The sequence below is a fragment of the Pantherophis guttatus genome, chromosome 1 (assembly GCF_059756535.1).
Source record: "Pantherophis guttatus breed Tessera chromosome 1, ASM5975653v1, whole genome shotgun sequence".
Classification (NCBI taxonomy): Eukaryota; Metazoa; Chordata; class Lepidosauria; order Squamata; family Colubridae; genus Pantherophis; species Pantherophis guttatus.
The window spans coordinates 282,714,193-282,786,281 of record NC_142063.1 but is presented as its reverse complement, the minus strand read 5'-3'; positions in this window follow the sequence as shown (position 1 = coordinate 282,786,281).

The following is a 72,089-nucleotide window of genomic DNA, read 5'->3' as shown; positions in this document are numbered from 1 at the left end:
GAGGGAGGGAAGGAAGGAAGGAAGGAAGGAAGGAAGGAAGGAAGGAAGGAAGGAAGGAAGGAAGGAAGGAAATTTGCAAGACATTTTAGTTCCATTATTAAATAGCAGTGTATGTGGGGATGACCTTGGGAGGTGGGAAAAGAAATGGAGTTCAGGGAAGCATCACAGAAGAGAGGGTATAATCTCCAGCTACATAATTAGTGGAGAAAAGGGTTCAGGAGGGCTCCTTCCTAAGTTCTCAAGTTGTAAAGGAGACAGCAGGAAATTTATACTTTCAGACTTGCCAGATTCTGTTAAGGTGGTAGCCTTACAATAAAGTAGAATTAGCTCATCTGGTCATGATTCCTGTCTGGTCTGTCTGGGAAGGCTGACAGTAGCTGAGCAGTGAATGATTTTACAGATGAAAGTGGTAGTGCCAGTATTAGTATTTTAAGAATAACCTAGATTTACACTGAATGTTTCAAAAAGCATCCTGTCATAGTAGAGGAGAAGCAGAACTAAAAAAAAAAAAAAAAAGCTTGTGTCAAATAGTAAACTTATGTTATGGAAAAGATGGATAAAATGGTCATGTATGGTTATTTAATAATCTATTATTTAAGTTGTGTTACATTCACAGAGAAATAAATAAAAGTCTGTCATTTATGATGCTTCCATGAAGAAGACAATCTGAACAATCCTGTCTTATGGTTGCTTATAAGTCACTTGCAACACTTGCTTCCATAAATTTTGACTGCTATACTATAGTTGTGGATGTATGGATACTAGCAACAACAATTTTATTGGGCTGTGTTTGTACAAAAAACACCCAATGGATTTCACTATGATGTTGCAGTTTATCAGAACTTTGAGAGGCCTATTCCTTGAGAGTTTAAGGTTGCATCTGTTAATGTTAGATGCCCATAAGGAAAAATACAATTGTCCACTAAATAATTATGTCAAACATAGCCTATCTTGAATATATTTCCACCCCTTTCATTTCTTCACTGGCTGCTTTGTGGAAACAGATCTTTATAAATCACAAACTAGTGGATTAAAGCTGATTAGCAATACTGAGCTGTAGCTGAAAGTTGTAGACAGAAGTTTCTTCAGATGCTATGGCAAAAATGGAATAAGTACATTTTGTTGCCATTCATTGTCATCAGAGCAAAAAACAATGTGCTGGAATAGCCTTACTCAAGTTCGTGTCCTCTGGAATTGTTAAGCTTCAGTACATCTCACACAATTTTCAGTCAGCTCCCTGCAAAGGTGTAATCATTTTGCCTTACCTCTCTAGGTGATCTCTGACAATGCTCTAGTTTCCGGAACTAAATTGGAAACCCTGTAACAATGAGCCTATGTTTCAGTTACACCAAGTGGCCATTATTCTAGGGATGAAAAATAAACCATAATGTTGTTTTTTATCTTGAAAAGCCAAGTGGACCACCATGGCAAGACAACATTATTTGAGTTTGTTGACATTCATTGTTCTTGTCAAGGAATAGTTTTTTAGGAAAGTTCTGTAAAATCACAACAATGAATGTCAGGAAAAGTTTGAGATTGTTGTGTGGGGAAAAAAAGCACAACTGGAGGTTTTTTATATAACTTTCCAACAAAAATACACATGTTGTAGAAAGGTGCACTTCAAATTTCTGAAACAAAACTAGGAAAAAAAACCTAGACACATAAAGCTTCAGCCAAAAACAACACAAAGGATGGCATGCCTGTATCCATAATTTATTATTTTGTATTTTCCTCCTGCATGAAATACCATGTCCAAGATTATCCAAAGTACCTCTCTGAAGCCCCCCAAAAAAGAAAAGAAAAGAAAAGAAAAAAGAAAATAAAATAAAAGAAGAGTCACTAGGCATTAATCAAAATTATATTCAGGTTTACCTTGAAGTAACAACTGTATAAGAATGATTAATTCCCTTAATTTGAATTTAAATAGAGATTAATTGTCTAGTTGCCAACTGTATCTAGACAATCCCTAAACAGTGCTGAAGGATTCATAGGCAACTGATTAACAGTAGTTTTATCTTGTAACAATGCTGAGTGTAACATGGTAAAACATTAAACAATTATGCCCCAGAGTTTTGACTCCAGTGCTAAGTTCACCTCCTGCTGGATTCACGGGGATGTCAGGGCAGGGGATCAAAACCTGAGTCTAGAGCTTGCTGAATTCAATCTTGGAAAATGTTTGACAATTATACCGCTGAGATCCTATCCTGTATTTCAAAAGCCTACACTGAAAAGTAAAGCCAATTCAATCCGACTGTAGTTCTGCTGACTTTATTTTTGTTCCATCTTCTTGGTCATTTTCTTATGAAACACCTGTTTGCCAGAAATATTATAGAGAAGGGTAGAAAGGAACATATCCTAAAGGTATAAATAGTGAATAGTGACCTCCTGAATTTGACCAAGAGAAGAATAGAAATAATACGAAGATTAAGAAGAGGAACAGACAGTCACTGAGAATCAGACACAATTGAATGGAAATAATAATAATAATAATCGACATTGACAGGTTGTATCTGCCAAGAAAAATAGGGGGCAGAGGACTATTGCAAATCCATCAAACTGTAGAAGAAGAGAAATGAAGTTTGAATGATTATGTGAACCAAAGTACAGAAAAATTGCTGCAGGCTATGAAAATGGAGAACATTATAAAAACAATAGAAACAAAGGCAAAACAGGCAAATAAGGAAAAACAGCTGGATGACAGTTAAATAGATGGAAAACCAAAGCTTTGCATGGACAGCACTTGAAAAACATTTAAGGAAAATGTGATGACAACTTTACATGGGCATGGCTTAAAATGAGAACCATCAAGAAAGAAATGGAAGGTTTAATACTGGCTGCTCAAGAACAAGCACTACAAACTAATGCCATGAAAGCAAAGATACAAAAATCCACCGACAATCCAAACTGCCGACTTGCAACAACAAAGTCGAAACTGTTTCACATTTAATATGTGAATGCAGCAAAATAGCACAAACTGATTACAAAACTAGACACGACAGAGTTGCTAAATTAATCCACTGGTCATTATGTAAAAAAAATGACTTACCTGTATCCAAAAAGTCATGGGAACATGAAGTGGAAAAAGTTATAGAAAATGAGAAGGTGAAGATCTTGTGGCACTTTGAATACAGACAGATCATCACTTAGAACCCAACATGCCAGATATCACAGTTGTTGAAAACTGAAATGTACAATTTATTGACATTGCAGTACCAGGAGATGTCAGAGTTGAAGAAAAAGAACTGGAAAAAATCATGAAATATTGCGATCTGGCCATTGAAACTACACAGCTATGGATAAAACATGTAACAGTGATACCCATTGTCATCGGGACACTTAGTACCATGTCCAATAATTTTATAAGATACATCAACAAAATGCAGCTTCCTGCAATAACACTACTGGAACTGCAAAAAACTGTGCTCCTTGGAACATTGTACATCTTAAGAAGGTACTTGGTTGATACCTAGGATGCTGGCAGCAACCGGTATCAACCATTAGCACCAGTCAATGGTATTTGTGATGCATTTTTGAATGTTGAGTTTCATGTTTAATAAATGAAGTAAATAATAATAATAATAGTAAGTCTTTACAGTCCATAGGTCAGAAAAGAAGGCTTCTTTCAAGGTCATCTGAAAAGGAGTTTTCCAGAGCAGGGGTCTCCAACCTTGGCAACTTTAAGCCTCGCGGACTTCAACTCCCAGCCAGCTGGGGAATTCTGGGAGTTGAAGTCCATCAGGTTTAAAGTTGCCAAGGTTGGAGACCCCTGTTCCAGAGCATTCGCATGCATTGGTGAGAAAATGTGAACTATTTTTAAATGTCACCTGAATTATATTTTGCTGGAAATTTTCAAATGTTTCAAATATAGATATAGTATAAAGGTTTATAAAAGCTGAATCTGAAGATTATACCACTGTTGTGATTATAGAGTACATAGAGATATAGGCCCTCCATAATATCTATGCACCCCTAGCAAACGAGACACCAACAGAAATCTTTACTGAATTTAAAATTTACTCTGAATTTTTAAAGAGTCTCAGTTTTACTGTTTTCCTGACAATGAGACATAGCATCATGAATTTGGAGTCTCTATAGACCTAATCCTCAGAGGCAAAATTATCTCCAGCTCCTTAGATTTTCTAAGGTTTGTGCAGAGCGTCTCTCTCTCTTTTTCCACTGAGTAAACACATTTGTTCAAGGTCTGTAGCCTTCCTTATGAGTTCAATTAATTCATATTATAAAATAAATAATACTCTTTTCCTATTTATTACAATACATTAAACAAGTGTATCTTTGTTTGTGTATCATGTAGTTTTTAAGTTTCATAAATGTTTTGAGGAAACAAAGAGGCAATTTACGGTACTTTTCAAATCAGTTAATGTCAGTAGGTAAAACAGATTGGAAGCTGATCGGCTGTCATGTTATATAATAACATCAATTTATGTTTTAATTGTGATGTTTTCTTGAAAAGGCAGTCAGAATCTTTAATTTGATTCTTTGTTCAAATGTTTTTCTTGCTCATTTTGACCCCAGAAAAATATGCCTGTGGCTTGGCTCTGGCTCAAGCTTTGTCTTCTGACCTATGGACCATAAAGATGGTGTGTTGGTGTTTCAGTAACATTTCACTCCCATTTAAAAAAAAGGGGGGGAGACACTTTTCCTCGTGAATCTGTTCATTCATCTTTGTTAGTTTAAAAAAAGGCATGGCAAAGATCCATCCATGTTTATGAAAGAGGAAGGTCTTTGCCTAATTCTGGGAATCATACAATCAGTTGATGTTAGATTTCTAATGCTTTGTTCAATATCTGAGACAGTTAATCTGTTAATCAATGTTGCTCACTTTCTACCAAATTAAAATAAATCATATACAGCATATTGTGTTCCAGTAATAAAATTATGGCTTGATTTCATATAATGCCTCTAGCATTCAAAGGATTTATTTCAGTGGTGAAATTCAATTTTTTTAAACTACCGGTTCTGTGGGCGTGGCTTGGCAGGCATGGTGTTGCTTGGTGGGTGTGGCTTGGTGGACGTGGGAGGGGAAGGATACTGCAAAATCCACAGTCCCTCCCCACTCCTGGGGGAAGGATATTGCAAAATCTCCATTCCCATCCCACTCTGGGGCCAGCCAGAGGTGGTATTTGCCGGTTCTCTGAACTACTCAAAATTTCCACCAACAGTTCTCCAGAACCTGTCAGAACCTGCTGAATTTCACCCCTAACTTATTCGACATCTTTAGAACAGCCATGTAAATTACGCAGCTATCTAATATCTCTAACTTAATCTCTCTTTCTATTCCCAAAGATATTTGCTATCATAAAGATAGTGAGTGATGCAGCCTCCTAGGTAATAACACATTGTCCTAGCCATGGTGAGACACAGATGACATCTGCTTCTGCATGATGTCACTGCTAAAGTAGGCATGAAGTGTTGGAGATGTCAATTTTACACCATTAAAAATCCCAGAAGTTGGTGTCCATAAGGGAAAGATTTTTCTTCCCCCTATCTATAGAACACATTGAAATGAATAGAAATAGATGAAGTTTCTTTGACCATATTCATTCCATCACAAGTAATCACAGGTCAGATAACCTGCCAGTTTCATGATTACTCAAGCATTAAAATGGTGCTGTCCCAAGCCATTCCACTTCAGGTTCATTTACTGTCTACCAGTTCAAACATCATCATAACTAGAGAACGGAAGTGACATCAGAAAATTCCATACACACAGGTGCCAAGTTGTGGTTCAGGTAGGAAGGAGGGAAGCATTCTTGGTTATATGTGTTGGTTGATTTCTAAAATAATGGACAAAATAGTGCATAGTCTCTTCATAGAGTCCATCAGTCTGAGATCTGAATCTTACCTCTGTGTTACTATGGCTGTATCCTCTAAAAACAAGCTATGGCTCAGGGACTGAGAAAGCATATGCTACTCATGGGGCCAACTGGTTTTCCAATAAATGGTGGTAATAGGTGGCAATAAAGCTATTAGCACTTTTTTTTAAAAAAAAAATTCATTTGTTCTTCAAGTGACTAGTTTTAAAACAGATGCATTGGTTTGATTGGTTCCAGTGGCCACCATTTTGACTCCATCACAAAACCTCTGGGCTTTGAGGTAGCATTACTAGGTAATCCTATTTCAGGCAGATACAGAGTTGGTCAAGAATCCCTGCATTGGAGGATGTAACTTGCTTTGCTATCTAGCCGAAGCCTAGAAAGGCTTTTTAAAAAATGAAAATTACTAAAATTCCCAACTGTAGGGGATCTCTTACTATTTTCCTGTCCTTGGTGCATGCCCGTGCCAAGTCCCTTAAGAACTAACTGAAATTTTGATGTTTGCAAACAGTTAAAATGGAAAATCATCAATCCACCACATATGATAAAACAAATGTTCTGTTAATTCTTAGGGACTTGGCACTGCATGCAGCATGGATAGGAAAATAGCAAGATCCTCTTGTTTAAGTGTCACCTACTAATATTTTAAATTGACAATACTATAATGGTGGTGATGGGAAAATGTTTTTCTTGCTTGCTTGCTTGCTTGCTTGGCCACACAGTATTGCTCTCCCAATGTTAATGCGAGCAGTAATTTTGTATCTATTGGAAGAGAAGCCACAACTCTGATAATAATTGTCTCCCCGGGGCATTTTGGGTCTCCCACTAAATGCTTTATAAGACCAGTAGCTTGTCAGAGAAGTTATTAATTTTTATGAAAGTCTGGAACAGAGGAAGGAAAGTGAAAGCAGCTCTTCAGCTTTGGTAAAAGGGTTTTGACTGAGATATGAGTTGTGCCCCCCCCCCTCCTCACTGGAAGATACTGAAGAGGATTTGCATTTTCAGTGATTAATTTTTGATTGAAGAATCTAGAAAGTAATTTGGTGTTCGTTGCCAATGATGAGATTCGTACTGAATATGAAGAAAAAAAAACAAGTAACTAATCTTACACAGGGGTAGCATTTCTGCTGCTTGCTTTTAATTTCTAAGCCTGCCTCCTGTTCTAATTGTCTGAAATTTATATTTCTATTTCCCAAAAATATAGAAGGTGATACCTGAATTGATTACTGCTAGGTGGGTAGTATCCTAGTCCCCAAATTTGACTTGTAAAACAGCATGAAGTTTGAACATATACCTCCTGGAGATCAGTACTAGGCTAATTGGAGACTATATATAGTGTTAGAAATTTGTTAGTAGGGAGCTTTGATGGACAGCTATGGAATGGCAGCAAAATCCTCAAAAATAGAATTGTGAGCATTACCCGATGGGGAGATGTGTGTGATAGAATAGAATAGAATAGAATAGAATAGAATAGAATAGAATAGAATAGAATAGAATAGAATAGAATAGAATAGAATAGAATAGAATAGAATTCTTTATTGGCCAATTGTGATTGGGATCTCTTCGCTTATGACTAAGCCACACTACCAGACTGTCATCTTGTTAAGTAGAAGCCAACATTTTCAGAAGGCAGGAAGGGATGTCATCACTCTGTATTCACTCTTTGATCATTGTGAATGTGACTCTGAATGCATTTTCCTGCTTTACTTCCAAAATAGTGTTTTTCTACTTCTCTCATTTCAATTTCTGCTGTCTAGTTTGCCTGCTTTATTTGGATTTCTTCTAGGACAACCAATGAATGTTGGCTATTTGGCAGAGATGAGAATGTCCCCCTCACTGCATTTTCCCTGATTTTCCTGAGTAACCTTTGCTGCCAATGCTATTCTAACAAGTGTTTCTTACTAGCATAATGGTTATAATACTTGTCTTCCATACTGAATATCCCCAGATTGGAACACAGCATGATTTTTTTTAATTACTACTTTTTTTTCTTTCCCTGAGCTCCTACTTCTCTGTTGGTGGGTTTTTCCTCCCCTTTTTCTTTTAATAAGTCTATCCATATACCATTTAACTTTGTTGTTGTTTTTGTGCTAGTTTTGCTTGAGTCAAACCAGCATGAGAATAGAACTGAAACAGCATAGGTGTGCAGTGTAGATTTGCCCTTAGAGTGTGACTTTCTCCCTAAAATTGTTCTTTCTTATTTACCATTCATCTTCAGCCACAACTGGGATGGACTTTTCAGCCAAAAAGCTAGTTTCAAGCAAGCTTGCCTCTTTAAAGTACCGTATTCTGTTTTTTAATGAGCAATAAGTATCACCAATTCTCATAATGCTTCTTGGTGTCAATGGGCTCCAGTCTGAACAGTATTTCATCCACAGATCTTGTCATCTTTCATCCAGAGATCTTGTAATAATTACAGTTAAAGAATAAATGAAAACAGCATGGCGGTGGTTCAGTGGAAAATGCTATGATTTGCATTTGGAAGATCACGCTTAAGATGTTGGGATAAAGGATTACCGATAAGTTGAAAGTTTATAAATTTTTATGCTTGTATTCTGTGACAAATAGGAATGGAATTGGTATTGATGTAGTTTTCACAGACGAAAGAATGTATGTGTTTGAATTGTGATAGATGGTAGATGATAGATGAGCCTCGGTGGTGCAGCGGACTAAAGTGCTGTTAAGTGCTAGCACTTAGCTGCCAGCTGCCTGCAATTAGTGCAAGTTCGAATCTCACCAGGCTCAAGGTTGACTCAGCCTTCCATCCTTTCGAGGTAGGTAAATTGAGGACGCGGATTGTGGGAGCAATCAGCCAACTTTGTATAGAACAACACCACTTAGGGGGGGCCGAAAGCCCTAATAAGCAAGTATATACAAAAAAGTATGCAGGCTATTGGTATAATGCATTGTAAGCCGCCCTGAGTCTACGGAGAAGGGCGGCATATAAATTGGATTAATAAATAATAAATAAATAAATACTTATATAGCGAAAAGGAACTGTATTTGTTGTAAGGTAAAATTTGATGGAAATGTTCAAACCGGAAAAGTCACACCATGCCCAATGTTTTTAATTGTATTATTAATAAAAAAAAAACCTTGTTAATAAAAAAAAAAGATTTGAGCATAATATCTCCAAGAAGGAATGATGTTTCAGCAATCTGCTACCAGGCAATATTGAAAACACCATCTTAACAGGGTGGCTGTTTAGAAGGTGCATTCCTATGCTATTATTCCAATCAAAACCATTCCATTTGAATAACTGATCAGAATCATGAAAAAAAAGTTGCCCAAAGAAAAAGATTAGTGGTGGAGATTGGTCAGAGACAATTACGTGTAGCCTAATGCTGGATAGTATGGTATCCTTCAACCTCTGCAAGCAATCAAACGAGCAAGTAAATAAATGAACTAGACTGTGCTCTGCATTGGTATGAAATATGGACCATTGGCCTTCCATTGGAGACAGAAAGTGAAGGGAGGGTAGAGTTTCTGTGACTGTCATGATGCTTAAGTGGCTGCCTATGCACAGTTCGGGATCCTTGCAATTTCAGGGAATTAAGATTGTGAAGCCTACAGTCATTTTACATGGCAAATACCTTCCTTCCTCTCTTTTTTCTCTGAGATGAGTTGATGCCATTTTAGTTTTCTTCCAAACTTTGGTCTCCCTTGAGTTGACTCTTAGTTTGGCTTTCTTGCTCTGCTACACATTTTAACATTCCTGCTTGTGAATTCATTTAAATTTTGTTCAGATCAGTCAAGTCTCTTTAGCAAGGAGGAGCTGCTGCAACAGATAAATCATAAAAGCATATGAGCTTTTTAATGAAACCACTACTTCTCATTTACTTTTCCTCCCAAAGCATTTCATCCATGTCTTTCCTGCTCCTTCGGAGAAGTCCATATTATCCATTTGACCATTTTTTCCACAGGTGCACAAATTGCTTTGATAAAATGCAAATATTCAAAAGAGAATAACAATAATAATGACAAAAACTCAGGCTTGACGAATACCACAGTTGTTACCAAAGCCTTTATTTAGTGTGCTATCCACTGGCATCACAATTCTCGTTACTTTCAATGAATATTCATTTGTGCATTTGTGCTGGATGAATTCCCTCTAGTTCAGTGCTGAGAAATATTCAGAATGCAGCTATTTCTTTGCCATAACTTTATTGTTGAAATAATTGTACATGAACCTTGATTCCTTTTGTAATTCCTACATTCGTAAAGATGTATTTCATGACTAATTCTTAAAAAGGTTAATATTTAATTATTTGCAACATTTATGAGCCAGCCCATCCCCCCAGGCTTCTTTGGTTAGTTGAGAAATCCCAGAAAGTTAAATTTAACCATATCGTTTAAAATAAAAGAAAATACAAATTGCAGTATAAACGCCTTAAGGAGCAGAGAAATTCACAACGTTGCCAAGTGCGATAATCTTAACTTTAAATATTTTTACAAGTAGTAAAATGCCTACACAAAATAATAACATCCCCCAGTGATTTGGATGACTCTTGCCCTGATCATGTTCAGGAAGCTATTAAAGATCTGGCTATTTTCTCAAGCTCCAGGGCAGAATGAAGAATGAGTGGTGAGGTGTTGCTGTTGGTTTGGTGGGGTTTTTTTTTTTTGTTTGTTTGTTTGTTTGTTTTGGTTATATATTGTTTTGTGAAGTACTTGGGTTTTTTTCTTTTAAATTTACTTTGTAATTGTAAGCCACCCAGAGCTTTGGGAACCAAGGGTCCTACGCATTATACAAGCAAACAAACAAACAAGCAAGCAAATGCATTATACAAGCAAACAATGCAAGCAGTATACAAGACAAATAAACAGACATTAACTTTAAGAAGAGAAAAATGAAAACTGAGCAGTCATTAAGATATGTGATTACAGATATCCCATGACTGACAAAACTGTAAGAAATGCAGAAATGCAGAAAGAAACGCAGAAATGCAGAAAGAAATGCAGAAAGAAAGAAAGAGAAGAAGGAAAGGAAAGGCAGGCAGGCAGGCAGGCAGGCAGGAAGGAAGGAAGGAAGGAAGGAAGGAAGGAAGGAAGGAAGGAAGGAAGGAAGGAAGGAAGAGGGAGTGAGTGGGAGGGAGGGGCAGAGAGAGGGAGAGAGAGCACCAAATAGTAAAAGTGAGGCGAGCAAATGGGAATGAGATTTCTTTCTTGCATTTTCTTCATTCTAAATTTTTAAGTATTTCAGAACTATATTCACAGTGCTGGGCATTTCTTCTAACATAAAGGAACAAGGGGCAAGAAATAATGCTATAGACCAGCACTGTTTACAGCAGCCATGAAGACCTTGGAAAAGATATTTAAATGCCATGATTTATCTATATAACTACACAGATCAGAACTATGAAAACCATGGTGTTCTTATGACACTATATGAAAGCAAAGGTTGGACTTTGAAGGAGTAGGATAGGAGGAGTATTGACACTTTTGAACTTTGACGCTGGAGGAGACACCTGAGAGTACTGTGGAGAGTCATGAGTACAAGTGATGATGCTATCCTCCTTCAGACACATTATGTGAAGGCCTAACTCTCTGGAAAAGGTTCTAATGGTATGAAAGGTGGAAGGAAAGAGAAGAAGAGGACAACCAGCAGCAAGATGGATGGTCTCAGTTACACTGGTGGTGGGGGATCCATTGCAAAAACAAAAGGACCCTTGGAGATGGATTATCATGGAGAAAATCTATCTATTTGACTGCAAAGAGCTGATGATAATTTGATAGCACATAGTCAATCAATCAGTTTAAATGCATATTGTTTAGCTTTTTCTCCAAATATACACATTGTTGCAGGCATTCATCTAATATGTACATTTTCTGGAAATATGCATTTGGATCCATTTTTTCTCTAATATACAACTTTCTGTATGGGATGTGATGGTTCAATGATTAAACTTGCTGAGCTTGTCAGCTGGAGAGCTGACAGCCAGCTCTGTGCAATGGGGTGAACACCCACTATTTGGCTCACCTCCTGCCCACCTAGCAGTTTGAAAACATGCAAATGCAAGTAGATTAATAGGTACCATTTTGATGGGAAAGTATCTGTCAGCTGGATTTCCAGCATGGGTTTTCCCTTTGATGCTTGTTTGCTATCGGCTGCCATAGTAATGGGGAGGGGGGGCATGGCATTGGGGTTTGGGAAGAGAGCTGGTGTGAAGATGGCCCATGTGAATAAAAATGAATTACTGCGCTGCTGAATAGAGTTTTTTACATTCAGTCAAGGCCAACCATCCTGGAACTCCAGATAGACGAAAACACCTGAAGATGTGCCCCACATGACACTAAGTGAGATGCGGATTGGACATTCAATCCCTGGTTCCCTGGGGGGAGGGATTTGGGGAAACTTTCAATATGTAACTTTTGCGCCTTTTGGCTCAGATCTTGCTTTTCTTTCACTGCTATCATTTCAAACTCAGTAAAAATACCTCTTCTCTACTTCAATGGAGTCAGGGGTTTTCTTTCTTGGCATTTGAACTGAGGCAGGCCTGACAGTAACAGTGTTCGGGGTGCCTTTAATATATAACTATGCTGGCCACATGACCACAGAAATGCTGGCTCCTTCAGCCAAGAAACAGAAATGAGCACAGTTCCTTAGAGTCGGACATGAGTGACAGGGAAACCTTTACCTTTCTATACATTTTGATACTTATTGTTTAAATTGCAAAGTGTATTCTAACATACAGACCCTTCCAGTGTCGAGACTGCACATAATATGCAAATACACACAAATTGTATAATCCATTACAATGCTGCATGCTTTCAAAGATTTCAGAGTACTTTGCATTAAAATCTTTACAGTGAAACACTATAGCAGTTATAAATCCCTCCTCCTCCCAAAAATCAGCATCTAACACTGATTTTTTTAAAAAAAAAATACAAAAGCCTCCACAACTGACTCTTTCCAGAAGGGCAGAGAATATTTAAAAGGGTAGTTCAAATGTGTCTTGCTCTTTCATAGGGAATACTCCAAACAGATGCACATCTTTCTCTCTGTTGGTTGTTTTGATGGCACCAGATTTAATAGGGCAACAGCTGTGTTGTGGCTTGTGAAGTTATTTGCAAGAATATTTTGTAATCCTGATGCTGTAAGTGTTGTTTACTGATCTTTTCAGAATGACATCTACGAAGATTCCCTTATGGTGGGTCATTAATTTATCCAGCTTTATTAATACACAATGTATGCTTGTACTGTTTACTGCATGCATTTGGATATGTATTTTGCATCGCAAATATTGTAGGTATACTGTAACTAGGAATTTCTCCTTATGCCTTGTATTAATAGATAGAAGGTTTCAAGCCAGCTGAAATTAATTGTGATTTTGGCATACGTCTCACAGTGTGCAGATAACATAGTAAACAAGGGACCAGACCACACCATTTCTGAATATAAGTGGACTGTCCCTCACAACTTCTATAAATGAACTCTTCCCCCTCCCCACCAATCAATAATGTAATGTTTAAAATTCAAGTTCTTTCTCAGACATTGAAACTAAATGTGTATCAGGACATGTCACTTCCTCCAGCCCAATCTACTCTGCAGAGTTGTTTTTGTGGGCATGCTCTCTTTCTTGTAGGAGAGATAGAATAGACATCTAATAAACATATAAATAGTATTATATGATGATCTATTACGATGACTGATTACACCTAAGTTGAAATGTTATACATGGTTCCCTCAGACTATGGCTTGTTTAGAACTGAGTTGAACCTACAGAAAAGCAACATCAAACAATGTTTTGCTTCTTTTGCAGTGAATAATTTTAGTTTGTAGAAGAGAATAAAATTATCGTTTACTATCATATTATTTTGAATCATAAATGTTTTCTGATAACTAATTACATTTTTTAAAAAAGCAAAACGGAACTGCAGCACTGTCCACACGGCAAGAAAAATGTTCACTAAAGGAACCCCAGGGCATTGAAATGGAGATATGTGTTTCAAAACTGGTACAAGAATACTCAAAGCATTAACCATTTTAAGAGACAGAAGGAGAAATGTGTTTCTGTGTGGCACATAAGGCCCATTGGCAAAAGACTTTGCAGAGCCAACTTCTCCATTTCTCTTCCTTTAAATCAGTGTGGACTTCTGGCAACTGCCTCAACGAGTCCCTGTGGTTTTCTTGACAAATGGTTTACCCTTGCCTTCTTCTTAAGTGGAGAGAGGGAGGGAGGGAGAGGGAGACAGGGAGAGGGGGAGAAAGAGGGAGAGCAAGGGAAGGAGGGGGGAGAGGGGGAGAGGGGGAAAGGGGGAGAGGGGGAGGGAGGGAGAGAGAGAGAGCCCAAAGATAACCAAAGATTGCCTTTTTGTCTAAATGACAACTAGAAATCACATTCTCCTAGTTTCTAGCCTGGTGCCTTAGCCACTAAACCAAACTGGCTCTCACAAAACCAACGATCTACTAGTTAAAAGATTGTTCTCTAATCACCATTCATTCTGGTTTAAATGGAGGTAGTATTTAGGGCAGTGGTGAAATCTAAAATTTGTTACTACCGGTTCTGTGGGTGTGGCTTGATGGTGGCGGGGTAATGTGACTGGGTGGACGTGACCAATTTTTTTTTTTACTTTTAAAACCATTTTTTCTACAACCTCTTCAGCGAAGAGGTTGTAAAAAAATGCTTTCAAAAGGCTCTAAGGATCCCAGCTGATTTGCCTAATCGGCAGAGGCTTTTTTTCTTTTAAATGCCTCTGACGATCAGGCAACTCAGCTTGGATCGACAGAGGCTTTTAAAAGAAAAAAAGCCTCTGCCAATCAGGCAACTCAGCTGGGATCATCAGAGGCTTTTAAAAGAATTTTCTCTACAAGCTCTTCAGAGGTTGTAGAAAAAATGCTTTTAAAAGCCTTTGAGGATCCCAGCTCAGCCACGCGATCATCAGAGGCTTTTTAAAAAAAACTTTAAAAAAAGCCTCTGATGATCACGTGGCTCAGCTGGGCATGGGGGGCCCAGGGATTTTTGTTCTCCGAACTACCCGCCTCCATCGCTACCGGATCGGGCGATCCGGTCCGAACCGAGAGCATTTCACCCCTGATTTAGGGACAAACCAGAGTGACCATCTCAATCAGTAGGCAGACAAAACATCCCAGTCTTAAACCATATAGAGCTTTAAAACACAATCCAGCTATGAACTGAGCTCACAGTATAGTAGGAATTAATAATAATAATAATAAAATATTAGTAATGGCTCAATATGTCAGTTGCACACTAACCACAGTCTCTGAATTGACTTCAAGCAGTCGAATACATAAAGATCATTGCAGTACAAGGTTCACCTTTGGGGCCAACACCCCTGAACTGTTGCTAATAATCTGAAAGCTCAAGAAGGTCCACCAGGACTGAGTACAGAATAAAATCCAATATGAAATGTACTTCTGGCTAATCAAAATCCCACAGGTGCCCCTTTCCCACCTTTGATTATGGAAATCTATGAACTTTGCCCCTTTTATACATAGGAAGACAGTTGGACCACACTTGGAACCTTTTATTTTCTTGGTCAAACGTTAACATTTCATCCTGATTCAGTTCCACTAAATGAACTGCAGCAGTTGTAAGTATGCAGGAAATGCATTGCACTGTACTTCTAAAACACACTCTCATAAATGTTATCCAGGGTACCCAGCAGCAAGAAGTCACATTTATAAGCAACCAGAGTAAACAACTGGTTAATTGGGGTATAAAAATCTAGATGGTGATGATAATGGGCAAGAATTATTCTCTTGTGGATATTTTGGGACCCTTTCTCATCTAGAGATGATTGGGAGAGGGGAGGAAACAAGTTGCATGTAATACAGGGTTATGAATTTAAAAAATCTACATCTCCTTTTTTTTCCATTCAGCATCATGATATGCTGTCTTGTCTTGCCTGGAAAAATGCTCAGGACATACAGGCAGTGGTGGGATTCAGCCAGTTCGCATCACTTCGGGAGAACCGGTTGTTAACTTTGTGACCAGTTTGGCAAACTGGTTGTTGGAAGAAATCATTAGGGCAGAGAACCAGTTGTTAAATTACTTGAATCCCACCACTGCATACAGAGGAAAATAAAAGACCAAAACAGTAAAAAGAATTTGTCTTATTTTAGGAGATTAAAATGCATAAAGACAAAAATAATATGATTAGACTTGATTCTGATATCAGTGGGATATCCCAAAGGTGCTTTTTCAAAAGGCAACTGGACTTTCTGGTTGTTCTTTTGAGATATTTTGCTTCTCATCTAAGAAGCTTCTTCAGCTCTGACTGGCTGGTGGAGAATGGAAGGATTTATACTGCTGGTCATTTTCTTTGAAGAAATGTCTTTAAAGAAAAACCAGAAAGTCCATTTGCTTCTTGAAAAAGCACCTTTGGAACAACCATGACCTAGATGACTGAGAATCTCCATAGACATCTAGAACTGAGGAGAAATTTTCTCACAGTTAGAACAATTAATCAGTGGAACAACTTTCCTCCATAAATTGTGAATGCTCCAACACTAGAGGTTTTTAAGAAGAGATTGGACAACCATTTGCCTGAAATGGTATAAGGTTTCTTGCCAGGGCAGGGGGCTGGACTAGAAGACCTCCAAGGTCCCTTCTAACTCTGTTATTCTATTCTATTCTATTCTATTCTATTCTATTCTATTCTATTCTATTCTATTCTATTCTATTCTATTCTATTCTATTCTCCCAATAACTGTTATTTAGCCATACAGCAAAGTCATGGTGAAAAAAGAGTTTGAATTATGAACAATCCTGGGAATATTCCATCAACTGAAATTTTATTGACCTATTTGGGCTATCAGAGCAAATATAAGCTTCATACCTGAGGTAACATTCATTTGCTGAGGCTTTGCCATTGGGAAATGGACCTATTATTATTTTTTTTCTATATCATTCACTGCCACCCTACCAACCAAGTAATTAGACTTCCAGTGTGTTTCATTCAAGTCACAGTTGAAAATGTGGTGAGGGCAAGGTGGGAGCTGTTGAAAAGCAATCTCATTTAGAGAGTGAAAAGCATATTTCAGCTTTCAATTCTATCTTTGTTTAGCTGGTTTTGTTATATTGATGCTAGCAGGTAAGCCAACGTAAATTAGAGTAGAATTCATTTCTTAGGGTTTTGACCACTACATTGGGGGGGGGGGTAGAGGGAGGGTCCGACGTGAATGGCCAAGGAAAGGAAAGGAAGTCAACAAAAACAAAATTTAAATGACTGCTGTTCTTTTGTGGCAGCCACTACATAAAATGGTAAAAGACAGTATGTTTGCTCCCCAGTAGATTCTAGCTCAAAATGATAAGTGAAATTGGGTAGTAAATGATGCACCTAGTATAATGTATGTAATATCTTACTATGAGTAATATACTCCAGTAGTAGCTTGAAGCTTGGCATTCCTCTCAGAATGTCTTCTAAAGGACTTGAAAGAAAATACAATTTTCCTCCATGTGCCTTCATAACAAAAAAGCACAACCTCAGCTGATGGTTTGTCAAGCAGATGATTATTTGGGTACAAATAAAATGAAAACATGAATCCAATGGAAACATTTCTTGGTGTGTCTGTATAACAATCTACAGTATATCATCTGTATCTATAACTTTATTAACATTTTGAGGAAGAAAGATAAAAATTAACAAAAACTAATATTTAGAATAAAAGGAAGATTAAAAAAAGCTAAAAGTGGAAGGAAGGAGGGAGGGAGGGAGGGAGGGAGGGAAGAAAGAAAGAAAGAAAGAAAGAAAGAAAGAAAGAAAGAAAGAAAGAAAGAAAGAAAGAAAGAAAGAAAGAAAGAAAGAAAAAGAGAAACAACTTTTAAGTGTAATAAACATAACAGGTTAATAAATGTAAATTAACCTGTTACTATATAGTTATAGCATGACTTAATTTTTTTTACAATCTATTTATTTCTAATAATCAAAACTTTATATCATAATTTCATTTATTTTTTTTAGTCAATAACGAGTCGTAAGCATTAAATTTAGCCAATGTCTTGTGTTTAATCAAAATTCTCAGTTTGGTCATCTCACAAGTTCCATCATCTTCTCCATTCATTCTTCCACTGTGAGCAATGTTGAATCTCTCCACTTTTGTGCATATAATAATCTCACTTCAGTTTTCATATATACTGTAAAAACAAAGTTTGAGTTAAACTGTTTGTCCATCAGTTCCAAAAGAAAAGCATCTGGTTTCAAATGTATATTAATCTTTAACATCATCTATATTAATGTATGAAATTAAATCCAAAATTTTCTCAATTTTTTACACATCTATCAAGCATGATAAAATGTCTCCTTTTATTGTTTATATTTCCACCATAAATTTGAAGTTAAATTCTAGACAATTTTTCCAGAGCAATATACTAAAATGCATCATTTTATAAACAGTCTTTTTTAGATTATAATATATTGTAAATTTCAGTCATTTTCACATGTTCTTCCTGTTCCATTTGTATATTATAACCAAAGTTTTTAGCCCAATTTCACTTGTTTTGTTTCAAGTTCTTATAAAACATATATGTTTGAATAATAAAGTATTAATTTTGCATTCTCCTTGACAAAATTTTAGTATATCAAAATAAGTTAACCCCATATGTTTACTTATCTTTCCTTTTTTATAAAAACTTCTTGAGCCGAGATCCACAAAGTTATTATGTGGGCTCAAGGTGGTTTATATTTGTTCCATGTACTCAGGATGGTACTTCTAACAAAACGATTTTTAAAAACTACAGAGAGATGTGCTAAGATCCACAAAGTTATTTATGGGGGACAAGCTGGTTCATATTTCTTCCATGTCCTCAAGATGGTACGTCTAACAAAATGATTTTTAAAAACTACCGTATTTTTCGGAGTATGAGACACACTTTTTTCCCCAAAAAAAGAGGGTGAAAATCTGGGTGCATCTTATACTCTGAATGTAGCCCCACCCAGCTTCTCAAACGAAGGTTTCAGAGGCTGAAAAAAGCATCAGAAATGAAGCTGCAGAAAAGAAGCCCCCAAACAGAGCTTCAGTAAAAGAAGCCCCCAAACAGAGCTTCAGAGGCTTTTTTTCCCTGAAGGTCTGTTTCGCAGGCTTTCAGAGGCAGGAAAAAACGTTTTTTCTGAAACAGAGTTTCAGAAGTTTCAGAGGCAGAAAAAAAGCAAAAAAAAAAAAAAAAAAAAGCAAGGCACAGAGCTCACAGCCAAGGAACCTGTTGCTAAAATTCACTTCTGGGAACAGCTGATTGGAAGTATTCCAGGAGGCCAATCGACCTGCCAATCAGCTTTTTTCTTATTTTCCTCCCCAAAAACTAAGGTGCTTCTTATACTCTGGTGCGTCTTATACTCTGAAAAATACGGTAAGTTAAGCTTGGCTTTGCCATACCATAAATATTCATGCCACCCAAATCTCAAGTTATGTCCTTCTAGGTCCAAAAACTTTTTGTTTCTCGGCAACATCCATTTTTTCATCCAGGCTAAGCAACAAATTCTCCTCTATGGAGAATTAGTGCAGGGAAAGCGACTCAGAGGGAGACCACAGCTGTGATATAAGGATATCTGCAAGAGGGACCTAAAGGCCTGGGAATGGACATTAACAACTGGGAAACCTTGACTTCCGATCGTTCAGCTTGGAGGCTAAAGACCCAGCATGGCCTTCTCCAATTCGAAGAGACACTTGTTCGGCAGGCTGAGGCAAAGAGGCAGTCCCGGAACCAGTGAAATCTGGGGGCTGGGCAGGGGACAGAATGTATCTGCCCTCAGTGTGGAAGGGATTGCCACTCTCGAATTGGCCTTTTTAGTCACACTAGATGCTGTTTTAGGACCTCTTTCCAGAGCACGATACTATAGTCTCTTGAGACTGAAGGATGCCAATGATAAGCAACAAGCTTTCAAATCAGGTATTCTTGATCCTCATCCTTCATTTACACAAACCTTATATTGAACTTATTTCCCCCCAGCCGCATAAATTTAGATCATAGAATCATAGAAGGAACCTTGAAGGCCTAAGGCAGGAGTTCTTATACCATGGCAGACAAATAGTTGTCCAATCTTTTATTGAAAATCTCCAGCAATAGAGTACCCACACAACTCCGGAAGGCAAGTGGTTCCATTGATTAATCACTCTCACTGTCAAGAAATTCCACCTTATTTCCAGGTTGAATCTCCCTCTGATGAGTTTCCACCCATTGCTTCTTGTCCTGCTCTCAGGTGCTACGCAAAATGAATCAATACTCTCTTCCCCGTGACAGCGCTTCAAGTATTGCAAGACTGCTATATCTCCCATGAGCCTTCTCTTCATTAGGCTAAATATGCCTAGTTCCCTTAGCCATTCATCGTATGATTTAGCCTCCAGACCCCTTATCATCTCTATTGTTTAATTGGTACATCAAATCTCGAAAAAGATATTGTCTGAAATAAAAATAACATTCTAGGTGAAACATCCATCTTAATCACAGAAATTCTCCCCTTAATGACAATTGTATTCTCTCTCATTTTAACATATCTTTTTTATCTTCATTCCAAGTTGTAACATAATTATTTTGAAATAATGAATAATTCATATTTGTCATATTAATACCCAAGTATTGTATCTTCTTCCTGATCTTACAGCTTATTTTATTCATTAATTTCTAATATTTATCAGAATTGTTGGGGATAGTTCTAAATCTTAGACAAAATTCTTTCCGTTCCAATAAAGTCAAATTATCCAACTGTCATCCAAAAACCTCTGTTGCCAACATCTCCCAAGCAGGTTGCCAGAACATGAGCATCTAGCTCTGCTCAAAGTTCTTAAATAGTTCTTAAAAATTCTCAGCTAGATAAAATTGGTAGTCAATGACTTGTTTCACTCACTCACTCATTCACTCACTCATTCATTCTGCTGGGGGCAGTAGAGGAGGTAAATTAAAAGTTTATTTGAGACTTCCATTTTTTAAAAATAAAGATAAGAAAATCCTAAATATCCAAATGGAATATTGTAAATGGCCTTCAGGACACTGTTATTTTCATATTGATTGGTTTATAGTAATTGTATGTTATGTTGTATTTTAATGAGATTGTAAATAGAATAAATATACAACCATAGAACATAGAATAATAGAGTTGGAAGGGACCTTGGAGGTCTTCCAGTCTAACCCCCTGCTTGAATAGGAAACCCTATACCATTTCATATAAATGGTTGTCGAGTCTCTTTTTGAAAGCATCCAGTGATGGAGCACCATAACCTCTGAAGGAAAGCTGTTCCATTGGTTGATTGTTGCCATTGTTAGGAAATTTCTCCTTAGTTCTAGGTTGCTTCGCTACTTGGTTAGTTTCCATACATTGTTTCTCTTCTTGCCTTTTGGTGCTTTGGAAAATAGTTTGACCTCCTCATCTTTGTAGGAGCCCCTCAAATATTGAAACCCTGCTATCATGTCTCTCCTAGTCCTTCATTTCATTAGACTAGACATACCCAATTCCTGCAACCATTCTTCACGTTTTATCCTGCAATCTAAGGAATAATTAATGTAGAATCAATTTGAAAACAGAAGAATAGTTCCCCATGATTTGCATGAGAAATGTGCACTACAAAAATTATTTAATGAAACTTTTACAGTTATTATGACTGAGAATTCCTTTGAACACACAAAAAACAATAAATTCTAAAATGCTGATTAAAAGTAAACGAAATAAAAGTGCCTTTATGTTTTTATGTCACTCAATTTCTTTCTATTCCAATTTTTGCTCAGTTCTGCATTTCTATAAAATCCTTTCTGTTGGCATATAACACCCATGAATGATTTACTTAACGGTTCTTCCTGGAAGATTACTTTCCTTCTAATGATAATTGCCTAAAATCTTTAGCATGAAACAGTATTTTTGCCAAGAGATGATTGGTAGTAAAATATGAAATGACAGCAGTAAAAGTATAAAATAATTTGATGACTATTTGCCTGCAGGAAAGTTTTGTTGTGAAGCTTCAATGTTTTTTCTCAACCATGACAGATTTACAAACTCAAAAGGGAATTTCCATAGTTTGAAAGCAAAAGTCTCTGCTAAATGCTGTTAACTGCAAGATGAGACGGCTGGAGCAACATGAAGCACTTCAAGGACTTTCATATTGCCTCCACATCTTGGCATGGAAAATTGTGTCCCTTTTGAGGTTACATATGGTACAAGGAAAGTACAGCCACTTTATATAGTCCTAAAGCAAAATTCAGGTTCATTAAGGCCCTGTCATCAAAGAGTATCTAAATTTCTTAAGATTATTCCAATATATCTTTTAGTAACTTCCATTAAAATGAGCAGTATCATATTCTTGTGGTATTCAGGTTATTGGCTGTTAGAATGAAACCACAGGACTTAGCTTAAGATGATGTTTTGGATTAGAAAGAAGGAACAGCAGTGTTCTGATATCAATGTTCTGATATCAGTGTTCCAATATCTCAATATCCCAATAGCCCACAAAGAAGAGGGAGTCAAACAGAGGTGGGTTTCAGCAGGTTCTGACCAGTTCTGGAGAACCAGTAGAAGAAATTTTGAGTAGTTCGGAGAACCGGTAGTAAAAATTCTGACTGGCCCCGCCCCCATCTATTCTCTGCCTCCCAAGTCCCAGCTGATCACACACACACACACACACACACACACACACACACACACACACACACACCATACTCATGGCCTTGCTGGAAATTTTTTTGTGGCTTAGGACCACAATAATAGAAAGAACCTATTTTCCTATGTATTTCTACCAAGAGCTAAGATCATTTTCAGAATCCTTCCTCCAACTGCTCTCTGACTGGTTGTCCAATAACAAGACTTTTATTTATTTATTTATTTATTGATTTATTGATTGATTGATTGATTGATTGATTCGATTTATATGCTGCCCTTCTCCGGAAACTCAGGGTGGCTTACAATGCGTTAAGCAATAGCCTTCATACTTTTGTATATATCTCCTTAGTATGGCTTTTGGCCTCCCTAAGTGGTGTTATTTTTTATACAAAGTCAGCTTATTGCCCCCACAATCTGGGTCCTCATTTTACCTACCTTGGAAGGATGGAAGGCTGAGTCAACCTTGAGCCTGGTAAGATTTGAACTCGCAGTAATTGCAGGCAGCTGGCAGCTAAGCACTTACCTAAGTGCAGTTTAGTCCACTGCACCACCAAGGCTCTTTTCAGTGAACTCTAGAAATAGTTTTCCCAGAAGTTACATCCATACCTATTTTATTATGCACAACTTTATTACCAAAAGGTGCTTTTTCAAAAGGCAAACGTGATTTTTTTTTCCTTGAAAAAGTTTCACTTATCATCCAAGAAGCTTCTTCAATTCTGGCTGAATGGTGGGGAATGGAAGATTTTATATTCCTTAGTAGTCATCTGGTCATTAGTACTATGAAGATCAATTGTTAGCTCCCTGAGAGTCATTGAGGCCACTTGGGGGATGTTATCTGTACTCTCAAGGTCACCTGAATCAGAGTGCAAATGGGTGTAGAACCTTCTTGGGACTGCTGAAAGGACTCTATGTTGTAGATGGGGAAGATGGTATCATATCCCCTCCCTTCTGTTGAGTTTACACTCTGATTCAGGTGACCCTGAAGGTACAGATAAACCCCCAAGTGGCCTCAAAATCCAATGATATCAATTAAAATCAATGTAAACATCAATTAGCAACAAAGTATAACAGCCCTACTGGCTTTTCTTCTAAAGGAAGAGCCAGTAGGGTTCAGATGTAAATTGCAGAGTATATTCCACAGCCTGAACAAGCAAGACAATTATCTTCTCCAGTCTGCCAAGAGGTGAGGTTTTGATGGCTGGAGGCATCTTTACAAAGGTTTATCTTGCAGAACTTAATGAAGAGCACATTGCAAGACATTTCAATCAGGGCAAGGATGACTTGCCAAATCTGAGCATCTTGGAAAGTATTGCCGCTAATACACTAACCATAACTTGCAAAAGTTAATCCAGTAATTATAGAACTGAACCTAACAAGTTACAGAGTTGTTTGTTTAGGGACTCTCCATCCAAAAAACTGTCCCTCAGCCTGGCTATTTATCAACAGTGTCTTCATTTGGTCTGAATTTAACTTCATTTTGTTCTTTTGCAGACAAATTATCAAACTGAAGAAACATATATGGGTATGAACTGATTTCCTGGACTTATATGATAAACAACAATAGTGGAGTTCCTTAAATTTGGAATAGCACCCCATTCCAAATTGTTAGATGACATTTCCTAGTGGTTTCATACACTGCAGATATTAAAGAACACAGGACAAGATGTAACATTTATGAAATCAGGCTTATAGGTTACACCTTCAGAAAAAGGTGAACTCTTATTCAGAATGTTTTTTTCCCTTTCCACTCTTTAAGAAACAAATAAACACATGCAGTACTAAATAAGAGTGCTCCCTGACCCAGGGGAAAAAATCAAGTCCAATTACCACTTGACAGAAAGTAAAGGTAAATGGCATTTATACTGATAGAAGATAATATTTGTAGCTCAGAGTTGAACTGTGGAGCCCTTGCTGCTCTCTGAGCTTGGTTATTTTCTTGCAGAGATTTCATTAGCCAGCTAGGTAACATCATCAGTACTAGAAGGCAGTGGGTAATGGTGGCATTTGTATATTGAAGGATACAGCAAACAGCAGTCAAGAATGTTTAGTGGTAAATTACATAAAACATAGATTTTGCTAACTAAGACTTGTCAGAGGTAGCTATGCTGACAGTATTAGGACGCTCAATCTTTGCTGACAGCATTAGGATACTCAAACTCAATACTTACAGAGCAATTATCTTTAATTCCTTAGCAGGGTTTTGCCTTGCCTTGCCTTGCCCTGTTAACTCTGGAACCCAGAACAGTTTTTATTTAACTAGAGTTTTTTTGTTTGTTTGTTTGTTTTTTTTAGAGGATGGGAGAAGCTTCTAAATAAGAAGATTCAAATTTTACCATCAATCTCTTGAATGAGCTGATCATATGTCTTACAGTTCTCATCGTAAGACTGAGCCATAGGAAAACCCACCTGAGAGATGGGTTCAGAGAGGTATGGCCAGGGAATAGACTAGACTAGACTAGACTAGACTAGACTAGACTAGACTAGACTAGATTAGACTAGACTAGACTAGGACAGGACAGGACAGGACAGGACAGGACAGGACAGGACAGGACAGGACAGGACAGGACAGGACAGAACAGAATAGAATAGAATAGAATTCTTTATTGGCCAAGTGTGATTGAACACACAAGGAATTTGTCTTTGGTGCATACGCTCTCAGTGTACATAAGGAGAATAAAATACATTCATCGAGAATAAAGATACAACACTTAGTGATAGTCAAGGTTACTAATAAGCTATCGTATCGTACTAGAAAACAAATAAAAACAATATAACTTGAAAGATACAAGCAACATGGCTATAGTAATAAGTGGCTATTTATTTAATAAGAATGACAGAGTACCCCTGGATAAGTACTTTGTTTAAAGGATGGCTCTAGCCAAAAGAGAGAGGAGTCTGGATTCAGCCAATGGCATTCACCGCAAACTGCAGTGGCAGGAAGGCGATCACATGCAAGAAAACATCATCATGTAAATATCACAGTTATGCACTTGCTCCTTAATATCTGGTGCAAGTTCACAGGTCAAGCATTTGTTGAATGCCATCACGTGCATTTCAACATTTGTCCTCTTATGGATGCAGGGATTCCAATAGAAGGTGTAAGGCCCTATCTTCTTAATTACTTTTCCAGAAACTGAAAGTTTGACCTGGAACCTGTACAGATAAGAACAACATTATTGGCATTGGGGAAAGACATTCTTATTCTCCTGGGCCTTTCAATGTTAACTTTCTGTTCATGCTGCAATGGAGCTTTTTAATTAGTCTTCTGCTACTTCAGTTCCTGCTGTCAGAGGCGGTTTTAATTGCTCGTTTAACTTACTGCTTTATTTATGTTTATGCACTTAACTGTTTTTAGGATTCCTTTTATAATAACATTTTTACTTTAAACGTTTTGACGCTTTTTGTTATTTTGAAAGTCATCCAGCCCATTCACCCCCAGGTGGATATTGTTTTGAAGAACACATAAACCTCTTAAATAATAAATAAGTTTCATGGATACAATTAACATGCATATTTTAAAATTAATGGGCACTGCAGAGATAGGGCTCCCAGATTTAGGTTGAAACGTGAATGACCACTAGATGGTGGCAAAGAAATTTTTTTGGGGGGAACCTTTTACCCACTGCTGTCAACCCTAAAGCTGATCTGACCGAGGCCATTTTGATGCTTGGGTGATGCCACACTGGAGCTGGGGGATAGGGAGGGCGGAATAGAGATAATTGGGGTTTGTAGCCAAAACAAAATACTTTCTCTTGGGAAAAAAGAACATTGCTACAGGTGATCGGAGAAAGGAGAAGCGAAGTTACCAGGCAACTAGACAACACCTTTTATTTTTATTTATTTATTTATTATTTTATTTGTTTGTCAAACATGTACAAGTTAGCAAGAATATACATGATAAAAAGGAAGTAAATACAGATAAATGGGGACAGTTAGACAGGAACGGTAAGCACGTTGGTATGCTTATGCATGCCCCCTTTACGGACCACTTAGGAATGGGGTGAGGTCCAAGGTAGACAGTTTAAGGTTGAAGCTGTGAGGGTTTGAGGATATAACAATGGAGTCGGGTAGAGCATTCCAGGCATTGGCCACTCTGTTGCTGAAGTTGCATTTTCTGCAATCGAGTTTGGAGCAGTTTACCTTGAGTTTGTATTAATTGTTTGCCCGTGTATTATTGAGGTTGAAGCTGAAGAAGTTGTTGACAGGTAAGATGTTGTAGCAGACAATTTTGTGTACTATGCTTAGATCAGACTTCAGGTGGCGCAATTCCAGATTGTCCAAGCCCTAAATTTCAAGCCTGGTGGCATAAGGGTTTCTATTGTGAGTAGAAGAGTGGAGTACTCTTGTCATGAAATATCTCCTGACCCACTCAATTGTATTAATGTCCGATATATAGTGTGGATTCCAGGCAGACAAGCTGTATTCGAGAATTGGTCTGGCAAAGGTTTTGTATGCCCTAGTTAACAATTCAATGTTACCAGAAAAGAAGCTTCACAAAATAAGGTTAAAAACTCTTAAGGCCTTTTTGGCAATGCTGTTACAGTGAGCTCTGGGGCTTAGATCATTTGAGATAAGTACTCCTAGGTCCTTGACAGAGTGAGGGTCATCTACGAGATCATTTCCGCCTAATTTGTATTTGGTATTCTGACTTTTTTGGCCAATGTGTAGGACAGAGCATTTGTTAGTTGAAATTTGGAGTTGCTTGGTTGGACCATGTGGATTGTTTGGGGAAGGGAGAAAATTTTTACTTTTAATTAGGTGAAAACCACAGGAACATTCAGACTCTGTTTTCACCAGCCTCTGCCAATATGATATATACAATCAAACCATTCTTTGAAGAATTCACCTGCCTCAGAGTTCTGTTTGCTATGGGTGTATTACCTGGAACCCTGACAACTGCTGCCTTCACCTGGACGTATGGATAACTGTAGTTCAAATCTGGCATGCTTGTCCTGTTTAGGGATGCTCCTCTTCCATACAGGATCGGGAAAATGGTATATAAGGAAAGAGTCTTAATTCTTTCCCCTGTTGTAATCTCAATTACATAAGCCTGAGTGGCACAGCAGACTTATGCTACTGTTAAAGGTAGTATTTAGCTTCCAGCTGCCTGCAATTACTGCAAGTTCAATTCTCACCAGGCTCAAGGTTGACTCAGCCTTCCATCCTTTCTAGGTAAAATGAGGACCCGGTTTGTGGGGGCAATAAGTTGACTTTTTATAAAATATACAAAAGTATGAAGGCTATTGCTTAACACATTGTAAACTGCCCTGAGTCTCCGGAGAAGGGCGGCATATAAATTAAAAAAAAACAAACAAATAATCTCAAACGTACTTTTAAATTTATTAAAGAAGTTCCTCTTGGTGAAAATAATGCTATGCTGATGCTCAGAGTCTATCTTGGAATAGAGTAGGAACATCTCTACTCTTCATTCTGGGTGAATGAATCTTTTCAGCCATTTTATGTTTGTTTTTCTTAGAAAAATGTTTGCTTTTCTATTTAGAGGCCATCCTTACCAAGGGCTGAAAAGGTCAACTCAGAAAATTCAAGCCTCGGGAGGAAGGAAATATATTTTCTATGGGAACAGGCAGTTATAAAAACTTTATCACCCTTGTAAGGGAGAAATAGAATCATATATATATATAAGTGCTATAGGCAAGCAAGGAAAGGCATGTTAAGGAGGAGACATGATAGTTTTGCAAAGGAACTTTAGGTAACAGGGAGAAAAGAAACTGATCTGAATGCAAAAAAATTTAAAAAGCAGAACAACAGGACAGGAGTACAGAAGTACAAACAAGCTGAAAGAAATTGTTTCAGTGCTAAATCTCAGCTGATAAAGGGAAGCCATCTGATTATGCTTAAACTGAAGTGTTTCTCTGAGAATGTTACGCTTAACTGAAAAATAGGATTTTATATCTATTCCATCTCCCTACAAAATATCTTTATAGCAACTATAAAATTGCTTTTTTAAAACTGTAGCAAAATCTAAATTTATTGTTGGTTTAATATTGGTCTGATGACAATATAGGAGGTATTAAAAATGACAAAAGGTTGTTTTCATGAAAGCAGCCAGTAAGAGCTGGTTTTCTTCTACCTTCCCTTTTATAGTTCAGACCATGGCTTGGTATGAAACATTAAAATATACATTTCCATGTTCTATGTTTCCAGTTCTGTTCCACTTACATCCATTAGCTATTTAATAATTTAATAACTAATAACTGAGTGGTGGCTCAGTGGCTAAGAAGCTGAGCTTGTCGATCGAAAGGTCAGCAGTTCAGTGGTTTGAATCCCTAGTGCCACGTAACAGGTTGAGCTCCCATTACTTGTCCCAGCTTCTGCCAACCTAGCAATATGAAAGCATGTAAAAAATACAAGTAGAAAAATAGGGACCACCTTTGATGGGAAGGTAACATGCACCTTTGGCATTTAGTCATGCTGGCCACATGAACCTGGAGACGTCTTCAGGCAGTGCTGGCTCTTTGGCTTTGAAACAGAGATGAGCACCGCCCCCTAGAGTCGGGAACAACTAGCACATATGTGCGAGCGGAACCTTTACCTTTACCTATACAGAGACAGTGATTTATATGTGACTGCCAAAAAACTGGAGTGAGGAAGGAAAAGAAAACATCCAAATTAAGGGCAGTTTACTACTTTGCTGAGAACAAGTTGATCTGTTTTTTCAAATATTCAAGTCATCTCTAAGGGAACAGTATTTACTCTACACTTTATTAGTGTCTTGCAGACACAGGGCAAGGTTAGATGGTGATTGTGGATGAGCCGATTGTAGTGAACTGAAACCAGAGGACTGGCAACGGAGCCATTTGCATGAAATGTTTTCAGGGTCACGGGTTCATCTTATGTTATCATTCAGCATTCCTAGTGAAGCACATTGACTCAAATCTGATCCTTAATGTACACCACAAATAATTGAAAGGCAAGTTGTCAACTTCGCTTGACAGATCCAAGTTCAAACAGCAGAGTTTGCAAACTTCTTTATGCAGTTTTGTGGATTTGGAACTGAGTGGAATGGATCGGTCTGTTAATGAAACACAGTCAGACTTCTTATGATTAAAGCAAGAAAAAGCAAAAGGACTACATTGCAACATTGTCCCATAAAGTAAAAGCATATTTTCTGATTAATAAAATAGAAACATATGGCATAATTATGTATGCTTATCCCAAAGTAAGATGCTATAGTGTTCAGTGAGATTTACTCTCAGATAAGTGTCAACAGACTGTTTAAACCACAGATTTATGTTGACAAATCTTGCAGGGAAGGGAAAAAAAGCAATAAAGAAACTTGGTCATAATAAATAAAGCGATAATATTGATATTTCTTTAAGGTGCTAAATGACTTATTACTAAGTTGGAAATTATAGCTTTAAAATCTAAAAGATAACATGTTCTATGCACATGTTAGAATTAGAATTTGCAAAATTCTAATTAGAATTTGCAAAAGTTTAGTATGTAGCAGTGATGAAATCCGAATTTTTTTACTACCACTTCTGTGGGCATGGCTTGGTGGGTATGGTGTGGCTTGGTGGGCATGACAGGGGAAGGATACTGCAAAATCTCTATTCCCACCCCACTCTGGGGCCAGCCAGAGGTGGTATTTGCCAGTTCTCCAAAGTACTCAAAATTTCCACTGCCGGTTCTCCAGAACCTGTCAGAACCTGCTGGATTTCACCCCTGGTATGTAGGTTAATATAGTCCAGTCCTACATTGTGCTACAGAAAGGTACTCAATCAATCTCAGAGCTCTACTGAAGCTTCAAGTTGAACCTTGTACAGAAGGACTTCTGTACATTGGTCCAAGCAATGAAAAGCATGAGTAACACTGGGCCTAAATCATCTCCCAGTTTCCCCAAAAGTTATTTTCTGTTTTTTTTAAAAAAAGGGTAGCAATATCTTGCATTTTTGAGAGCAGTAAAGGGACAATTTCAGGAAGTATTTTTGGTTTGGTTTAGTTTGGTTTTGGAAGAAAGCACATAGCTTAACATAGCAACGTAATCTACTATTTGTTTGTTTTAAGTGAAATAATTATCAATAAAGGCGTTCTCTGCTTTGGCAGCAATGTAGCAAATTATCTGCGTACTACAGCAGCTTTAGAAACATTAACTAGACGGTGGCTGTGATCACTAATTGACAAGCTGAGACAGGTACTTTCCTTTAATTAGATTTAAGCATTTCCAACATTGTACCAACTGGAAAAAATGCACATATTCAAATGACTATGGCAATATTTTCTTTCTTTTACATAAGGCAAAGCTGTCTAAATATATGTTGTGGTCTGCCAGCAGCCTGCAGAGCTGTTAGCGGAGTCGGACAATGAGGAGGCTGAGGAAGAACATGGGCCAGTCCTGGAGGCTTGGGAAGGCCCAGATGAGAGCTCTGTGTCGGAGGCAGAGATGAGGCCAAGGCCATCTGGGAGTGATGTGCGGACTCCGGAGCCTCCAGAGCAGTGGTGGGATTCAGCCAGTTCGCACCACTTCGGGAGAACCGGTTGTTAAATTATTTGAACCCCACCACTGCTCCAGAGGCTGACAGCAGAGAGGCAGAGGAACAGGAGGAGCCTGTTCCTAGTGCACACATGAGAAGAGTTGCCAGAAGGCAAGAGCAGCTAAAGCAAAAAGGACAACTCGGGAGTAGGGCCAAGAGATGATTGGCCCCTCCCATAAGGCTTAAAAGACCAGCAATGGCTCTTGGGCTGTTTGACGGAAAACAACGTTGATAGATTTGCTTCTTGTCTTGCTGCATTTATTTCTTGTCGGCATCTTCTGCTTCTGAACTTTTGCCAAGAAAAGCCTTTGGCAGGTTGCCTAATTAGACCAAGGTTGGTGATAAGGCTGAAGAATTGTGTTATAAAGAATTTGTTTTGATTTAGTTTGGACTATGCTGAGAATGAGTTAATTCTCAGCTGTTCTAATAAAGTCTATTTGTTTTTGAACTGATTGCGTCTGATAATACCTACTTGGGCCTGGGTCAAAACAATATATGCCAATTGCAGATGAGGTGACAATAGTATATTATTTTTGACCGTAGGGATAGATTGTTTTATAAATGAAGGCAAGTATACGTGTCCCGGGATAATGATAATGGGATCCTTCCCATCTGGGTCAGGCACCGGGACCAGAAGTTTTGTCTTCAGAGCTTTTGGACTTGGTTTGGACCCTGAAGATGGGCTCCAGTGCAAGTCTGAAAGCTCAGAACACAAAATCTTTGGTCCTGGTGCCTGATCCAGATGGGATCCTGCATAGATTATTTCAGCAAATATTTGTCCATATTGAAAATGCCCATCTTTAGAAAGAGAGAAAAATTGTAGCAAACCCCACAAACATGGCTTATTTCATAATATTGCCATTAGAAAGGGTGTAAAGGTTATTGCTTGTTTTCTCTGTACATGGATGTGAAATATTAATGTGCACAATTCTTTCCCCAACCTGAAGATTTGAAGTTGCTTTTAAAATATTGAAATCTGTAAAAGTTTGCATTGACTGGTCATGAACATCTAATGTTTACTCTGTGTTTATTTATGAGAAGACAAGAGACTAGAATGATGCAGTACTATTTACACATATACTGCTGAAGATTTTTTTTCTGAATACACATTTATAGGATTGCTACAATTGCAGATAAAGTATATAATGAACAGAGGAAGCAGGGTCGAGCTGAGGATTTTGTGCAGTATCTGTATGACAAAATCGCTCAGATTCGGGAAGGGCTGGCCTCTGACTGGGTATGTCCAGACGGGATGACTGAGGCAGGTCTTGAGAGTGTTATCTGGGGGGAGTTTGATCCTGTGGCTCCCGAGGACATGGACAGGGTCCTGGGACGGCTGAACGCGACCACATGTTTATTGGACCCGTGTCCCTCCTGGTTGGTACTGGCTTCCCGGGAGGTGACACGAGGCTGGCTCCAGAAGATTGTTAACGCTTCTTTGAGTGAGGGGGTCCTGCCGGCCGCTTTGAAAGAAGCGGTGGTGAGGCCCCTCCTCAAGAAGCCTTCTCTGGATCCGGCTGTTTTGGCTAACTATCGTCCAGTCTCCAACCTTCGCTTCATTGCGAAGGTTGTTGAGAGTGTGGTGGCGCAACAGCTTCCCCGGTACCTGGATGAAGCTGTCTATCTAGACCCGCTCCAGTCCGGCTTCCGGCCTGGGCACAGCACGGAAACGGCATTGGTCGCATTGGTGGATGATCTCTGGAGGGCCCGGGATAGGGGTTGCTCCTCTATCCTGGTCCTGTTAGACCTCTCAGCGGCTTTTGATACCATCGACCATGGTATCATGTTGCACCGGTTGGCGGGGTTGGGGGTGGGAGGCACCGTTTTGCGGTGGTTCTCCTCCTACCTCTCTGACCGGTCGCAATCTGTGTTGACAGGGGGGCAGCGGTCGACCCCGAGGCACCTTGCTTGTGGGGTGCCACAAGGGTCGGTCCTCTCGCCCCTTCTGTTCAACATTTATGTAAAGCCGCTGGGTGAGATCATCCGTGGCTTCGGGGTGGAGTTCCATCAGTACGCTGATGACACCCAGCTGTACATCTCCACCCCAGGCCACCCCAATGATGCCCTTAAAGTGATGTCCCAGTGCCTGGAGGCCGTGCGGGCCTGGATGGGGAGAAACAGGCTCCAACTCAACCCCTCCAAGACCGAGTGGCTGTGGCTTCCGGCGTCCCGATATAGCCAGCTGACGCCATCGCTGGCTATTGGAGGCGAATCACTCGCCCCCACGGAGAGGGCTCGTAACTTGGGCGTCCTCCTGGACGCACGGCTGTCGTTAGAAGATCATTTGGCGGCCGTGGCCAGGGGGGCTTTTTATCAGGTTCGCCTGATACGCCAGTTGCGCCCCTTTCTAGATCGGGACTCCCTACGCACAGTCACTCAGGCACTCGTCACTTCCCGCCTGGACTACTGCAATGCTCTCTACATGGGGCTCCCCCTGGGGTGCACCCGGAGGCTCCAGCTGGTCCAGAATGCGGCCGCGCGGGGGATTTTGGGGGCGACGAGGCGCTCCCACGTGACACCTCTCCTGCGCGAGCTGCACTGGCTCCCGGTGGTCTTCCGGGTGCGCTTCAAGGTGTTGGTGACCACCTTTAAAGCGCTCCATGGCTTAGGGCCGGGGTACTTACGAGACCGCCTTCTGCCACCAATAGCCTCCCACCGGCCAGTACGCTCCCACAGAGTGGGCCTCCTCAGGGTGCCGTCCGCCAGACAATGTCGGCTGGCGACCCCCAGGGGGAGAGCCTTCTCTGTGGCGGCGCCCGCCCTCTGGAACAACCTCCCCCCAGAGCTACGTATAATAACAGACCTCCGGATTTTTCGTCGGGCCCTGAAAACCCATTTATTCCAACTAGCTGGGCTGGCTTGAGTCAAATTTTAAATGGATTTTAAATTGGAATGTTTTAATTACGGCCAAAATTATTTAATTATTTTAAACAGTTTTTAGATTTTGTATGTTTGTATGTATGTCTTGTTTTTACTTTGGCTGTTCACCGCCCTGAGTCCTACATTGGAGAAGGGCGGTATAGAAATTTAAACAAATAAATAAATAAATAAATAAGTTAGCAGACTGGTTTCTGTAAGAGAAACTAGAAAGAGAAAACGTTATAAACCAAACTAGTATTATACCCATTTCAGAGAGTCAACTATCAGCAAAACAGTCCATCAACAGATAAAATAAAGTTATATTTGTTTTAATCACACCAGGAGACATTTTTTTTTCTAATTTCCAGGCTTAATTGTTGATTATTAATAGTACCCTTTTGATGCTTAGAACAGCTAAGGGCACCCATTAAATTTTCCTTTGAATCTTTTCAGCACAATATTTCTTTCTTTCTTTTTTCTTCCAAAGGATTTGCTGTTCCTTTTGTTGTCACTTGTGCTGTTATCCTCAGGACTTACTGTAGTAGGCCATCCCAGGAATCGTGCATTTTTTAATTTTTTTTTTAAATGCCTCATTAAAGTTGTCATCTCTGTGACATTGTGTTTTTGATGAAATAATGTTGTTAGCAAGTTCCAAATGCTTATCCACAGGTTTTGAAATAAACTAACAAATAATATTGTTGATAGAAAAGCAAAAAGGACAGTAGATATCAACGTTTCCAAATTCTTCTCTAATCTTTCTCTAGAAGCTAGTATTCAAAGAAGTTGCTGACTGGTTCAACAAGCTATGAAATTCAGCTCTTCCATCTCATATCAAGGTCCAATTCTCATCATGTGCTTTACCCAATTAGCCATGAAGCCAATCATTCTGTTCATCTATTATTCTGATAGGACACAATCAAGCTAAATTTTTAAAATCACCATTTGTGGAATCCAAACTCATCCGTCCAATCCTGTTTTCCAAAATACATCTAGTGTTCACAAGCCCTTCTAAGTGTCCACGTTGTCATGACCCAACTGAACATTGGAATAGGCCTTCAGGGTTGTTTGTTGTCCTTTTAGACCTGCCAAATTACATCAGGTAGTTGAAGCCACAAATGGAAGAATGAAATTATTAGCTTTATGATTACAGATAGGCGAGAGCAACCCAGGGCTCAGATAATCCCCCTGCCCCTTTTCTGGTTCCTAAAGTATCCCAACCACAGTTGTTCTTCTTGCTATTGTTATCCTGATGAAATGATACAGAACAGATGTAAAAATCTGAAGGAAGAAATGATGCACAACTCTAAGGAGAAAGCTCATATTTTATTGAAATGATGATTCCCTGGCTTCCAGCATACATACGAAGAGGAACAGAGAACAGCCGAAAGGTAAAATAAGATTCTGATTTGCCATATATATTTTAGGACTATATAAGAAAAACCAGGCAAGTTTTGTTATGTAAGGACAGACTTTTATTATTAAGGCTTTTTAGAGGTGGCAGCAATGCTGGAAATAGCCATTATCTCTTGTTAACAAGTGGAGGAACATTGATGGGACCTGGCACGTGCTCTTAATTGACAATGAAACATCTGCAGTTTTGCACAGTTATATTGCCACCTCTTTCTTATTAGATTTGCTTTAGAAAATTGCATAAGGCTGGATCTCCACTGCCTCTAGTCAATTTCATTCTGCCTTTGTTAAGGTGAGCAACACTTCTTTCTTTTTGGCAAGGAAAGGATTAGGGAAGATTTGTTCTGGGAAGGGAATAATTTCCTTAGGTATGATGGGATTATGCAAAGAGGGGAGATAATCTGGTCCCTGTCTTGTCACAGGGCAGAGATAGATGTCTTAAAAATACTCTTTATTTTAATCATAATGCCTCTCTCCTGCCAAAAAAGGTACTCCAACCTTTTAAGATAAAATATAATGTCTAATTTCTTTATGTACTAGCAACATCAAGAACCGAGCTGACAAATGCAAGAATTTGAATAGAATTCAAATATGGGTACACTGGCAAGCATTTGCATGGATCTGTTTATTTTTCACCAACTGAATGAATGTCCCATGTGCACTGCATTGCAGTGGTCTATGCACATTGTGATGAGTGTATGAGCTACATGGATTAGGTCCTCCTGCACCAAGTAAGGCCATATTTGTTTTATCAGTTGCACTTGAGCAAAGCACATCACACTCCCCAGATCATAAATTCTGCCTGCTAATTCAGTAGAAGCTGCTAATCCAAAAATAGAAAGAATTAGGAAAGAAGGGAGGGAGGGAGGGAGGGAGGGAGGGAGGGAGGGAGGAAGGAAGGAAGGAAGGAAGGAAGGAAGGAAGGAAGGAAGGAAGGAAGGAAGGAAATAGTATACAATTTCAGAAAATAAACAACGGGTGTAGGTATAACTTAATTTGGAGACTCAGTTAGAAGTCTGATTCGGTCAATGCTCAAAACTGAATTAGAATTCCAAGTTGACAAATCAGCATGAGTGGAAATGGATGCCTCCAAATTGATTCAATCTGTTAATAAGACTTGTATAAATAATCAGAAATGTTTTTTTTTTCAGATTAATTTTAGATTGACAATTGGGAGGGGTGTCCTTGGTGTTCTCTGAGCTTGTTTATTTTCTTGCAGATATTTCATTACACAAACTACCCATGTTTCCACGAAAATAAGAACCTGTCTTATATTTTTTTGAACCCTGAAATAAGTGCTTGGCCTTATTTTCGGGGAGGTCTTATTATTTTGGGGCACATGGAGCAAGATAGGGATCCTCTTGCCATCTTACCTGATTTCCAGCTCTGTGTTTAAATATTTTTGGGGAGGGCTTATTTTTTGGGGGAGGCCTATTTTAGTGCATGTGCTCAAAAGCCCGATTGGGCATATTTTTTATTTTATTTATTTATTTTTATTTTATTTTTCAATTTATATACCGCCCTTCTCCCTGAGGACTCAGGGCGGTGCACAGCCAGAATTAAAAACATGAAATACAAATATTAAAAACAATTAAAATCTATATAAATTTGGCCCAAAATTTAAAAAACCACAAACCAATTAAACATTTAAAAATTTAAAAAAAAATATTATCAGGGGATGTCTTATTTTCAGGGAAATAGGGTAGGTAACATCATGACAACTACACATTGGTGATGTTACCTAGTTTGGGTAATGAAACATCTTCAAGAAAACAAGTAAGCACAGAGAGCATCAAGGACCCCTCATGTCAACCCTGACCTACAAATATTGTCCTTTGTTAGATTGACTATTTGATTTGGAAATCCAGCTTGGATTGATGTTCTGAACTGTATTTGAAATTTGAACTGAGTCAGATCATAAAGATGGGTTAGTTATTCAAATCACCTTTCCCCTGATTCACACGCACACCTACAGACATCTGTCATACCTGACATAAACATGCATGTTTGATAGATTTCTAGGAACTGCAGATGTGATTGGAAGGGAGTGTAGGTTCCACCTTTTATCAAACATTTTGGGCAGCACACATTTTCCCATTGAAAATAATTGGCAATTTCAGATCTACCTGAAATAAGTATGAATAGAATACAAATTCAGCCTGGCCCATTCACTGAAAAGGGGGCAACGAGAATAGAGTAAACTTAATGCTAGGATGCACAATACAAGAAGATATGACTGTTTAGACTGCCTCCATTTCACAAGAATAAAGTCACTTCCCAAATGGAATATTTCAATATCTTATTTACACTGATGAGAAATGAGCCATCCAAGTAGAGTCCAGATTGAAACAAAAGTGGGATACATCAGCTGTGAAAAAGTTTACAATATGGCACAGCATGTTTTCACCTGCATCCTTCTGTAAAATGGAGTGGGTAGCCTTGAATAAAGCCTCTGGACATGAATATGTATTGCTGTCTTTACCACTATAGTATGCTCCTGGACATGACATAGAGCCGTGGGTTGCTTTCACATTTTGTTCTCCAATTTTGTTCTGGCTGTCTGCTGATTTCATCAATAAATCAAGAAGCTTGCTGTGTTCTGCAAGAGAGGGAAGTCTGCTCATCTTGTGGACATTGTATTAATTCTAGTGGTAAGATCAGGAAGAAAAGATATCTAGAGTGTTGTGGGCACATAACCAGCAATAAACTTGACTGAACCCATGTTAAGAACCACTATCAAGGCCTACCTGGTGATAAGGCAGCAAAGTGGCAGTACTTCTCCACCATTATTGCATTGGCAGATTGGCATTCTACAGCCCTGTTTCAGGTGAGATGAGCCCTCTTGGGTGAAGGAGGCCTGGGAAATCTTTTGCATGGGCATGCAGAGGAATTTCCTCAGGATCTGTTGGACAAAAGCACACAGATTTGTTCCCAATTAGATGCCAATTGTACTCAGTGGTGAAATCCACTTACCTTCGCTACCGGTTCGAGAATGGGAGATCATGGGACGCACACGTGCCTCTTCTGTGCATGCACAGAGGGTAAAAAACAGGACATAATGACATCCCAGTGGGTGGGTGGAGACTCCCGCCGCCGCTACCGGTTCACGCAAGCTGGATAGATCCAGCTGGATTTCACTGCTGGTTGTTCTCCAGGTTCAGAAGAAACAGCTGTGGAGTTATCTGGGAATGATTTGAACTTGTTGGATCTGAGAAAATGGACAACAAACTTAGGTCTGTGACCGCAGACATCTGCTCCTTAGATCTATGCTGCTCCAGGCTTGTGAAAGTGGCCTGGTGGTTATCATGTGAATGGGTATATTAGCAATGGTTAATTTCTTTCACTGAGGGGGTTGTTCTGTTGCACCTTAAAAAGCCTTGGTTCATTGTCTTCTTAAGAAGCCATTGCTAAACCTACTATACTGGACCAATTTCATCCAACATCTAATTTCCTTTTTGGGGAAAGATAGTTGAGAAAGTGATTGCAGAAAATTTTCAGATGATCTTGGATTATCTAGATCAGGGGTATCAAACTGGTGGCTTGCGGGATGGATGCATCATGCACAGGCCATGCCCACCCTGGCTGGGGAATAAATCAGGGGTGAAATGCTCCCAGTTCGGACCAGCTCGGGGGAGTAGGTAGCGATGGCGGTGGGCAGTTTGGAGAACCGGTAGCAAAAATCCCTATCCCCACCCTCCATGCCCAGCTGAGCCGTGCGATCATCAGAGGCTTTTTTTCTTTTAAATGCCTCTAACAGCCAAGCTCTGACGATCCCAGCTCTGACGATCCCAGCTGAGTTGCCTGCCGATCAGGCAACTCAGCTGGGATCGTCAGAGCCTTTTGAAAGCATTTTTTTACATGGTTTTACATGTAAAAAATGGTTTTAAAAGTAAAAAAAAATTGGCCACGCGCACCCAGTCACATTACCCCCCCATCAAGCCACGCCCACAGAACCGGTAGTAACAAATTTTAGATTTCACCACTGGAATAAATAGAAGGAAAGGGGAGTGATTGTCATAGGAGACAACAGTTCGTATTTCTGAAGCTTTTGCTCATTGTGTTTTGTGCATCAAAGACTGCTTGCCAGAATTTAATTTGCAGCCTTTCCCTTTCAATTGTAACTTTTAAAATTGGTTTTAAAACATTAGGGGTGTTTTAAATTGTTTTGGGCCAAATTATTTAATGGGTTTTTATATTGTCTTTTAAATTTTGTAATTTGTGTGTTTTATCTTTCTGACTGTTCACCACCCTGAGTCTTTTGGGAGTAGGGCGGTATATAAATCTAATGAAATGAAATGAAGCTCATGGCCTTGCAATTATCACAAGGAACTGAGAAGGTCTGTTGCTGCCGTTAACTCATTGAAGGACTCTTGCCTGGACTTTTCAGTGGGTGAATACCACTAATTCACAAGAGGTAAATAAAGAGGGGTTTTTCGTTGCTTCTGTTAAGGCTGGGTCAAAACACTGCCCTAGGCTCCTTCTATGTAGGATGTCTCAGGATTCAGAGTTCTCTATTTTTTAACATCTACTGCATATGAGGCCATTAGTTGAGCTCATCCATCACCATGAACATATTAATGATACCCAACTATACATCTGGGCCAGTGGTGGGTTGCCCCCAGTTCGGATCGGTTCGCAAGACCTGGTAGTAAAACCAGCGGGAGGCTCCGCCCACTGACCCAGACATCATCATAGGTGATCTGAGCATGCACAGAAGCTTCTGCGCATGTGCAGAAGAGTGTGTGTGCACGTAAGTGAAGCAAGTGCACACATATGAGCGCGATGCGAACCAGTAGTAAAGGTAAGTAGAACCACCCCTGATCTGGGCCCCTGGCAAATTAAGCAATACCATAGTTAAAGTGATGTATTAGTCTAGTGTTTGGAGGCTATGAAGATCTGAATGGGGAAGAACAGGCTTCAGATGAGCCCTATCAAGACTAAGTAGCTTTGGATTTGGGGTCCACTAGTTGTAGGACTATGCCATCTTTGGTGCTGGATGAGGCCACAATATCCCAGACAGACCCGAAGTGCTATCTGGGTGTCCTCCTAGCCTCACAATGCTGCTCATAGAGAAAATGGCACACATGGATAGAACAACCTTTGCATAGCTTCATGTTGTGTACCAGTTGTGCCCTTTCTTGGATTGGGATGCACTACTCACACTCACTCATGCTCTAGTGACCTCCATATTGCACCATCAGGCCTGACGATCCCAGGGAATCAGAGACTTTAGATGGCTCCACTATTGAGTTGGATGGACTCTTTCTCGCTCTGCTTGTGGTTGATATAAATTTTAATTAATCTCTATTTGTAGAGATCTATTTGTTGATTTTTATACTTTTAAATGCCTGCTTTTATATATGTATTTTTATTGATTATTGTATGTCATCCAGTGTCACTTTTTGTGAAACTGGCAGTTATATCAATTTGATAAACAAATCAATAAGATCATATCCAGGATTTAAGTTAGATGTCTCCTTTGGGATAACTAGGATCCATACTGAGAATGAGTCAGAGAAAAACATTAAGAGGGGTGCCTGGGTTACATCCACAAAGTACAAGACATTGCAATACTAATTCTGTACTTCAGCCAAAATATGACATCTCAAATCTTTGTAAGACTAGACTCCTACTGTTTACCATAAAGCAAACACGTCTTTGGATCCAAAGGCCTGAATAAAATGGCTCCCATGCAACCTTTTCTTTCACTCTTAATAAGATTTTATACTGTATGTTCTGGATCAATACAGCCTGTGGAGAAACTAATGTACTATTGACCCTATAGAGCTTAGAAATGGCTACTAATGTATTTTTGAACTGTTACGCACTTGTCAAATAAGCCCTTACTAATAGAAACACAGGGAAAGGGTCTACCTGAATTTATATAACCAAAGGACTTCTGCAAGAACTGGGTCAGCTCTTGAGAATCTTCCAAACTCAAGAACTTGAGTCAACTGATAGCATTGCAACAGGAAGATGGAGAACATTCTCCCAAAGCAGGAAACCTAAAATTGGCTTATTTGTTCTAGAGGAATACACTTATTCATGCAGGGCAGACACAGAAGAATAGCAGTTTCTGAATAAATATTAGGTACACAGTCATATAACTGGAAACTTTTAATTTGATTTGATGCACTGGGAAGGAGATTGGACTCCATGGCTCTAGTGCTCTTTTTAACTCTCTAGTTCTCTGATTCAATTCTGTTTCAGTGTCATTAACTGGAACAATTATCTTCTGTTTTAAACTATTAACAGCAGGCATGGTTTCTGCAAAAGAATAATTCAGCTGCATCAATAACATTAATATGATATTACCATTTGCTTAAGAACCTCCTCCATCTCTCCAAGAATAGGAAAGATTTTTAATTATTGATTGGTTGGAAGTATAGTGAAAGAGCTATTCAGCTGGGCTTGTGATAAGCTATTTAAAAAACTTTTCATTGGATTCAGATTGATTGCTTAAAATTTGGTTTATAAAAATTGCAGGTTGCACAAGACCACTGGGTATGTTATTAGCACAATGCCAAGTACTTAGTCCTGAGCTGTCTCCTTTAAAATAATTACCAGAGATTTCTCATTACAGCAAAAGATACAGGTTCCCCTGGCACATATGTGCTAGTCAATCCCGACTCTAGGGGGCGGTGCTCATCTCCGTTTCAAAGCCAAAGAGTCAGCGCTGTCCAAAGACATCTCCATGGTCATGTGGCGAGCATGACTAAACACCAAAGGCGCAAGGAATGCTGTTACCTTCCCACCAAATGTGGTCCCTATTTTTCTACTTGCATTTTTTACTGTTTTTGAACTGCTAGGTTGGCAGAAGCTGGGACAAATAATGGGAACTCACCCTGTTACACGGCACGAGGGATTCGAACCGCTGAACTGCTGACTTTTCAATCGACAAGCTCAGCATCTTAGCCACTAAGCCATCACATCCCTTTGTTTTCTCATTAGGAAACACTACATCTAAAAAAATTGATGCACAATTTAAAAAGTTTTGATTTTATACAACATAAGGCGAAGTTATAGAATAGTTAAACAGAAAAGTACAGGTTGAAGAGAAACTTTAATGTAATGGTTAAGGTTTTGGACTAGCACTGGAGAGACGCAGGTTCTAGCTATGGAAGCTTACTGGGTGACTTTCAACATCATGATTATCGTGGAGGAGGGAGAATAACAGGTAGCATAATGTATACTGCCTTGAGCTGCTCTACAGAAGGCAGGAAGTACATCTAGCAAATAAATATTAAATGAATCTTCTTTCTTCCTACCAGGATAGCTTCCTCAGCTATCACTTGATTGCACTCAAATCAGTACAATGATGATGGCAGCAAAGGAGTTGACACATGGAGTGAATGATGATTTTCCCAGAAAACCAGTGTCCCCTATTAACTCTGTTGGAGTTACTTTACATAAAGATCTGATAGACTTGAAGCCAAGAGTTCAGATTTACAAGAGTTTGTGGTTTAATCATTCTGTGTCTGGTTATCCAATGTGTTGACTTGCTAAGCATCTCAAAGGTAAAAGCAGTCAAATTTTGTCTTTTTGTATGAAGTCACATTTTAACAAAACAGTTGGTTTGTTGCTGCTATTTGTTTAAAAAGGCAATTACTGTTTCTACAATTAAACATCACAACCTGAATCCATCAACATCTAAGACCTCCTGTAACAACTCCTCCTCTTGGTTATATAGAAGATATGGCTCTTTAAGAAATCCTTCAGAGGAAACATTGAGCTGTATCACTAAAGCTGTTGACAGTACTAAAAAAGAAGAAGGCGACTTATTCACAGAGGTGGGTTTCAGCAGGTTCTGGAGAACCGGTAGCAGAAATTTTGAGTAGTTCGGAGAACCGGTAAATACCACCTCTGACTTGCCCCACTCCATCTATTCTCTGCCTCCGAGTCCCAGCTGATTGGGAAGAAATGGGGATTTTGCAGTATCCTTCCCCTGGAGTGGGGAGGGAATGGGGATTTGACAGTATCCTTCCCCTGGAATGGGGAGGGAATGGGGATTTGACAGTATCCTTCCCCTGCCATGCCCACCAAGCCACACCCACCAAGCCACACCCACAGAACCAGTAGTTAAAAATTTTGAATCCCACCACTGCTTATTGAGTTGTGCTAATTTCCTCAAATAGAGAAGAGGAAACCATTTTCAGACCTTGCTTCTCTAACTCTAGTTCCAGCAAGATTCCCAGTCTGGTCCAGCATAGCATAGTTGTTCAGAATGGGAAAAATGTATCCACCAGTATTTTGCTTTCTGTTTTAGCAGTTGCTTTCCTCTAAAAGAGAACATACATACATTTTGTATTGCTCTGCTGGCTTTGGAGAACTCAAAGAGTTGGGCTTATTCGTTTGTATTCTTTTCCTTTCCTATCATCAGTAAATAACAATGTTGTATATTAATGCATGTATATTAAAAATACAGGTTGTTCTTGACTTACGACCATAATTTGATCACATATTATAAAAAAAGATGTAAAGATTCTGGAAAGAATGCAGAAAAGAGCAACAAAGAGGATTAGGTGGCTGGAGGCTAAAATATATGAAGAATAGTTGCAGGAATTGGGTTTGTCTAGTCTAGTGAAAAGAAGGACTAGAGCTGGCATAGTAGTGTTCCAATATTTAAGGGACTATCACAAAGAAGAGCACCAGAAGGCAAGCCAAAAAACAACAGATGGAAATAATCAAGGAGAGAAGCAACCTAGAACTAAGGAGAAATTTCCTAATGGTGAGAACAATTAACCAATGGAACAGCTTGCCTTCAGAAGTTCTGGGTGCTTCATCACTGGAGGTTTTATAGAAGAGTCAGGACAGCCACTTGTCTGGAATGGTATAGAGCAGGGGTGTCAAACTCATGATGACATGTTATTATCACATGACGTATCATAACTTTTTCCCTTTCACTAAACCGGGGATGGGCATGGCCAGCACACGACGCATCTGGCCCGTGCGGTGCAAGTTTGACACCCTTGGTATAGGTTGGAGTAGAAGACCTCAAAGGTCCCCTCCAACTCTGTTATTTTGTTATTTCCATTGTTAAACCAGACCATTGTTAAGTGAATTGTGCCCCATTTTACAACCTTTCTTGCCACAGTTGTTAAATGAATCACTGCAGTTGTTAAGTTAGTAATACAGTTGTTAGTCAATCTGGCTTCCCCAGATTGGGGATTGGGGCTTCTCAGGGTGCCGTTGGCCAAACAGTGTTGACTGGTGGCCCCCAGGGGGAGACTCTTCTCTGTGGGGGCACCTACCATCTGGAATGAGCTCCCCCCGGAGATACGGAGGATCCCGGATCTGCGCACGTTTCGTCGTGCTCTCAAAATATTTTTATTTCAGCAGGCTGGCCTGGCCTAACTCTCCCTTTTAAATTTTTAAATCGTTTAATCTGTTTTACAAATTGGATGTTTTAAATTTGTTTTCGGTCAAAATATTTAATAATTTTAATGGACTTTTAATGTTTGTATTATCTGTATTTTATCTTGGCTGTTCACCGCCCTGAGTCCCCTGGGAGTAGGGCAGTATAGAAATTTGATAGATAGATAGATAGATAGATAGATAGATAGATAGATAGATAGATAGATAGATAGATAGATAGATAGATAGATAAATAAATAAATAAATAAATAACTTTGTCAGAAGATCGCAAAAGGGGATTAAATGACCCTGGGATACTGCAGTGGTCATTAAACATATGCCAGTTGTTAATGACCAAATTTTGGATACGTGACCTTGGGGATTCTGCAATGGTCATAAGTGTGAAAAATGATCATAAGTCACTTTTTTTCAGTGCCATTGTAATTTCAAATAATCATTAAATGAATGGTTGTAAGTCGAGGACTACCTATAAAACTAATAAAACAAACAAGGAAATAAATAAAACAGAAACTGAAACATAAAATATTTGATGGTAAGAACAATGACCAACAAAAGTAATAAAAGGCTAGACCAAGTAAGAGTTTTTTTTTGTTTTTTTTTTTAAATTTGATTTATATGCCGCCCTTCTCCGGAGACTCAGGGCGGCTTACAATGCGTTAAGCAATAGCCTTCATTCTTTTGTATATTTTTTTTATACAAAGTCAGCTTATTGCCCCCACAAACTGGGTCCTCATTTCACCTACCTTAGAAAGGATGGAAGGCTGAGTCAACCTTGAGCCTTGGAGAGATTCGAACCAGCAGAAATTGCAGGCAGCTGTGTTAATAACAGGGTGCACTAAACCACTGTACTATCAAGGCTCTGCAGTAGTAGCTGTGCACTGGAGACTAACTTTTTCCCCTAGGGAGAAATCTCTTTCCCTCTCTCTTTCTTTCTTTCTCTCTCTCTCTCTCTCTCCCCCTCCCTCCCTCCCTCCCCCTCTCTCTCCGTGTGAAAAGAAAAATTATGCAGGACGCACTGTGATCCATCATAGCACAATAACTGAGAATCCATAACACCTGTGGAGGAGTGTGAGAGACTGTGGGAAAGAAATGGAAGAAGACTTCAGTTTAGGTGAGAAGAGACTACACAGCTCAGATGTAGAAAGTATTCAAGGAGACTCCACTTTAATTAACTCAGGTCTGGTTAGGAATTTACTCTTACAGTTTTGAAGGATGTGTTTTTATCCAGACTACCATTAAAGAAGTCTTTCTGAAATCTGAATAGTTCTTAAGCCTCCCTACTTTGCTTAGGGAGAGCTTGACAAGGATTCAAGTTCTATCACTCTACCAACCAGCCTGTGTTTCATGTTGAAGAGCAGCTCTTCAATATCATAGCTCTACAGCCATCCCAGCTTCTGCCTTCTCTGTCTATTTGCATAACTACTTAGCATTAGAGAAATTTCGCCTTGTTGAACAGGAGAGCTCATAGTTACAGATCTTTCTTAAAGAAATGTTATTTTTTGCAGACATCATGATGTTGTTTTTCAATTAATTCATTCTTCTTAAAAAGCCAGTTCAAGAAGGATACCAATGATGAGTCAACACATCCAGAAGAAATAATCCCAAAGAAAGTAAAGGACCTCAGAAAAAGCCATCTCTATCCATGAGTAATCGGGAATAGGACTAGATGGGACAGGGTCTGATCCAAAGAGTACTGTTTATGTTCCTGAGTAGAAATCTTTGGGAATCCCCAACCCTATGGTCATGGAAGAACTCTCTGAATATTTACTAATTCAAAACCTTCTTTGAGAAGAATTTGAGAAGGTTTAGAACCAGTTGCTCTCAGGACTTTTCTGTCTTTTAAGGTCCTGGAAATAAGAATTTGAAATTCAATTAAAATAGCCTTTTATCCCCATCCTACTACCTTACTTCTGTAACATGTCTATGGAGAATCTCAGTCAACCAGGTCATGGTTGTCTCAAAGATGTTTTTTCAAAAGGCACTTTCTTTGTTTTTCCTTGAAGATGTTTTGCTTCTCATCCAAGAAACTTCTGTCCAATTGTCTTTTGAAAAATTACCTTTGGGCTTTGGTGGTTTTAATGTAATAAATGAAGAACCAGTAAATCTCTTACCTATACTTACATGAGTAAAAAATGGAACCTTTTAAAACTCTTAGACGGTATAAGACAAAAGTTCCTGATCATATTAAATTGAAAGAAGTTATGTCTACTTGCTGAGGAGGCTAGACAGATTTTCAGAAGGCTAAATTTCATCATTCCAATGCTGCCTAGAAAAGTATTCTTCTCTTAAGTATCTAATTCTGCCCAAAGTATTCCTTAAGCCAAGGTGAAAATTAAGAAAGGGAAAGAAACAGCCGTTGTCTAATTTTGCAAACATTCTGACTACTACAAATATTTCTCTCATCAGTATTAGATCAAGCTCACATATAAGGGGTGAAATAGAAGCAGACTTTGCTAACAGAAACAGATTATTGGATGTCTAAAATAATTTGTATGGCTTGACTGGAAGAGGACACTTTAATACAGAACATTTTAAAATGCTGTTCAAGAGCAAGAAGTTATTTGAAGTTATTTTCAAGGGAGAGGCCAGATAATAGGCATTCATTGCAACAAATGAGCTGGCACAATCTGCCACTGAGAGTCGTCTTGAAAACAAAACAAAATGAAAAAAGAGGAGAATACAGTTTGTCATTATCAACAATGATGAAAGCTATACAAAATAAGATGAACGTGCCAGCAGCTAAATGCTGAAAGGTTCCAAGAGATTTGCAAAATTAAGATTCATTGTTAGGGGCCTCCTTCCACTCTTTCAGCAGTAGCCTGCAAATGGATTTCTCTGTGTGCTGAAATGCAGGCTTATCTCTGGAAAAAACAAAAACAAAGGCAGGTTGTATCTTCTCCCTTCCCATTTCTTAATAATTATTTTAATAATTTACAGGAAACCATTAGAGAAGTTTGGGTCAAAAATGAGATATTAATAAATACAGTAATTATGCAGTATTTAGATAAAATTGTTATTAAAATTATTAAAAGGATTGAAACAGTACAAAATAAATATATTGTTGTGGTCTGCCAGCAGCCTGTGGAGCTAGCCGTAGAGTCAGATAGTGAGGAGGGTGGGGAGGAACATGGGCCAGTCCTGGAGTCTGGGGAAGGCTCGGATGAGGGCTCTGCATCAGCGGCAGAGATGGGGCCAGGGCCATCTGGGAGTTATGCACAGCCCCAGGAGCCTCCAGAGTCAGACAGCAGAGGGGCAGAGGAACAGGAGGAGCCTGTTCCTAGTGTGCGCATGCACAGACCTGCCAGAAGGCAAGAACAGTTAAAATAAAAGGGATGACTCGTGAGTAAGGCCTGGAGATGATTGGCCCCTCCCATAAGGCTTAAAAGAAGAGCAAAGGCACATGGGCCCTTTGCAGGAAAGCAACATTGTTCTGTTCTGTTCCCAGTCGGCATCTCTGTTTGATTCTGGACTCCATGTGGCTTTGCCAAGTAGGTCTTTGGCAGTGTGTCAAGGGAGATAAAGGTTGGTGATTATCCCGAAGGACTTCTCCCGAAGGACTTTTTGCAACTAATTGGGACTCAGCTGTGAATGAACGTAATTCACAGCTGTTGCAATAAAAGAGGTTTTTGGGACTACTTGTGTGTTTTAATGACTCAGGAAGCCTAGGTCACAACATATATAATATGGCACCAAGTAAAACTGTGATTATGGATGTTAACCCCTTCCTGAGCATGCAACCAACTCTTCACAGAATTGGGGTCATCCTGATATCTGAAGGGAGATAATTCCAGAAGGCAGGGGCAATAACATGAACTGTGCCTCCTGGTTCCCACCAGCCAACATTTCTTGGTTGAGGGGACCTACAGCATGACCCACTTGCCTGACCAAATTAGATGTATAGAGAAAACTGTGAAAAGATGGTCTCTTAGTTAACGTGACCTCAAGGCAAAAGATGATAACTAACATTTTGAATTGTACCTGGAAACAAACAGACATGAGTAACTATGAGCAAAGCCTCCTGATCCAGGAATGAGAGAAACTGGTGTACTATTCTAAGGTGGGCAAATGCCCTCCTGGTCATGGGTTCCTCTGCTCTGCTAGTAAGAACTGTGAGACCAAGAAATTTCCCAGACTGTACACTGGGTTTGGCTGGGGCAGTGCCACCCTATCCAGGACTAGAGGTGGAAAAACTTTATCATCAGGGAGTTCAAATACCAATCTGTCTTGTTTGAGTTGATTCGAAGTCCATTGCATCCCATCTAGTCACTTATAGCCTCCAGGCACTGAGAAGGAGACATCAACAGCATCATTCAGGTAGCTTGGGAAGTGGAGATATGAAGCTGGATATTATCAGAATGTTGATCAATTTTGATCAATCTCAGGGTCAATGAGTCAATTTTTAACTTCCAAAATCTGAACAGCAAATAAAGAGCCAAAGATTTCAGAGGATGAAGACTGGAAGTTGAAGCTGACAGATCCACCAGGATCTGTTTTATTCTACTCTAGAATGAAAATATCTACCTACTTCATACTACACTAGAAACTTTAATACTACCATATGCTGAATAAAGTTAGTTCCTCAGAAAGCAAAGGGGATGGGGGATAGAAATATCAAACACAATATACTAATATACTCAACTCTCAGTTTGGTATCACAAAGAAACATGATGTTATATCCAGCCATTTTTGCTTCTTACTGCAAACATTAATTCCTCACAATAGGCAATATGCTATTCATTATAATTCTACCAGTATTTGCGCATCCATGCACATTGGTTCCATTTATTCTTTCACTCTCAACTATATAATATTTCTCTTTGATACATTAATTTTCAGCTCTCTATTGCTTGTTGCACCATACAGTTTATCTGACACCTGCTGAAAACCAATCAGTTTCTCAGCCAAGAACATGACATCAGTGTATGTACATTCATGTCCCCAGCTAACATGTCTATAAAGTAACTACACATTCATTTTTCATTTATGCATAAATATATCAAAGGGAACATGATGCATGCTTGTTATATTCCCTCTCAATTCTAAACCATTTCACCAAACTTTCCATTCATATGTTATGCATGTTATATTTCCATCACATTTCCATCATATATCAGTCTCTTTGGTTCTGACAGGTTCTGGAGAATCGGTAGTAGAAATGTTGAGTAGTTTGGAGAACTGATAATGGAAATTTTGAGTAGTTTGGAGAACTGGCAAATACCACCTCTGGCTGGTCCCAGAGTGGGTTGGGAATGGAGATTTTGCAATATCCATCCACCAGGAGTGGGGAGGGAATGGGGATTTTGCAGTATCCTTCCCCTGAAGTGGGATGGAAATGGAGATTTTACAGTATCCTTCCCCTGCCATGCCCACTAAGCCACGCCCACTAAGCCACACCACACCATGCCCACCAAGCCACGCCCACAGAACTGGTACTAAGAAAATTTGAATTTCACCACTGACCTAGTCCCATATTCATGCAAACTCAAGCCTATTTGTTTTATCATTTTCTTTCTCTAAAGCAACATATCTATAATAAAATTCATTTCTCACAATCGTGTTTCATAGTGATTTGCTGAAAAGCAAGTCTGCACACATCCTGCCTGACTTAAAGCCATAGAACATTTCCCAAATTTTGTTCACAGTCAATTCTCACAGTCTTTCTATCAGGACTCTGCCAAATATCTTCCCTGGCACATTTAACAAATTAATCTGCCTATTGTTGTTCCATTTATTTCTGCTATTTTTTCCATTTGTATGAGGAACAGTTACCCCATTCTTCCAAATGCGAGCATATATAGCCTTCCAAACTTATTAAATTGCGCAGCCATTCTCTAAGCAAACAAGCTATTTCCAATATATTTCCAATTAACATTATGTATCCTTCCAGTTTTACATTTGCAACAATCTCACAGCATTTGTGGCCTGCTTTTCTCCCCCCCCCCCCGCCCCCCCCAATCCCCTTGGGCTCTTATATTGATAGCATCCATTTTTATTCCACTTTAATTTCAGTTTTTCAACAGCACATTTTTTACTATGCGCATCTTTAAAATAGTCCATCTGCCATTTCATCACTTCAGTTTCATCCCAAATAATTTCATCCTTTTCAATCTGAATGCCATTCGCTCTATTGGGCAGCTTCTTGTGTAACCCTTGAAAATTCCAAAACAGTGTTTCATTTCCATCAAAATTGTTTGCATGTTCTCTTTCCTTTACTTGTAAATGTTGCTTGTTGGTTTAACGACATTCTACGTTCTGTCTATTTATCTACATTCTCTTTTTCTCATTTATTTCAGCAATAATTCTCTTTTCTTTAGTTTCTCTTCATCCACAGCCTTTTTCGTTTCATAATTTTCCATACTTTCCATACTTCTACGGCATAATTTCATGCATTTCATGCAACTTCCATATTTTTTCGTATATTCATTTTCTATTCATTGGGTTGGGGAAAGTATTCTTCATTACATTTTCATAGAGAACTCATATTTTTCCTTCCTGTAATCACTCAACTTTCACTATAGACTCTTCTAGGTCCATTTTTCCTCTGAGACCTTCCTCTTGACACTATCAAGTAATAATCTGCTCTGTATTTAGAACCTCTTGTCATTATTTTGCTTTTCACTGCTTCTCTCACTTTTCCATCATAAATGATTATATCAATTTTGCTTTTAAATCTGTATTTATTCCTTTGCCGAGAGTACATACGAATAGGTTTATTTCCAAATAATATGGTCAAAAGGAAAGACCCTTTTAAAGTCAATACTTCATAGTCATCACTCTCATTCATTTTAGGTTCCATGATTGGCCAATCACTTCTTCCGTACTTTTCGTCTTATTTTTCAGTCATTTATGACAGCTAATAGAGTATTTTCCCTCTGGAATTCATTGATTGATTTTATCATAGACTGTTAACATGCAGCTCTATAGAGATCTATGTAATATACTGACAATTTCTCAGAATGCAGATTCACTGATTGCTTCCTCTATATGGAGAGCAGATTTGTGTATGCCATAGCTCTCCCATGCCAAATTAGCCTACCACCCAATAGTGGGTTTCAATTTTGGTCGCTACCGGTTCGCTTGCGGGCGCTCATGTGTGCATGTGACGCTTCTGCACATGCACAGAAATGTCCGGGCGGGTGAGCGGAGCCTCCCACCACTACCACCACAGGTTTGCCTGAACTGAGGCGAACCGGTAAAAACCCACCACTGCTGCCACCTCAAGATATTGAAGAAGGTTAAATCCCATGGCCCATGTTTAAACCAGTTTATCCAGTATGTATTTACAAACTTTGAAAGAGGTTGTCTAGAACTACCATTTCTGACAGTGGTGGGTTGCTCCCGGTTCAGTCCGGTTCTATATAACTGGTAGTAAAACCGGCGAGAGGCTCCGCCCACCCACCATGACGTCATCATGGATAATCTGCGCATGCTCCCGTTGCGAACTGGTAAGTAGAACCCACCCCTGATTTCTGAGCTGTAGAAATGTAGATTGCCATGAGACAGCAACAAACAGTCCAGATATGGTAGTCCTATGTAGGAAGTCCCCTTTTTTTATGTGAGCAAATCTATTCGATTGTTTTATCTATTTTACTCCAGAAACATATTTTCTCTCTGTCTCTGTCTCCCTCTCCCTCTCCCTCCCTCCCTCTCTCTTTCTCTCTCCCTCCCCCACCCGTCTCTCTCTCTGATATATAGGGCCCATAATAAAATGTTCAACTATTCTACCGACTACAACTTGTGTTCCATGCATCCTCAATATGCTCAGGCCTTGTTTGCAATGATATCCAACAATGCAACCCTATATATGTTTATCCAGGCAGCACTGGAAAGATTTGCATTCAGGAAAGATTTATTCCCAGCCAGCAGTCAACACCACTGCATTCTTTGTTGGTTCTTGAGATTATTTCTCTACATTTACTTGTTCCCAAAAGCTTGCTGAGATTCCCCATATTATAGATTAGCATCATTTTGGCTACATAATAATCCATGCTCAGGGAATTATCTTCCAGAGCCTTTCCAAAAGCTGCTGCCAAATGAAAAGTTTGAATGAGACTACATGGGGTGTAATAAGATTAACCAAGTTTAATTAATTCTGTATTAAATGAAAATGTCTTTATTTCTGAGATCTTACCTACTTTTTGAGATGTGCCATTAATAAGGCTATGTAAAAGACCAGGCACCCCGAGCAGATAGCATTTTATGAACATACATAAAATGCTATCTGCCAAATGGGACACATTTGTAAGGAAGGCCTGCAAGCCAAATGTTGCATCAAAACCATTTCTTGCTCTTTGCTATACAGATGGGTAAACTAGAAATGAATATCTTTTTTTTATCATTTATGATAACTTAATTTTTCCAGGAGTCAGAATTTATTAAGTCTGTTTTTGTATAATTGATAATAGTTGGTGGATGGAGTGCATAGTTTTGCTTTTGGTGCAATAAGAGAGGCAGGAAGTTATGTTTGGGTGCACAGTTAGTCAGATGTTTAGACTGGATGTGGTATTTTGGTCTACCTTTCAGGTGCTTCCCAAGGACCTATGATAGGTAAATATTGTTTGACGGTGTTAAAAATATTGTCACAGGATGTAAGCTGTTCCAAATCAAATTGGTTTTTGCAATTGACTGATGGTGGGTTTTTTTCCCCCAGTGTTGATAGAGTTCAAGTAGTACTCCAGATGAATGAAGACGAATATATATATATGTACCAGGATAATGTTGCAGGATCCAATCTTGGTCAGTCAAGATTGTTTTCCGAGTTTTCGTACCTGGGCTGGAGCCCATCAATTCTCTCTACTAGAGTATGTGTTTTGGGCTATTCTGTGTGCAGTATTTATATGTGTGTGGCTTTTTAGATATTGATTGGGGTGTTGATGCCTGGCTATTAATAATATAACCAACCACTTACTAGCAAGGCATCAACACCCCAATCAATATCTAAAAAGCCACACACACAACAGGCATCGTATAAATATCATACACAGAATAGCCCAAAGCACACACTCTGTTAGAGAGAAGTTTCCTGAGGTTGGGCTCCAACACGAGTCTGAAAACTCGAACAATGAAACCTCTGGTCCTGGTGACCGACACAGTTTGGATCTTGCAGTACTCCAATTTTTTGGGATTGCACCACTGGTGGGTTGCTACGGGTTTGTCCCGGATCAGGCGAACCAGTAGCGGCAGGAGGCTCCGCCCACCCGGCTGGATGCCTCTGTGCATGCGCATAAGCATTGCGCACTCACGCAAGTATGTGCACACTCACGAGCAAACCGGTAGCAGCCAAAATTGAAACCCATTACTGGATTGCATGCAAGGAACCTATTACTAATTTTGCTAAGTTTGCTTTCTTTTGCCAGTGTTGTTCTATTTGCAGATTTTTGTGTTTTGCAATTTTCTCCAGTTTTTCCTTTTCTATTCTGCAGTCTCCAGGACTGCATTGTCCAGTATCCAGACGTGTTTGTCTTTCTTATTTACAATTGTTAAGTCTGGGATGTTATATGGCAGGTCCCTTTTGGTTTGAATTCTAAAGTCTCAGAGAACTTTGGCTTCTTCATTTTCAATTGCTTTGTTTATTTTGTGGTCCCATCAGTTTTTGCTTGCAGGCAAATGGGATATTTTGCAGATATCCCAATGCACAATTGTTACTACTTTGTCATGCTACTCTTTGTAATCAGTGATCTTCTAATAGCAGCTAACTCGAGAGTCACTATTTCTTTAGCTTCTTTGCACAGATGACATTTGTTCTCTGTTACTTCTCACTTCTGATTGCTATGCATTTGTTCTTAAAGCTTGGGCTTGTGCAACCAGTATTATTAGCCCCTCTGTCTCTTTTGTCAATTTTCCTGCTCTTAGCCATTGCCAGGTCTTATCATCTGTTTTGCCTACTATTCTTTTTATATATTGGCCATGTAATACTTTGCCTTGCCATTCTCTTTACTTCATTTGGTGTTTCTTGTAGGCCAATTTGGTCTATCCATTATTCAGCAAGTCTTCATGGTATACTAGCTTCAGTGCATCTTCATCATTGTTCTTCAGGTATTCTTCCAATGCCCTTTTCCCTTCTTCAATTGTCTGATATGCTTGCAACATTCCACGCCCACCTATTGTCCTTGGTACATAGAGTCTGTCAATGTTGATGTGTAGATGATTCATTGCCATTATTTTTCTGATCTTCCTCTCTAGGGGTTTTAATTCTGCTTGAGTCTAAAGTCTATCTAATGTCCAGTTTGATGACTAGAATTGCCCAGGTGCTAATTGGCTTGATGATATTTGCTCCACGGCATTTGGACTTTTTTAGATCTTCTTTACTCTCATGATGTGTTTCTTCAAATGTCCTTCTTGAGTTCAGTGTGTGGCTGATAGTGTCAGCTTATCAGTATAAATTTCTGCAGCTATAACATTCTTCTAAATCAAATGACATAACATATAAATGCAATTCTCTTTACTTTTTTTTTTAATCTCACCAGTTATCATTGTTAGCAAAGAACACCTGTCAAGGATCCCTAAAGTCTGATTCATGACTGCATATTCACTTCTTATAGACAGAACATATTAACCAGAAGAAACATGATAATGTGCCATCACAGATGTATCAGAGCCAATAAAACTTTCATACGCTCTTACATTGCCTGTAACTTATTGCTTTTCTACAGCATGAATTCAAATATACTATGCCTATAGACTAGATGCAGAAACATCTCATATTAAAGCAATGGCAAACCACGAACATATTGTTGCCAAGAAAATGATATGGATGTTTCCATGAAGTCACCAGGAAGAGATAGCAACTTGAAGAAGTCTTAATTTCAAGCATCAAAACTCCATATTGGTGTTTGTGAGGATTGAATCCTATTGAAGCAAGCATAAATGGATAAGTGAGATTATAATTTTGGTCAGAGATAAAATATTTGCATTGCTTTATTTATTTTTATTTATTTTATTTTATTTTCCCTTTGATGAACAGTACTTGGTTGGCTTTTTTGTTGAATTTGATCTTGCTGGTTTAATATATAAATATATTATATTAATATATACGATGATGGGAAAAAATGCTTTTGCAACTGACAGCGGATCATTTGGGACTGACATTTCCCATTCTGATTTATTGCTATAGAGCAGAGATTTTCAACATGGCAGCTTTAAGACTTGTGGACTTCAACTCCCAGAATTCTGGGAGTTGAAGTCCACAAGTCTTAAAGCTGCCACATTTGAAGACCTCTGCTGTAGACACATAAACAGTTGTATCCATCTTTTCTTTCTCTTTCTGACAGAAGTGAAAATGGATAACCATTGACCCCCAAATGTAACAATTTCTGTATCTGCTAGTGTGATGCCAAAAATTCAATACTTATGGTACTGAAATTCAATACTTATGGTACTGAAGTACTCTCACTGCTATGTAGATATATAATGCACCACTACTAATGATCAATGCAAGAAAAGGAGCCTCCTCTTTTGTGAATGTAAGATGGAACCAACAGAAAAACCAATGCAAGATGAGGACAGTTGCAGTGGTGGGTTTGGCCCGGATCAGGCCAACCGGTAGCGGTGGCGGTGGGAGGCTCTGCCTACCCATCCGGACGCATGTGCACGAGCGAACCGGTAGCAAACTAAATTGAAACCCACTACTGGGCAGTTGGATGAAACTTGTTATACATCTAATCTGGTTCCTTAGCCAATTAAATTTAGACTGGTAATATAATATATGAATAAACAAATAAATGCACACATATGTACATATATATGTTCTATTTTTATGGAACTGTATCAATAATGGTACTAAAAGTTGCAACTAATACCATGAGGATTTATATGGCAGAATCACCCGATGGTTCAGTTTTGCTCTTTACTAAACCAAGTTACAGTGCAAATGGATAACAAGCAATCAAAAAGGGTGCCTAATAGAGGTTGATGGCTTGCTGAAGACAAAGCCCCATAATTTGGAGCAGATGGTACTTTTAATAAGGCCAACTTATAACAAGTTCAAACCCATCAGAAAGTAAAATAACTGAGATTCCCATATGACCCCCTGATTTAAATGATGTGTCCAATGTGCAACTTCTTTTCTAAATGCTGCTGATATACAGCCAATTTCAGCAGAACTAATTGGGATGTTGGTGCTATTTTGCTTTAAGACAGCCTTATATCAAGCTGTGAGGCAATCATTGAACAGTCCTATTTCAAACAGAAAGGAAATTGTTGCAATCGCTCCTCCATAAAACCAAATGATTTTTTTTTTTAATCTGAAAATGTGAATTGACATTACAACGGTCATGCTGTCCATTAGTTTGTAATCTAGTTAAGACAGGAAACAAACGAACATCTGCGCTAGATAACATTATGTGCAGGTAAAGATCTGAAAGAAGGAAATGTGCTTCTATTCATATGATGGAGTACAGCACAAATCTTAAAACGGGAAGCAAAATTTAGGTATGAGCAAAATGTATGGCAGTTTCTAGGGAGGGGTGTTTATTTCACCAGCTTTAATGTTACTTCACAGGGTACAAAACACCCTTTCCGAAAACAATAATAATAAACATAACTAGCATTCTAAATCACATTCTAATGATATAAAAATCTAATATCATTTATATCCTTATACTGTCATTATCCCATGATGTCTATGGAAATCCTCAATTATCTAGGTCAAAGGTGTTTTTGACAAAGACTTTCTTGGTTAGAAAGTCCAAGAAAAACCCAGCTGCCTTTTGGAAAAGCACTTTTGGAATTCACCGTGCCACCATTCACTGGTATTTGGCACTGCTTTTCAAAACAGACATATATTTAATAATTTCTTCACAGTCACCCTCCTTGCTTTTCCGAACATGCAGTATTCAGACATCTGTTGTCTCTAATTCTGGAGGCAATATAGAGCAATAATTTGCTTACATGATTTATAAAGCCATTTGGGTTAGTGGTTATCATCGCATCCTGTGGCAAATGTGGACCACTGGTGATTCCCTTCTCTTTATGTGATCTGTTCTGAAAATATCACTGCATTTGTTTATATTTATCTGCTGCATTCATTTATGTTGCAAGATAGTTCGTGTGGCACTCCCACCCCCACCATATTTTGTGACCCATAAACTTCATCTCAGACTGCCCTAATTAGTAGCACAATTTTTTCAAGGCTTCTTAAAATTAGGAAAACAAAAAAGCATAATAAAAAGTAGGCTTCATGTATACCATTTTGCCTTTGTAAAAAAAAAAAAAAAGTAAAAACAAACAATAAATTAAAATAGCCAATACTATTGTAATACATGTTTAAATATTCACAGAAATGAATGAATTAGTCTGTTTGCATTCAGGTCTATGAGAGAAGGGAATTGCTAAGAACATGTGCTGTTTAGATTAACTTCACACCCACTTCTGCTTCTTATGGGGAGGGGCAAGCTATCTTAACAGAACAAATATGTTGCAGAAAAGAGTAAAGACACTTGATCCCACTTGTACTGTCAGCACAATGGAGCAAAGTTAGATCATGACACTACAAGGCAAGTCTCGATGCTAATAGCCTGGCATGTATCTTGAAGGCCAAAGGCCCATGAAACACCAGCAGCTGAGTATTCCATGCTCAATATAACTGACTAGCAAACCCAGCAGATAAAGCAAGTGGCAACTTCTTTGATGGAGATGAGATCAATTCTTCATATGATGAATCTTGGAATCTCCTGCAAAAATGTGCATTGATTTCTATGAGATAATTGCTTGTGGATAAGATGCCCATTAGTGAGATCCAAGAATCTTGATGTAAAGGGGTTTTAAAAATTATTTTTAAAGATAAACCTGAAAGCTGTACCACATTCCTTTATGATTAAATAATATCAGTTATTTAATGACAGTTAAATAGTTATTTAATTATTAAATAACTGATAGCTAATCAGTTATTTAATGTCTATGACAGTTTCTGGCATTGACAGTGGCAATGAGTGAAGCCATTCCTTGTGGGAACCCAAAGGAGAGGGGCAGTTATGAAATATGAAGGATCGATAGATGGTAGGCAGGCAGGCAGGCAGGCAGGCAGGCAGGCAGGCAGGCAGGCAGGCAGGCAGACAGACAGACAGACAGATAGATAGATAATCACTACTGCTGTGGAGCAAAGAAAGAAAAAAAAATTCCATTGATTTATTACCTAGAGAATTTATTTAAAGTTTGGTCTTACCAGGCAGCTCCATAGAAATATGTACATTTTGAAAGGCCAGCTTTGACACATGTCAGGAGTCTGTCTTAAGGGTAGTTAGCCAATCAGTAAACACATGTTTGTGTGAAAGGGAGGTTTGGGGACTGTGCATGTGGGGGGGGGGGACAAAAGTCAAGCTGGCAGCAGTGATCAAATGATCAAAGTTTTATATATTAAACAAATGTATATTAAGCATGTATAAAATGCAAAGCACATTTAGAAATGCCAAATCATGAAATTGCAGCTTCCATCTTCACTTTCTTGACCACCACTCCATAGATACCTATCCTTGTAATAGTGCTGAATATCTGTAGCTCTGGTGTAGGATGAGGGTGAATGTTCATTCTCCGAGTTTGTGGGTTGGTTTCTGTACATTTCGTTACCGGGCTAGGTTAACATCTTCAGCAGAATTTAGGGAATGTCAATGTCCATGTTGTTCTGTTTATAAGGGCTTCAGGTGTGGGTGTGTCAAGTGAGGGTCTTGTGATGGATCAGCTGTGAGTCATCTGTGAGTCTTGTGATGGGTCTTGTGATAAGGAGATTACATCAGGTCAGGGTCATTGGGAGGTGAACTGCTGGTGCGGGGGGGGTTGCATAGGTTGGTTGAGGGTTGGGGCTGTCTCTGGTTGGTTGTGCAGTTGATTTATATTCTGAGGGATTTGTAGACTGATTGTAGGTCAACGTGTCGCAATGTTTGGAAACCAATCCACAAACTCAGAGAATGAACCCTGACCCTGACCTATCCTTGTATCAGACATATTACAACAACTTATTAGTATTGAAAAATTAGGAATTCTAGAGTGCCTCTCAACAATGGCAACTGCAGAATGCTTCACTTGCCTATTCAGATCACAAAATACATGATAAGTCATAAAGCAAAGGTAGTATCTATTTAATACTAAAACTCTCATCATTGCCTTTGCCTGGGCAAAGTGGTATATCACAGGGCAAAATCTTTTGAACCAAGTACCTCTAATGGGCTAACTTATAGAATATGTTCAGCGTCTGCGACCCATGACTCCTGAGGGATTGAAATTTGGGAAAGTTATGGCTGCTTCAGTGCAAGTGGCTGTTGCTCCAGTCACGTGATTTTTATTTTCAACTTTCCATGACAGTTTTCCAGCCAGTCTTGCAATTCTTTGTTCCTTCCCCCACCCAGCAGCAGACACTCACCTGCCTCCTGGAAAGGAAAGGGAAGGGAAGGGAAGGGAAGGGAAGGGAAGGGAAGGGAAGGGAAGGGAAGGGAAGGGAAGGGAAGGGAAGGGAAGGAAAGGAAAGGAAAGGAAAGGAAAGGAAAGGAAAGGAAAGGAGGAAGGAAGGAAGGAAGGAAGGAAGGAAGGAAGGAAGGAAGGAAGGAAGGAAGGAAGGAAGGAAGGTTGGTTTCCAAGGGGGAAACTGGCAGGAAGTCAGATGTCACTTCTGCTCCCATTGTTTTGTTTTGCTTTTGTTTTTGCCACTCTTGGTCATTCTATTACTCTGTTTAGGTAAGGAAATAACTGTGAAATGATAACCCAGTGGGACATAGTTTGTCTAGTATTATTATTACAATAGATTGCAATGTAATTTAAGACAGCTTCCACCATTGCAAATGGTGAGATACCCTTCCCCATTCCATCCTTTGCTTTTCTAATCTGTGAGAAAGTAGCTTGCAAGGAACTGTCATCTCATTTTCATGACATGGGATTCAGAAAAGGGATTAACTATTCAAAGGTAGTCACTGAACCAATGCAAATGGGAATTGAACCACGAGCAGTAAGAATGAAATATTAAATCAACTTCGTCTTGAAGCTTAAGGCAAATGGAATGTCATAGCCTGTGCCTGTTGGACTTCCAGTGAAATGGAAAAAGTGACAAGTTAACTTTGGGTCCATAAAAGCAAACTTCTTTTGTAGCATTATATTGCTTTTATAGTAGCTGCATGGTCATGCATGTTAGGCAAATCCAATCTTGAATGAAATTTAATTTCTATATATGGTAATCCTCAATTTACAATCATAATTGAGCCCCAAATTTCTGTTTTAAATGAGATATTTATTAAGTAAGTTTTGCCCCATTTTGCTACTTTTCTTGCCACCATTGTTAAGCAAATCACTGCAGTTGATAAGTTAGTAACCTAATTGTTAAGTGAATCTGGCTTCCCCATTGACTTTACTTGTCAGAAGGGGATCACATGATCATGGGACACAGCAAAAGTCATAAATATGACCTGGATTTTGTTCACATGATCATGGGGATGTTGCAAAGGTCAGAAAAACGGTCATGTCGCAATTTTCAGTGCTGTTGTAACTTTGAATGGTCACTAAACCAAATGTTGTAAATTGAGAATTACCTACGTGTGTGTGTGTGTCTGTGTGTGTGTATGTGTATGTATTAAGTGATTTAAAAGCTCACCAAGAGCAATTTTTGCTTATATCTGATTATCCAAACATTTATCTCCATATTCCAGCTTTCCCCAATCTAGTAATCTCTTAATATATCGCAGTCATCTAAATAAGAGTTGTAATTTGAAAAATATGGAGGGCTCAAGACCAGGGAAGCATGCTGCACACTGGGAAGTCATGGGATATATGCCTGTAGACAGATAGACCCATTCATGTTCTTTAATATCTGCCTTCTAGAAGTTAAGGTGAAAATATTTTAGCTAAGTAGAAAGAGGAGACTTACCGCTAGTTCTCACACTTACACGGTGACCTGATTAAAATTTGGGTGCTTAGGTACCAGCAGGTACTTACAACTGTTGCAGCCTATGAGGGTCATATGATCAGTGGTGGGTTGCTCCCGGTTTGGACCGATTCTATAGAACTGGTAGTAAAACCGGAGGTGGGTGGCTCTGCCCACCCACCCAGACATCATCAATTCTGCATGCGCAGAAGAGCGGATGTGCACGGCCCCATTACGAACCGGTAGTAAAGTTAAGTAGAACCCACCCCTGCATATGACCCACATCATGTGATCAAAATTCAAATGCCTGGCAACTGGTTTAACAACCATGTTACTAACATATTAACTGCAGCCATCTGCAAAGTCAGTGGGGAAGCTGGATTCATTTAACCATCATATGATTCACATTAACAATTACAGTGATTTGCTTAACATGTATGGCAAAAATGGGTCATAAACATCTCATTTAACAACCACCTTTCTTGCTAATGGAAATTCTGGTCCCAATTGTGGTCATAACTCAAGGACTACCTATACTTGCTTCTGGATAGGAAGCACCGGTTAAATGCTGTGCTAAAATAATTTGTGAACTATGTATGCAAAGTCTCATCTCAGGAGCTATCAAAGTCCTATTGGTGTGAAAACAGCCTCTCCATGTCACATAGGATATATGATTGTATGAACATCTTAAATGGGATTATAATTTGCACAAATAAACAGGAAGATTTAATTTATCATCCCTTGAGCCACTTTATTTATTATTTAAATATTACCTTCCTGTCATTGCTATTCTATAACTTTCTTCCTCTGCCTAACTTTATATTCTGAGAATTGAAAAATGTTAGACCTAACAATGGCCTATGGAAACAAGGAAAGAGGAAAATACATACAAGTGAGAAATATTATGAAAAGTGGGAAAATTTCCCTACAGGTAGCCCCCGATTTACAACAGTTCGTTTAGTGACCATTCAAAGTTACCACGGCACTGAAAAAAGTGACTTATGGCCGTTTCTCACAGTTACAACCTTTGCAGCATCCCCATAATCATGCGATCAAAATTCAGATACCTGGCAAGTGGTTCATACTTATGACTGTTGCTGTGTCCCGAGGTCACATGCGATCCCCTTCTGCAACTTTTTGACAAGCAAAATCAATGGGGAAGCCAGATTCACTTAACAACCATGTTCCTAACTTATTAACTACAGTGATTCACTTAACAACTGTGGCAAAAAAGGTCATAAAATGGAGCAAAACTCACTTAACAAATGTCTCACTTAATAACAGAAATGTTGGGCTCAATTGTGGTCATAAGTCAACGACTACCTGTACTTGTCAGTCCACAGAACAAAATATAATAATATAATTCTTGTGACCCAGGCCCACATAGTTAATACTAAATGCAAAACGGTTCCAAAAAACAAACAGACTTTATTAGAACAGCTGAGAATTAACTCATTCTCAGCGTATTCCAAATTAAATGAAAGCAAAGTCCTCAAAACACCATTCTTCAGTTTATCTCTGACCTTGGGATAATTAGGCAAACTGCCAAAGGCTTTTCTTGGCAACAATTCAGAAGACACTGACAAAAAAGAAATACATCCAAACACGAAGCAAATCTCTCAACAGTTGTTTTCTGGCAAAGAGGCCAAGAGCCGTTGCTGGTCTTTTAAGCCTTATGGGAGGGGCCAATCATCTCTTAGCCCTACTCCCGAGTCATCCTCTCTGCTTTAGCTGCTCCTACCTTCTGGCAGATCTTCTCATACGTGCACTAGGAACAGACTCTTCCTGTTCCTCTGCCTCTCTACTGTCAGCCTCTGGCGGCTCTGAAGTCCGTGCATCACTCCCCGACGGCCCTGGCCCCATCTCTGCCTCCGACGCAGAGCCCTCATCCGGGCCTTCCCCAGCCTCCAGGATTGGCCAATGTTCTTTCTCAGCCTCATCACTCTCCAACTCTGCTGCCAGCTCTGCAGGCTGCTGGCGGACCACAACACTTCTACTTTGAGAATCAACAAGAATACAGCAATACATATGGTCTAACATACTGTATATGTCCTTGTCCTTGCATAATTTGTTGTATGATCTCAGTAACATAATCCTCAGTTAGTTTTCAGATTGAAGGATTGAGTTTCTGGATTTATATATTAGCTTACTGGGGCAAATTGTGTCTGGACTGAAGTCTGCTACTTACAGTATATAGCTTCATGGGGAAGACCATTTTTGAATGCAAGGAGGTTTCCAGGATTCATGTTTAATGTATTGGTTCTCATCCCAATCTATAGTTACCTGCAGATATTGATCGAGATGTTCAACTGTCTCTCCTGGTGCAGATGAAAAGGTGATAAGGAGATGAAGATCACCTGCCTAGTAATAATACCTCGCTTCAAACTTTTCAAACAACGTCCCACATATATTAAACAGCTTAGTAAAAAAAAAAAAAGATTTAACCTTGTGTAACAGAACAGCACCAGCACCATGGGGCTGAAGGCAAGCTTCCAGCACCACTTTTTAAGGACAAAGCTGGACACAGAAATGGAATCACTGCAACATAGCACCTCCAATATCCAGCTATAGAGTTGGTGCAGGCAGATCTATGATACTAAAAGTCAGTAAGAAACTGAAAAGGATAAACAAAGCAACAATTCTCCTGTTTCCTTTTAGTAAAGGTCATCTACCAGGGCAACCAAGTTTGTTTTTATGCTAAAACCAGTTCTAAAACTGGACTGTGGCAGATTCAGAAACTGGTTTCATCCAATGGTTCCTGTAATTGTTTTTATTTATTTATTTTATTTTATTTATTTATTTTGTCAAGCATATGTAATATTACAGATAAAAGTATAAACATGATTATGAATACATGAGATGGTTACGAATAAAAGGGGACATTAGGACAGGGATGGTAGGCATGTTGGTGCACTTATCCACGCCCCTTACAGATCTCTTAGGAATGGGGTGAGGTCAACAGTAGACAGTCTAAGGTTAAAGTTTTGGGGGTTTGGGGATGTAACCACCGAGACAGGTAGTGCATTCCAGGCATTGACCACTCTGTTGCTGAAGTCGTATTTTCTGCAATCGAGTTTGGAATGGTTTACCTTAAGTTTGTATCTATTGTGCGCTTGTGTATTGTTGTGGTTGAAGCTGAAGTATTCATTGACAGGTAGGACATTGTAGCAGATAATTTTATGTACTACACTTAGGTCAGACCGAAGGCAGGGTAGTTCTAAATTGTCTAAGCCCAAAATTTCAAGTTTGGTGGCATAAGGTATTCTGTTGTGAACAGAGGAGTGAAGGACTCTTCTCATAAAATATCTCTGGACTTCCTCAATTGTATTAATGTCTGATATGTAGTGCGGGTTCCAGACAGATGAACTGTATTCGAGAATTGGTCTAGCAACTGTTTTGTATGCTCTAGTTAGTAGTAGAATATTACCAGAGAAGAAGCTATGCAAGATTAGGTTAACAAATCTTAATGCCTTTTTGGCAATGTTGTTACAGTGGGCTCTGGCACTTAGATCATTAGAGATGAGTACTCCAAGGTCCTTGACAGAGTGAAGGTTGTTGTGTCCATCCAGCTTGTATTTTATGTTCTGATTATTTTTGCCAATGTGTGAGACAGCATTTGTTCGTTGAGATTTGAAGTTGCCACTTGTTTGACCATAGTCAAGGTCTTTTTGAAGGGTAGCAGCATTGTCGGTGGTGTTGAATAGTTTTACATCATCAGTGAAGAGAACACAGTTGCTTTTAATATGATCGCAAAGGTCATTTATGTAAAGTATAAAGAATGTTGGCCCTAAAATGCTGCCTTGGGGGACACCACTGTTAACAGGTACAGGATTTGATGGAGCGCTCCCTATTTTGACCACTTGTTGCCTGTTTGACAGGAACGCAGCTATCCATTTATACAGGGGTCCAGAAATGCCATAAGATTTTAGTTTTAGAAGTTGTTTGTCATGTACCACTGAATCAAAGGCTTTACAGTGTAAAGCAATTTACACTGTAAATTGCGCCTGTTGCTTTGCCCTGATCGAGTTGTGTAATCCATGTTTTTGCAGTGTAGGAGTTGCAGATTACAGGATATTTTTTTCCTGAAACCAAATTGTTTGTTAGAGAGTAGTTTTTATTATAATTTATAGTTATTGTCTATACACCACTGAATAAAACTGGATATCAGCAATGGTGAAGTAGATGGAAGAAGTATAATCTCTTGGTTCAGAGAGGCCCTTTCAGGTTAGGTAACCAACATCTCATCTAACCTGAAAGGGCCTCTCTGAACCCACTTCAACAATCCTGACCAATTTATCTTTAAGAGCCACAAAGAACAAGAATCAAGAGGACAAAACCTGGAAGAATAATCACAATGTGGAGACCATTTCTGATCATTCAACTTTAATTCGGTATTCTAAATTGATATGGCTTTAAATGATTTCATCCATAAAATGCACCACATGCTGATTACATTGCTTCCCTAATCCGGAATCTAACCCATCTCTACATTTTCAGATCACTAACTAATGAAAAAGTATTAATGTACTGTTCAATAAGTGGATGCAGCAACAGAGGGAAAAGTCTTTGCCTCTCTATATAATTGCCAATGACAGAGATAAGAATGCACTCTCAACTTCTTCATAAAAGTTACATTGGACCATTGGCAGTTTAGCATTTTCTCTCTTTGTTTCAACCTGCTTTGCTCCTCAGTTAACCAAGGAGCCCTCTGGGCAAAAAGTGAGTGAAGGGAATGCTTTGATATGATCCTCTCTATCCCCTGGGCCATCTTGCTGTTTTATAACAAGGCTGGAACGTAAGTAGAAAAAAATCAATCATATTGATCAGAAATCTCCCCCAAAGCATCCAAGAATCATTCAGATTTCAAAGGAAGTCTTCAGAGGAAAGCCATCCTAAATGACCCTTCGCTCATAAGAAGGGAGCAGCAGTTAAACCAAACCATACCAGGAAGTGATCCAATTATGATAACAGGATAACATTTACTTTTACAACCTACCAGATGTTCAAAAGTAAAATAAAACAATAACAGAATAACAGAATTGAAAGGGATATTGGAGGTCTTCTAGTCCAACCCCCTACTCAAGCAGGAAACTCTATACCCGTGATGGTGAACCTATGGCCCGAAGTGGCACATAGAGCCATGTTGCCTGGCATGTGTGGCATCAGCCATTCCTCTTCTGGGTTTCTGGCGTTCATACACACGCAATGATCAGCTGGTTTTCACTGTGTGACAGTGCCAGAAATCAGAAGATCAGCCGGCCAGCTGATTGTCATGCATGCATGCTTGCTAGTAACCAGAAGACTAGCTGGCCAGTACGCATGCATGCACCGGAAACCGGAAGTTCATTTCCCAGTGCGTGCATGCCCACTGGGATAGCTCCTCTTAGCGCACGTGCACACTGGCATTACCGTCAACACCCACATGCAGTCCTGGGACATCCATCTCCTTGCCAGCCAGGAGTGCTGCTGCCAGTTGCTCCCCTGTGCCCGCCTACCTGTCTACCTCGCCGCCGCCACCAGGAAAGGCCCTGAAGCTGTGCTGCCCGGGATCCATGTGGGCTGCCGCAGGGGGAGACCAGGTGCACACATTGCATTTTGGGGTTCAGGCACACATGTGTGCATCCATGCACAAGTGCTTTGGGCAGTCAGCACCAAAAAGGTTAACTATCACTGCTCTATACCATTTCAGACAAATGGTTATCCAACATCTTCTTAAAAACTTCCAGTGTTGGAGCATCCACAACTTCTGGAGGCAAGCTGTTCCACGGGTTAATTGTTTTAACTGTCAGGAAATTTCTCCTTAGTTCTAGGTTGCTTCTCTCCTTGATTAGTTTCCATCCATTGCTTCTTCTCCTGCCTTCAGGTGATTTGGAGAATAGGTTGACCCCCTCTTCTTTGTGGCAGTCCCTTAGATATTGGAACACTGCTGTCATGTCACCTCCAGTCCTTCTTTTCATTAAACTAAATATAGAAACTTCCTGCAGCATTCTTTGTATGGTTTATCCTCCAATCTCCTAATAATCTTTGTTGCTCTTCTCTGCACTCTTTCTAGAGTCTCAATATCTTTTTTAATATCTTGATGATCAAAACTGGATGCAATATTCCAAGTGTGGTCTTACCAAGGCATTATGAAGTAGTATTAATACTTCCTGTGATATGGATTCTATCCATCTCATCTTCATAGTGTGCCAGATGAGGTGGTACACTTTTGGTATACTGAACCAGTTTCATATCTGTCATAGTAACATGAAAACTGAGACAGCCCATTTCCAAGATCCCCATCTTGGATACTGAAGTCTCCAAGCCCCAAAATTGTAAAAAGTTTCAAGTATTGATCATCAGTTAATGCAGGTTTGGACAAAAAAGAGAGAAAAGAATAGACTTCCAGTAAATCAACAGTATTACCCCAAATCAAACACAGGACTTCCCATGTGGACCACAAAGATTCCCCATCCACCCCAAAAAAGTGTTTTCCTAGTGAGGGAAAATAAATCCCTATGGATGATTTCAACTCTTATCACCCCACCTATCTATGTAAAATTATCCAGGTGGGCATAGTTCAGCTAAATTTGGGCCCTTCCAGCAATGCTATCCAAATACATGTAATTCAAATCAGATCATCCCACTAATGATGCTTTCATGGATATAAGAACTCCATTTGAAACCCACCTGACATTTATTAACAACATCAGGGAATGAATTGGACTGTCTAGTACAATGGTGGTGAACCTTTTACTCACCAAGTGCCAAACAGCTACTTCACTTTTGTGCAGCTTCCCTGGTGCGCGGTGCACACAACCACACCATCTACGTATGCATGTGGCTTTTGCGTGGCTCCCCCCATGTGTTGCACATGCAATGGCACCATCTGTGCATGTGCACAGCTTTCATGCACACAATGCACATGCATGAATGCCATCTGCGCATGAACACACTGCATGCAGGTACTTGCACATGCATGCACAAATGTGCACACATGTACAGGAGAGCTCCAAAGACCATCTGGGCCTTTGGAATTGCACACATGCACATCAGAGGCCCGAATACCAGCTGGGGTGCAAGCGCATGCGCAGCTGCAGGTGAGTTGGGTGACAGCTCCCGTGCCCAGAAAGATGGCTCTGCATGCCATCTCGGGCATGTGTGCCATAGGTTTGCCATCACGGGTGTAGTATGATATCTACTGGTAAAACGGAGTAACCCTGGCTTCAGAATAGTCCTAAGAATATAGTTTCTTTGTCTTGGAAAAGTGTCATCTTTTCCATGTGCAGTTTCCTTCTATCCCTATTTACTTGATACAGTTTAAAGAAATCTCACCTCACTCAGTTCACACTGATTGATCTCAGTTCACACCGGTTCGCAAAAACCGGTAGTAAAAGTTTGTAGTAGTTCTGAGAACTGGTAATAACAATGGCTGGCCACACCCCCGAACCGGTCCCCGGCCCGGTCGCTGCTCACTTACCCCGCCCACCTCATCAGAGGCTTTTTTTTTAACTTTTAAAAGCATTTTTTCTACAACCTTTTCCGCCGAAAAAATGCTTTTAAAAGTTAAAAAAAAAGGCTCTGATGATCCCATAGCTCAGCTGGGATCATCAGAGGCTTTTTAAAGTATTTTTTCTACAATCTCTTCAGCTGAACAGGTGATAAAAAAAAATGCTTTGAAAAGCCTCTGATGATCTCAGCTGAGTTGCCTGATCGGCAGAGGCTTTTCAAAACATTGTTTTCTGCAACCTCTTCAACCGAAGAGGTGGTAAAAAAAATGCTTTGAAAAGCCTCTGACAATCCCACCTGAGTTGCCTGATTGGCAGAGGCTTTTCAAAGCATTTTTTTCTGCAACCTCTTAAGGTTGTAGAAAAAATGCTTTTAAAAGTTAAAAAAAAAAAGTTGGCCACGCCCACCCAGTCACATTACCCCCACCATGCCCACAAAATAAGCCACGCCCACAGAGCCGGTAGTAAAAAAAAAAATTAGAACCCACCCCTGCCTCATTCTTCCACACATCTTCTGTCAGGGAGATGATTTTGCCTTTGTTATCCTCCAAAGTGGATTCCAAAGGGAAATCTCGCCTAGTGATGGATCTAAAGCCATAAACAAAATTTCTATACAACCTCTGCAATTCAAGGAAGATAGAATCATGAACGCTAAGCAGCAGACCCCAATCTTCAGGAGACTTCTCATTATGTCGTCAGCATCCCCAGCAGTCTCACTGATGTAGCCTTTATAATAACTACACCTGATAAATGACAAGCTCTTATCCTGGTCCATCTGGGAGCTGAACACTCTGGCACGCTTTCAGATAAGAGCTAATCATTGCTATTGTTACTGTCTTTTTATTTCCTCTTCCTGTTTGCAGGCGGATGCTCTGAAAAGGCTTCCTTTCTTTTTAAACAAAGCACAAACACTTGAGCCCCTTCAGCAACTAATTTTAACTTTTTCTGTGGGGGAGGAAGCATGGAAAGGAGAAAACGGGCTGTTATGTCCAGGAAGTATATGTAGCTTTCTGAATCAGAAGTCTATTGTTGTTTTGCTAGAGTTGTAAAATAGTATATTGCCCTCGATGAGAAAAAATTCTTTTTCTGCTTCCCCAGAACTTCAGCCAACAGGAAAATAAAATTTAGGGATTAAAATATGAGAATGTTTCATGGAAAGGAATAAAGAACCATACTGGGGAAAAGATGTTTTATGGTGGATTTTGAAACCTTTGACCTTCTACTTTGGCAAACGTCATGCAAATTTTGATTTATAGGCTACCTAGCAGGTTATTCAACTGATGTTTTCAATAGTGAGGAACTTAAAGGATTTCTTTTACACCCCATTTATATCCCTTAAGGGAAAAAAATCTGTATGCAAAGATTATAACTTCATAATAGCTTTTTTTTTTTTTCTTCCTACAGGAGAATGAAATACTATTTGGTTAGAAAAACTGCCTTACAGCTCTTCTGGAAAGTAACTTAGCTTATGTTTTGATGAATCTATCAAGAAGAAAGTTTTTCAACTTTTGTTTTGCTTTAGCTATGAAAGTGGGATGGTATTGCAACAGGTGGCAATACCTAACCAACCTAAAATGTTATAGATTAATACTTAAATTAGTACTTAAATGAGTGATTATCTGGAAATTCCAGGACTGTTTGCTAGACTGGGAAATTATCCAGAAAAAGGCAGTAACAAACCTCTTCAATAACACTGCAGGGATATTGACATGGTTGTAGTTACTAGAGGTTGAATTTGATTCAGAAGCCTTATCGGTAAGAGTAGAGTAGAGAACCATTAACTTTGCTTGCTAGAAGGCAGCAGGAAGTTGCAGTCATATAAGGTCCTCATTTAATGACTCATGATCTTCACTTAATGATGGCAATAGGGACTGTTGGGATTGCTGCTGCTTAAGGGATGGAGTCATGTGACATCTCACTTTATGACCCGTTGCTTGACAATGGAAACTACACAGCCAATTATCATCATTAAGTGAGGACTACCTATATTGCTTAGCCAGAACACTGTGATGCTATTGAGGCCTCCAGAACTGAAAAGCTAGAAATCTTATAGACAAATCACTGGACTTGAAACTACATGATCAACCTTGACCATTTTGTAGTGTTACTTATAGTCCCTGTATTTAGTAGGTATTCTCCTTGTTGCTAAACCTATTGGAGAACTATGGAAATTCAAAATACCATAATTATCTGAATGATGATTGGTATCCAGAGATGAGTAATTAGCCTGAAGCTAGTTATGGATTAAATAGAAATTATCTTCTATGAAGTTAACTCCATAATATAGAGAGACACCATTTCCTGGTACAAGAAAATCAGGACACTTAACTCATTTTCTCCATGATCTTCCGTCAAACAAATTTTCCTTCAATTTTCATATATTTAAGCAACTTGGAAGCCATTGCAAGATTAGATCAGGAAACAATTCCTTCCTTTTTTTCCTCATGCTACTGAAATTTTACCTGGTTGAAATGTCATGACACACACATTTTTTCTCCTTATTAATTGCAATTACTGTATTTTTTAATATGGACTTTTATTGCTGGGCAAATGTTATTCTGAGAAAGAAGTTTAAGCAAAACCTATCACCCTTCATCTTTTTCACCACTGGATTATTTCCAGTGATGACATATTCATCTAATGACTCAGCATGCATTCTTCCAATGTATACCTCTAGAGAAGGAGTCTCCAAACTTGGCAACTTTAAGACTTGTGGACTTCAACTCCCAGAATTCAATTGGGAGTTGAAGTCCACAAGTCTTAAAGTTGCCAAGTTTGGAGACCCCTGCTCTAGACTCAGAGGATCAACACTTACTAGCTCAGGCGACTTAGATCCAATCTTAAAGAGTTCCAATTGATATCATTTTAGCAAAAGAAAATTCTCAAAGTCCGATTATAAAATTGGCAAAATGTTACATTTAAATAAACTGCGCCAAGCAAATGTGGGAAAAACTCCATCCTTCACCTTTAATTCTAGTATAAGTTACTGCCTTCAGCCCCATTATCCATCACTTTGCTTAGAGTATAAATATCTTTCTTCCTTTTGTGGAGTTACAGCTTTCAAGCCAAGGCAATTATAGCAGCCTGCAGATGGATTTTTCTTTCTTGTAAGGTGGCAAATGGCAGAGCCCTGCAAGAGATAATATAGTGATGCTTCATTCTTCACAACAGGGTACAGAGAATATACAGAATGATCTGGACTTCCCTCCTATTCAAGACATGTTGGCCTTGCTTAAAAGAGTGA